The sequence below is a fragment of the Mercurialis annua genome, linkage group LG4, assembly GCF_937616625.2.
Source record: "Mercurialis annua linkage group LG4, ddMerAnnu1.2, whole genome shotgun sequence".
NCBI classification, from domain to species: Eukaryota; Viridiplantae; Streptophyta; class Magnoliopsida; order Malpighiales; family Euphorbiaceae; genus Mercurialis; species Mercurialis annua.
Window position 1 is genome coordinate 40,465,548 of NC_065573.1, and position 65,364 is coordinate 40,530,911.

The 65,364-nt window shown below is 30.8% G+C and overlaps 8 protein-coding genes across 8 annotated transcripts; 1 reads left to right on the forward strand and 7 right to left on the reverse strand.

Moving 5' to 3' along the window:
* Positions 1-33: 33 nt before the first annotated feature.
* Positions 34-1,643, reverse strand: LOC126678166 (uncharacterized). The gene is made up of 6 exons (XM_050373058.2): positions 1,417-1,643; positions 1,272-1,333; positions 1,027-1,162; positions 860-932; positions 692-757; positions 34-399 (listed from the first exon to the last, which is right to left on the reverse strand). Exons 1-6 carry the CDS (start codon positions 1,560-1,562, stop codon positions 184-186), a joined length of 699 nt encoding a protein of 232 aa, XP_050229015.1. The 5' UTR covers positions 1,563-1,643; the 3' UTR covers positions 34-183.
* A 6,023-nt stretch (positions 1,644-7,666) lies between these two features.
* Positions 7,667-8,370, reverse strand: LOC126678225 (subtilisin-like protease SBT2.5). The gene is made up of 3 exons (XM_050373131.1): positions 8,237-8,370; positions 7,977-8,124; positions 7,667-7,870 (listed from the first exon to the last, which is right to left on the reverse strand). Exons 1-3 carry the CDS (start codon positions 8,311-8,313, stop codon positions 7,808-7,810), a joined length of 288 nt encoding a protein of 95 aa, XP_050229088.1. The 5' UTR covers positions 8,314-8,370; the 3' UTR covers positions 7,667-7,807.
* A 4,851-nt stretch (positions 8,371-13,221) lies between these two features.
* On the reverse strand, positions 13,222-15,114 carry LOC126678983 (probable inactive receptor kinase At3g08680). Its single transcript, XM_050373918.2, has 2 exons — positions 14,573-15,114; positions 13,222-13,907 (listed from the first exon to the last, which is right to left on the reverse strand). The coding sequence occupies exons 1-2, from the start codon at positions 15,033-15,035 to the stop codon at positions 13,354-13,356; spliced, it is 1,017 nt and encodes a 338-aa protein (XP_050229875.1). The 5' UTR covers positions 15,036-15,114; the 3' UTR covers positions 13,222-13,353.
* Positions 15,115-21,477: 6,363 nt separating this feature from the next.
* On the reverse strand, positions 21,478-26,120 carry LOC126677096 (probable polygalacturonase). The gene is made up of 5 exons (XM_050371549.2): positions 25,417-26,120; positions 23,604-23,724; positions 22,700-22,874; positions 22,483-22,553; positions 21,478-22,260 (listed from the first exon to the last, which is right to left on the reverse strand). The coding sequence occupies exons 1-5, from the start codon at positions 25,750-25,752 to the stop codon at positions 21,620-21,622; spliced, it is 1,344 nt and encodes a 447-aa protein (XP_050227506.1). The 5' UTR covers positions 25,753-26,120; the 3' UTR covers positions 21,478-21,619.
* A 1,787-nt stretch (positions 26,121-27,907) lies between these two features.
* On the reverse strand, positions 27,908-29,820 carry LOC126679073 (abscisic acid receptor PYL8-like). The gene is made up of 3 exons (XM_050374010.2): positions 29,392-29,820; positions 29,091-29,306; positions 27,908-28,502 (listed from the first exon to the last, which is right to left on the reverse strand). Exons 1-3 carry the CDS (start codon positions 29,545-29,547, stop codon positions 28,284-28,286), a joined length of 591 nt encoding a protein of 196 aa, XP_050229967.1. The 5' UTR covers positions 29,548-29,820; the 3' UTR covers positions 27,908-28,283.
* A 2,060-nt stretch (positions 29,821-31,880) lies between these two features.
* Positions 31,881-33,429, reverse strand: LOC126676383 (ethylene-responsive transcription factor ERF061). The gene has a single exon (XM_050370574.1). It carries the CDS (start codon positions 33,141-33,143, stop codon positions 32,223-32,225), a length of 921 nt encoding a protein of 306 aa, XP_050226531.1. The 5' UTR covers positions 33,144-33,429; the 3' UTR covers positions 31,881-32,222.
* A 13,339-nt stretch (positions 33,430-46,768) lies between these two features.
* LOC126679005 (FBD-associated F-box protein At5g38590-like) lies at positions 46,769-47,641 on the reverse strand. Its single transcript, XM_050373944.2, has one exon. The coding sequence runs from the start codon at positions 47,639-47,641 to the stop codon at positions 46,769-46,771; it is 873 nt and encodes a 290-aa protein (XP_050229901.2).
* A 649-nt stretch (positions 47,642-48,290) lies between these two features.
* On the forward strand, positions 48,291-51,756 carry LOC126678219 (uncharacterized). The gene is made up of 5 exons (XM_050373124.2): positions 48,291-48,503; positions 48,598-48,715; positions 48,800-49,283; positions 49,638-49,756; positions 50,996-51,756. The coding sequence occupies exons 2-5, from the start codon at positions 48,638-48,640 to the stop codon at positions 51,458-51,460; spliced, it is 1,146 nt and encodes a 381-aa protein (XP_050229081.1). The 5' UTR covers positions 48,291-48,503; positions 48,598-48,637; the 3' UTR covers positions 51,461-51,756.
* Positions 51,757-65,364: the final 13,608 nt, after the last annotated feature.

The following is a 65,364-nucleotide window of genomic DNA, read 5'->3' on the forward strand; positions in this document are numbered from 1 at the left end:
AAAAATTATCTAACGGCCTTGGAAAACAAAAAGTAAAGGTCAAAAGCACTGAAATATATACAATCTCATTGAACAAAACTTCAATGCATGTATCACTATGCACAAATAGACCAAGTTACAATCCTAACATTAAAGTACAAAGAAGATCAGACAGTTAAGAAACCATAAGTTGGAAAAAAGTAGTCACTTTCCTCTAAGACACCTGGAAACAAATGGTGCAACAGCCTGAATCGCAAGATCTTCAGCTTCGTCTTGTGTTGAACCCTTTGATTGAAGATGCTTCTTCGCTATCTTGAACGAATGATCACCACCATCAATCACATGTAACTCATTTTGTGACTTCATCTTATTGCGAACATTTTCCAACTTTTCAAGGGGACACAGCCCATCTTTGTTACCCTTCACATGTTTAAAGAGACACAAATGCATGCATAAAGGAGGAAAATAGCATGGACACAAATCAGACAATAACAAGCTTTAATGCAACAAAAACAATGTAAAAGTTTCAAAACACATGTGATAGAGGATACTAAAACACAAAATTAACAAAATGCCACACATAACATGGTTAAACGTTTCAGATCATTATGTCAAACCTATAAGGTATGACACACCGAGAATGTAATCATTGAGACAAACGTTAGTTGTCATCTGATATATACATTATAAAGCTTACGTCAAATGTTATTACCTGTACAAAGATTACAGGGACTTGAAGTTGCAATAGTGTCTCATCCCTCACAGCTCCCTTCCTGGCCTGAAAGGATTGATCAACTAGAAATTAATCCATTTATTTGATCCAAGTTCCCATTTCAGAAATAAATAATGCATAATGTTTAGCATGATTAATAGCGAAAACCTTAAGTGGGTATCCCAAGCAAATTAGTGCTGATGCTTCAATATCATCCTCAGCTGCAACCATACAACTCACTCTACAACAAAGCCAAATAAAAAATCAACAACTGTATAATGCAAACATATAAATAAGAACAACTGTCATAAGAATTTGTTATTGTAATAGTATACCTAGAACCCATTGATTTGCCGGCCATAATTAAAGGGTGTCCGGGGTATTTAGCAGCAGTTTTTTTCACAATATCTTTATGAAACTCTACCAATTTCTCTGCTTTTGGTGGAACCCTCTTTTTCCCACCAGAAAAATCTATCAAAAATACCAAATGTCATTAGTGACAACCTAAATATCGTGTCACTAAAAACTAAAACCTACTATTTAATACTTTGATAAAGTAAAATTAAAGAGAAAGAATTACATGGATAATCAAATGTCACCACTTCTATTGCGTTTAAAGAACTTCTCAACATTTCCTTCCATCTACATAATTTGAAGTAAACAAATAAAAATAATAATTACATAGATATCTTAGCAAAATTATGAAAAGTGGGGGGAAAAGATACCTGGTCATCCAATCGGAAGAGGAAGGAGCACCGGCGCCATGAGCAAAGACGACCACGGGTGACGCTGGTAAGGACGACGAGTCATTTGTAAGTTTGGATTGATTTTTTCTTCTTCGCTTTGCCGGAGGTGCAGAAGAACTGGTCATATTGTTAGTTCTCAAACCCTAGAAATGAAGGATTAGTAGAATGTTCGTTAGTGTTGCTTAGTGGAAGTTGCTGAACATCCAATTTTCCCGCCATTTTAATCACAGACCGTATTTTGGGCTCAGATATACCGAAACGGCTCATGGGCCTATTGACCCATGAAGACTATGAAATTGCAAAGAAAGAAGAGAAATTTATGTTTGCTTTTAGACTTAATTATCTATAAATATCCCATCTTTATTTATTTTTTTATTATGTCCCAAATTTTTAGGATCGTCAATTTAAATTTATTTTTTAATTTTCAATTTTAATTATACTTTTTTTTTTAAAAAAAATAGAGTGAAAAAGAACTAAGTATGCTCTTCATATGTCCCGATATCTTCTTACCATTAAAAATTCCAAATATGAAGAGTATATTTGATTCTTTTTCTATTTCAATGTAAATCAATAGCTATAATCGAAATTGAAAATTAAAAACAGAAGTAAAATTGACAATTTTTAAATTTCATAAACAAAAAATAAAATATTTCTCAATGTTAAGCCTTGTTTTAACATCATAAGGCATAAGGTAGGGTTAAGAGTAAAATAAATAAAGAAGGGTCAGCCCGATATTTAGATTTGTGATTCAGAGTCAAATATCTCATTGTTAACCATTTTAATCGATTAAGAATTGTATTCTCCATTTATAGGTCAGTTAAGGATAAAATTTAATTGACCTAAAAATAAAAAAAATTGTCCTCAATTGACCTAAAAGTATAGAGTATTGCCCGTAATTGATTAAAATAGTTGAAAGTGAGTTTTTTGACCTCAAATCATAAATTCAAATACCGGATTGACCTTTTACTAAAAAAACGATATGACTTGATAAACTAGAGTAATGTTAGTTGGAGGTGAGCATTGGTCAATTCGATCACCGACATAATTATTTAGTTTTGTCGATTATTTTGATTAATCAAATAACCAAATTTATTTAATATTAATTATTAAAAAAATAGTGTTAATTGCTCACTTCATACAAATTTGGGAGACAATAAATCTTAAATTTCAAAAGTCAAATTAAAATAACAAAAATAACATTGTACATATATAAGGGTTTTTTTTTCTGATGTACATATATAAGGGTGATAATGAGCCTTTCTATCCAGTTGACAGATTTTAATATTGCAAGGATGAATTTTCATTTTTTACTACATTACAAAATAATGAGGCTTTCTATCCAATTGGCATTTGATTTTAGGGATTTTGGAGAATGTCAAAAGAAATTGATCTTCTTGTGTTCTTCACATAGTACAGAAGATATGGTTGAGATGCCATAATCACTTTTTTATATTCTTTTAATCTAATCACCACTATAATTGTCTTGTGGAGTTTCATAATAGCCATATTCTTAATTACTTGTAATGCAAAGGGTCACCCATATTCTACACAATTCAAGAAATTTCGAAAATCAATTGGTTGTTTTTTATTTATTTTTTAAAAGAAAAACATATTGCAAGACTTATCTATATATCTGAATATGAATGCTAATGTTCATGACTTTAATTTGACATAAACTGCAAGAAATTAATGTATATCAACATACTAGCTATATACTTAAATAATTTAAACATCATAGAACTCAAATTTGATATAGTTCTATCAAATTTGTGAACCATTCATATTATAATTAAAAGAAAATACACACCACCATCAAATGCTAATACAACCTAATTAAAACGACTTCTCCTACTGGCACCACTTGGCAATGAATATTGGCCTAAAGTTATTCATTGGTGATATATATTCTTAAATAGTGTAAAAATGTACCTAGCATAGCTTGATTAGGAAAATAGATTGGTTAATTTAATGCAATTATACAAATTCGAAAAATAAAATTGATATACAGGTTGACTTTTGAGAAATATATAGATTTTTTAGCACTTTTGTTTAGATTTGGGGATCTTGCATGTCTAGGCCATTGGATGACAAGTTTCTAAGGAGGACCCACAACTTGTTCAGTGGGTCCAAATCAATCCTTGATACTAATTGGTAGAGATAATTAGCCTATAAAAAGGGTTATTATCTTGGCCAATCTAATCTAACAAAACCAATCAGAAAATGTATAAATCATATCAAGTCATTGGTTGTTCACTCTCCCTCAAGGGCTTCTGTATGCAATTATGAATCTTGCATTGCAAGCAAGCTATATAGAGTGGGATAAGTGCAGGAGCTCTTGAAGGGGGGCTGAACAAGTTGTGGCTTGCTCGACGTAAATCATATTGATCGAACGATTGATTTGGAGAGATCGGCATTTTATTAGATTGCTCAGTCTCCCTCAAATGGCATATGAATTGCTCACTCTCCCTCAAAGGCTTCTGTGTGAGGTCGAAAGATTGATACAGAGGTCTGACAGGGAGAGTGGATAATACTTGCCATTCTTTCATGGAATTAACTACTTTAAGTTGGTTGCTTACGGTTTGCGATCTTTATATCAATAATTATTAATTGCCTCTTCATATATTATTTTGCAGGTCAGCTAGCCATGGATTTGTAAATGGGGAAACAGTGAATTCATATTGCTTGTAAATTGATCGTGATCTGGAGAGTATATATCAAGCCCTCAATGCTACAGTCTAGTGGTAGTGGGTCATATGCTCTATATATGTATATATTTTATGGATGCTCCAAAAAAAATATTATATATATTATATATAAATGAAATGTAATTCTATGCTCAAAGAAATTCTTGATTTGTAACGCATACCATTTGTTTCATATGTAGTATACTTTTTCAAACTCAAGACGTTTTCCGATAAGTTATAACTCAAATTGTATAAGCGAAGCAAACTGTTAATTATCAAAAAAAGAGCCGTCCGTCATAGTATAAAAAGAATAAAATAGAAAACAGAGGTAATTAAAACACAGCCAATAGTATTGATCAGTGAGTGATTTGATTCACTTTAAATTATTTTGCATTAATCCTTGTTTTAATGGTTGGATTATTAATGACTAACTTTATCATTGTTAATAGGCTTAATGGCAAAAAAAAAACCAAACCTTTACGACTTGTTGTAATTATATCCAAACCTTTTAATTTTTATAATAATATCCAAATTGCATTATTTTGTTGATTTGTAACGCATACCTTAATTTTTATAATAAACCCAAACCTTGATTTGTAACGCATACCATTTGTTTCATATGTAGTATACTTTTTCAAACTCAAGACGTTTTTCTTGAATAGGAAAATGAAAGTCACCGATAAGTTATAACTCAAATTGTATAAGCGAAGCAAACTGCTAATTATCAAAAAAAGAGCCGTCCGTCATAGTATAAAAAGAATAAAATAGAAAACAGAGGTAATTAAAACACAGCCAATAGTATTGATCAGTGAGTGATTTGGGTTTTTTTTACCATTAGGCCTTGTTTTTTTTTTTTGAATTCATCAAATCTCATTAAATCGAATATGAAACAGTTACAATTGTAAGAAATTCGGAATAATTCGAAAACGAAACCCGATGACCTGACATGGAACAGACAACATGCTGTCTGATTAGCAGATCTTACTTACGAAAATAAAAATAAATTATTAACTGTTTCGCTAATTTAGTGCAGTTTTCAATCATTCTTCGATCAAACTTCATCCATCACCCATCACCCACAAACTCACATCATCCGGTTCAACCACCACTTGATAACTCCTTCATAAAAAAGAGACAGCAAACCTTCCGCAGAGGAAGGACAACAAACCTTTCACAAAGAAAGGACAAAATAAAACATTTAAAAAAAAACAAAACAATGAAAAATAAATAAACCTAATATAGCTCATAAACGATTTCATTTTGTTGTTGATGATCTTCAATTTATCTCTGCTTCTTGGTAATTGAATTGCGCTTCGTTGATAAATATTAATCCATCAAGAAAAAATGGAAAAGAATTGGCTATTTATTATATCTATGAAATTAAATTAACATATATAAAGGGATGGCTACCGTCAATAGCAAAATCAAACCATTGACGGCTGCCGGAGAATAAACAATAAAAAAAGTCTAGACGGCTAGGGTTTGCTTTGAGAGAAAAGAGAGGTTTAGGGTTTTTACTTCTTCATAGATAGAAGTACCATTAGGCCTTGTTAATATATGACAGTGCAATATATCGAATGAAGATTCTCGGGCTAAAATCGAATCAAAAGAAATAAAAAAATAAATTGGCAAGACGATTCCATAAATAATTAAGGAAGGAGATAATAGAATGGCTTAAATATTGGAAAACAATCTAGTTTTTGACTTTTTTTATTTGTGGTCATTGTCAATTTTAACCCATTTTCAACTTTTAATTTTAATTATAGCTATTTGTTTAATTTAAAGTGTAAAGTGATACACATATGCTCTTCATGTTCAGAATTTTTAATGGTAAAACTACATTTCAAAACAATAACTATAAAACAATACAAAGGTATATATTTGAAGAAAAAAAATTCACTCTAACTTGAACAAATGACTACAATTAAAAATGAAAATTAGAAAATAAATAAAAACTGACGATTTTAAAAAATTTGACCATAAAAAAATTAAAAAGATGGTGTATTTATGAATGATCATAGCCTAATAAAATTGGTGCATCTTATTGTTATGGCTTAATTGGATCAAAAACTCAACAACTTTCGCGTATTTTTGGTATTAACATGATTTTTTTTCTTGACATATTTAACATTATCTTTCTTTTTTTGGTACATTTGTCAACGGTTGTGTTTCCTTTAAATAATTGTGCCGGTTTGGATGCAAAACGGTGCCGTTTTACATCCAAAATGGCGCCGTTTTTTAATCCAAAACGGTCTTTTGGACAAATATGCCAAAAAAATAAAAGTTAATATTAAATATGTTAAGAAAAAAAAATTATATTAAATGCTAAAAACACGTAAAAGTATAATTTTTTTATGCAATTAAGCCTATTGTTGTCGAAGCTTTGGATTGGTGGAATAAAGATTCTTATTCCATAGAACCAGCAAGCTGGCAAATCATAAAATTCTATTTCGCTCCTTAAATTTAGCTGCCTCGACCATTTAGCTACTAAATACAAAAAGAAGAAAAATGTAGGATAAAATGCTGCAGCCATGAAGACAGCATATAAAAACACCAACATGTGAAATAATGGTAGTTTTGTCCTTTCATGCCATATTTATTTTTATATATTTGTGTGCGCCAGATCTTCTCTGTAGCCTAGTGAAAAATCGGAACCACTGTTAGTATATTCTGAGTTCTTCTTTAAAACCTTCAGAAGATAGAATTTCCTCCATACCAAAACTATTGACAGTATCACTTGTCCTTTCCCACACAGTTTTTATGTCCAGTCAATAGAAAACATAGAAGATTTCAAACTTTTTTAGTTTTTGTAAATCTAATAAAAACTACTAATAATATAACTTTTGTTCAGTTTTGAAAAAATTAATAGTGCTTTTGAAATTTATAACAATTTAACTTAATGCATCGTGTAGCGTGCCAATTAAATAGTTTTTGGTATTAAAATATAATTGCTGTCAATTTCTAAAATTACACTGAAACTATCATTGCTGCCAACCTTTAAATTTGGACTTAAATAATTAAAATTAGAAAAAATTAATATTATTTGTAAATAATAAAAAAAAATTATCCGATAGGCCTTATTTTTATTATATAATGTTTTTATTCCAAGTGCAATTGCTAGTCAAAGGGGTGCTTTGAATACAGTTTGACCTAGATGGCCTGATGTACGTATTGTAGGTACGTATACATATAGTAACATATACTCCATCTAGGTCTAAGTAGATAATGTGGACAAGAAGGTGAACAACTAATCAAAAAGAATTAAAGATCAACAACACTTCCGTATAATTCTAAGAGTGTGATTCTAAGTATATATTTTTTGGTATATGTACCGTCGGATGTTCAGAGTTATTATTCCGACTAATTTGAATCAAGTCGCAGGATATAATCCGTTAAACTAACAAAACTTTATAAAAAAATGTTTAAAATTGTCGAAAGAGCCCTTGCAACTCTATCCCAGCCCCTGCCAGCAACTCTAAAAATATTTAAATTTTTCAGAATTTAAGAATCTTTAGATAAAGAGGAAGAAGTTACGTATAAGCAAATAATCAGAAATCGAGATATAATTAAGTCTATTTATAATTCCAAACTTTGCAAATGACAACAAACTTATTAATTATCACACATTTCTTACTTAATTAATCAATAATTAAAACTTTCACTTTCTTCTTAATTTGGCAAGCTAGTTAAGCAACTTCTTGATTTTTCTCCACAACTCTCACTCCATTAGCAGATCTAAGCACATTGGCCTGTTTTGCAACAAAAAACAAAACGACCCGGTTTTTATAAATTATACTATACAAAATGACTAATTAGTAAAATTAAATTGCATGCATTATGAAATAAAATAACGACCTGTTCTTCTGTGATCTCAACAGCAAAGCCATCAACAATGACTAAAGAAAGTGTTTTGTTGTAGCTTCCATGTTCAAGATTGTTTGACAATAGTTCATCATGTTTTCTACTTAGGTACACATCCAGTTCATATGCTCCTCTCTTTGTTCTAACCATTAATTAAGTTCATACAAAATTGTAAAGAAATTAACAAAAACAGCATTATATATCATAATTATCTATAAGTATACATATATGATTGTAATTAAGTACTTACGTACCGATCAGCTTTAAGGCGTTCATAATGAGGATCGTAGTTCATGAACACAAAGTATAACTCGTTTCTTGCACTTCCCATTTCACAAATTTGATTTCTTTACTTTTCTTTTGGTTATTGAATGATATGCAATATATGCTTTTCACCTCTACCTATTTATAGTGACCTACACTTTATAATTTCAAATATATTATTTTTTTCCTTTATGATTTTTAAATGGCAGTGTATTATCTACCCAGAATCAGCCCGTTTGTAAAATATACTATAGTTTCATAGTTTTAATATATATATATCATAATCTTTTTGATGTTGGCTAAATATACACATAATCACTTTTGAAACTGATGTGTTATGATTTACAATCTACACCATTGATTATAAAATGAACGTACGTAGATTAAAAAGGTACAATTATAATTAAATTAATCTACACCGTTTATATTACAATGAACGGTGTATATCGTAAATATGACCCCCTCAAAGAACTTGAGGAAATCTACATCCGTAATGATATTATATATATATATATATATCAGGTGGGTTAATTATATACGCATAGGTGTATAGCTTCTCGTCACATCAGCTTTAAGTTGATTGCGATAATATTTAACAAAAGTGGAAAAGATGATGAAATATACTACTCCCTCCGTCCTATTTTATTTGTCCACTATACTATATTTAGATGTCCCAAAATGATTGTCACAATTGTATTATAAACACATATGTTCCTCTTTTACCCTTAATGTTAATGGTATTATTCTTGCATTTGTGTTGGCATTTAATGTTGTTAGTATTGTATTGACTATTTTTCTTTTTTCAATATAGTAATTCTAAATTAACTCAAGAATTAAAAAAGGGTACAAAATGAAGAATTATTAGCATTTAATATTTTCTTAATATGTGTGATATTAAAAAGTGGACAAATAAAATGGGACGGAGGGAGTAATATATTTGACAACCATACGTTGAACGGGGTAGATACATTTTCCCATTTAATATTTTAGATTTATTCCTTTAAGACATTTAAATTTTATACATAGTTTATTAGGATTAACTACTACCACCTCTTTAAATTTGGTGGAAATTATTGTTTTTTTCTGAATCTTAAAAAGATATTAGTATCTCTCTCCATGATTTGAATGAATGTCTAAAGTCAAAATCAGCAGTAATAAATAGTATTCCTCTGAATGTCAATACTAAAAAGAATTGATATTCTAAAAATATATTACTATAACCCTAACATAGTAACATGCATCTAACTGGGTTTTTGATATTTGGGTGCCTCATAGGCACCCAAATTTCCATTGTTGTGCCTCTTTTGGAATTAATTCCAAAAGAGTGCCTGGACCCACATGTTCCGCATTCTAGAAATGCGGAACATGTGGTGTTCCGCATTCCTAGAATGCGGAACACCACTAATTTTGACCCAAATTAGTAGTGTTCCGCATTCTAGGAATGCGGAACCCCACATGTTCCGCATTTCTAGAATGCGGAACATGTGGGTCCAGGCACTCTTTCGGAATTATTTCCGAAAGAGGCACTTATCCGGAAATTTGGGTGCCTTTGAGGCACCCAAATATCAAAAACCCCATCTAGCTCGGTTGCAGTGGGTAATGCAAGGAAGAAGCAGCATGAACCATTGAAGTTCCCGCCTAGGGTCTGTGGCTGACCTTACAATAATGTAAACCCACTCCACACGCTTGCATATGTGACAACAAGTCAATCCATACGCTAATTCATTAATTTAAATATTTAATTATAAAAGTTAGGAGAGAGATGATATTGTATGGTTAGCAGGGAAAGTGAAGGCTTGTCGACCATTAGGTGTTCGCAAGCAATTTGTGCGATAGTCCGATGATTTAGCATTTAGTGTGAATCTCTTAATTACTTCCTTGACTTATATCTAATGTACCACTTGGGGCATAGCTAGATTAGATACCCTTTTATTTTGTCAAAAAAAAAATACCCTTATAAATCCTAATTAATAGTATTAAGGATCGAAACTTCTTTAATATAAGTACATGAAATGTTATAGACAAGTTTCAACTATTAGACGATATTTTTGAACTTTTTTCATATAGATTAATTTTTGTTCGAATCAGAGACTCTTATAGTACAATTAAACAGTCTTAAATATTTACAAAAGTATTTTTTTAAACAAGTTTTTTTTTCATTCTAATTTTAAACTGGATCATAGAAACCATTTTAAATGTAGAAATCCAATTAAATATGCGTAAAATAAGCTTATTTGTTTTAGGATGGATTACAGTGAGCAAATCCCGTCGAATTAATCCTTATGCAGTTATGCTCATCCAATATAGATACATGCACATTACTCCATAAACTATAATTAAGCTCATAATGAGTAGGTTAAGTAAAGTATGTTGTCGCTGCATGTGAAGCTGCTCTACCCAGAGCTGTGATTGGATGATGGGCCAGCAAAGCAACCATCACCGTATGTCTACGTGTCAAACAGAAGATGATGATGTGGGGGACCGTTTGAAAACGCTCAGTAAATCTGGAAGAAATCAGAGCGTGTGCTAAATTTTGTTTTATTTTTCTGCCATTTTTGGTTGGTGTTTGGAAGTTGAGAGAAGAAAGTAATGAGAGCAGATATTTGATTGGTGGCTATTTTTAGCTGTCGGTCACATGGCATCAGCCCAGAGACCAGGTCAACTGACATTTTATTGTTTCTGGACCAACCCACACGTGACAATCAGACACATAGATTTACAACACAAAACAAACGAACAAAAGGATCAATTCACCCCCTCAACTTGTCACAAAATATCAAATGAGTCAGTTTCGCCGCCTTTGGTACAAACTGACCCACAACTTGCGTATTCGTATCAGAAAAACTCGCAACTTGCGTTTTCGTATCAAAAAAATACGCAACTTACGTTTTCGTATCAAAAAGACTCCTCTAACATAAAAAGAGAGTGGATTAACTAATTATAATTTTTAAACCTAATTAGTCTTAATTTAATACTAATTAAATACAATTAATCCTAATTTAATAATAATTAAATACAATTAAACCCTATTTAACACTAATTAAATTTAATTAAAATAATTAAATCTAGTTCCAACCCAATCGGAAACCCCTGCCCCCTACCGACCGCCGCCTACCGAAATCTGTCGCCGCCGTTCGATTGTTCATCCCAAAAGAGATGAACAGACCTTGTTCGTACATCTTGGGATGAACAGACGTTGTTCGTCCACCTTGGGATGAACAGATCTTTCATCCCACGTTCTAGGTCGGTGGTGGAGGTGGAAATGGAAGCATACAGCAATGACCGGAGGACAGATATTGGCCGGAGAATGAAGAAGAAGAAGAAGAAGAAGAAGAAGAAGAAAAAGAAAAAGAAGAAGAAGAGGAAGAGAAGGAGGTGGAAGAAGAAAGAAAAAAAAATTCCTAAATTTTAATTAATATTTAAAATGATTATTAAATTATAAAAATTAATTTAAGAGATAAATAAAATATTATGGGTCTTTTAAACTTTTTCTATTTTTTACGGAGAATGTAGTTCACTTGCTTGGATGAGAGTTGGGAGGAGTTTTTTGATACGAAAACGCAAGTTTTGGGTCTGTTTATACCAAAAACAGCGAAAATGACTCATTTGATATTTTCTGCTAAGTTGAGGGGTGAATTGATCCTTTCTTCCAAAACAAACTCACATCTATATAAGAAAAGTACATGTTGCCCCTTAAACTTGATATAACTGATCAATTAGAATCAAATTTATAAGTTTTTAAAACGAACACCATCTTTGATATTTTTGTTTATTTTACCCCTTTAGATGAGGTGTCAGTGAATGATAGAAGAATTATATATAAATTGAAGTTAAAATATTAAAAATTTATTAGATAATTTTAAGTTGAAGGGGATAAAACAAGCGATAGTACCAAAGTTCAAGTAATTTTTTTAAAGCTATCAATTAGCCTTAATTGATTGTCTGTATCAAATTTAGAGAGTAATATATACTTTTGTTGCATAGCTATATATTCCTTCTCTCTAATTCTCTTTTAGCCTTTTTCTTTGTGTCCATCTAAATCCCTACGTCTTCAATAATTATCAATTTTAACCCGAGTTCATTATATTCTATTTTATGAACGAATCTAGATAGTAAATATAAAGTTCGAATAAGATGTATTGAAATTAAATTTGTAATAAAAATAGTTAAATATAATTGAATGTGGCCCGAATTGCTCTAAATTCAGCTCATAATTAAATAGGTCTAGATAACTGTGGTGTGTACCTAACATTCATTTATTTGAAAATAATTTTGTGAGTTTTAAATTTTTACATATCTAATTATAAGGTTTGCTAAATAACCAAATTATTTAATTTAATAATACACTTTTTTGAAAAAAATTATTTGGCAGTGTCGTAATAGAAGGATTTTTCAGCATAAGAAATCCTCTTTGATGGAAGTTATTTTTCGAGGTTTCATTAACGCGTCTTTCTTTAACAAGTGTAAACATTCTTCTTTTATTCATTCGGGTTTAAATTTGTATAGAATCCGTTTTTTCTTTTTTTCCGAAGTCATAACCTTGATGGCATAAGTGTGGAGTCTTTGCCACTTCTTGTTATTCATCAAAAAAAGAGCTAAAACAGAATCAGACGAAAATGCTACAAGTCAGCTGCAAACCGTGTGCTATAGTATAGCTTTATCACATGTTGCATATTCTTTTAACATGATGGAAAATTACATTCTTAGAAGTAAGCTGATAAGATGCCAAAGATTATATTTGTCCGGCCTCTTCAAATTATACATTCCATTGCTTCTCAAAATGAACAGGGTTTACAATAATGTTTATTTTAATAATTTAATTTTTGATTAAATCAACTAAATAAATTAAAAAATAGAAGGGAACTATATATAAACAGTGAGAAAATAAATAATTGACTTTTAATGTATGAATGAAGTATTTTTTTTTGTGCGGAACAAAAAAAGAGTAATATACATCATATAATAATGCTTTACAGACACCACTTATTATTAGTAATCCAGAATTAAACTGGAATTAACCAAAATCTGCCATCCAAATCAACACTGTATAGATGTGCTCAATATGCTACTTACGTACTAAAAACATAAAATTAACTCACTTGATAATTTATTTATTAATTATAACATCTCCAAAATACTTCAATATATGCTGTATTGAAGGCCTAGCATCAGGTGACTTGCGTTTGCATGCCAAGCCAATTTCCAAAATCTGCAAAGCCTGTAGCCTTTCTTTTCCCTGCACTGCAAATTCGAAAAACTCAATTGCACCACTTTTAATTTCTTCTTTCCTTTCAATTATGCAATTCACTGAATTTGGTGCTCTTGCTCCTCCTAACATATCCAATAATATTATCCCAAAATTGTAAATATCACTCTTCTGAGAAAATTCCTCACTATAACCGCATTTCGGTTGCTTATTTTCCGGTGTATCGGAAACTTCCTCGAACTCGGCCAGCTGAGCGAAACCGTAATCGGACAAGCAAGCGGAGAAATTGGTGTTTATCAAGACATTGGAGGCTTTTATGTTACCGTGAACATTGATTTGCATATTCTTTTCATGAGGAGATTGTGTGTGGATGAAAGAAATTGCATTTGCTATGTCTAGGCCAATCTTTAACCTTTGCTTCCAATCCAAGGCAGTGTGTCCGAATTCTCTTCCACCTTTATAAGACAATAAAAAGGGCATATTATCATTAGTTCATTAACTAGAGAGTTACCCTTTTTTTTGTATAGACATTTGGCCAAAATTAAGTAAAATTAAAATTGCTAATAGAACTGAAACTGAAGTTGTCACCGACTCACCGGACTACAAGGTATCGAGTTTGAGTTCGAAATGATCAAGAAAAGAGTATTTTATGTCGTTTGGCTCAAAGAAAATTTTGAAATAACAGAATAAGAAGATTAATAATTGCATGTTCGAACGAAACAAAGCAGGGAAGGACCTCCCTATGAGGCGGTCCAAGCAACTGGACTATCTTTAAAAAAAAAAAAAAAACTGGCTTCCGAAAGGGATTGATGCCCCCTTCCTTTCACCGTTGTGCATGATATATTTTATCTAATGAGAGAATTCATAGTTTTATATGGTGAACCAATTTATAATCGTCAAAAGTTATTGATAAATAACACCGCAACATAAAATAAAAACTCAAAGCTCGCGAGCTATAGTTAAATTTATACTGAAATCATCAATAAAGCTAAAAGTTAGGTAGTTTAAACACAATTAAATTCAATTTATATAAATAAATATCGTATACGAATATATAAATATGTTGGAATAGCTATATTAATTAATTAGTTTGATGAAGATTAAAAAGTAATAAGCTCACCAGAAAGCAAATCAGCAAGGCTTCCCATAGGATAATAATCACAAAGAACAAACTTGATCCTCTTAGAATAAAGATAAGCACTCACAGGAACAACAAAGTTACAATTTCTGCTAATATTTGCCAACTTTTCAACTCGTTTTCCAAACTCACGTCTGCCAACACTAATTTTTCTAAACCTCTTAACGGCGTAAATTTTTCCTTCAAGCAAAACAGCCTTTTCCGTCATACCTAAACGGCTCTCTCCCATAACGGCAACGGAAGCCCTTAAAACCTCCCGTAAGGTTAAGTTTGACGACTCAGTATTAAAGTTGCCACAAAAAACCAAAGGCAAATCATCAATAAAACCGACTATACAATCTTGATTAGAGTATTCAAGAATGGAACCAAATTTGCAGCTGTTGTTGTCTCCATATCTCAGATTAGGGCTCCATCTTGGTTTTGCTTCAAGTGCTCTAGAGAGCATTTTCTTGATTGTTTGCTTTTTTTTTTAAGTTTTGAATGTGTAAGAATGAAGAGGGATTCTATAAGTTTGCATTTTTGTAAGAATTATTATGTTCTTTTGATTGGGTAATTGATTGTTGGAATTATTGTCATAATAACTAATACAAAAAAAATTATTTACTTTAGCAATTGTTTTATTAAAAAACAATTTAAGAATGTCTTTTACAATTTAGCACAAAAACGTCTAATTTATTATTTTTAAATATTTTTCAGCCCTACCGCCAAAAATAACATCATTTATAAAAAAAATTAACTCTAGAATAAAAATGTCAAAAAAAATAAAAGATTTATTCTTATGTTAAGTTAAAACATGCTTTAATCACTAAAAACACGAAAAGTTAGGCATTTTTTATGCAAATACCATATTTCATTTTGGTGACCAAATTTAAATTAATTCGTTCTGGTAATTAAATTTTAACTTCATTTTTAAAAGATGATTTTCATGCAAAAATATATGGCAATTAATTTTTGCTTATTTTTATCATTTGGCAATTGTTTTATTAAAAAAAACCTCCCAAACCTTTCAAAAACGGTATGCCTATCCTAATTTGACTAATTCGTCGAAAATCTATTCCATTTTTTTAAAAATCAAAAATGTTTTTTAAAATTAATTTATTTAAACTATTTGGCATTCTAATCAGCAACTCCTTTTGTTTTGCTCAATTTTAAAAGAAATTTACACATTTAACTTTATTGTAGGTATTTTTTAACCAATTTTGAAAAAAAAATCGATAGATTTCCGGTGAAATTTGATAAGTTTGAATAGATTTACAATTTTTTATAAGGTTTGGACAAAATTTTCAAAAAATAAAAAAAATATGGCTTTTGTGCACCATTAGACATAGATTTTCATATATCTTTTCCTTAATATTTACTATATACATAATTTGACCTAGAAATTTTCCAATAGAATTAAACTCGCTATATTTTTCTTCTTTTTGCATGACACTATAAGAAATTTTGTATTATCAACAAAATCTTTTGCAGCTAATTTTTTTTTGCTGCTAAAAAATATTTTGCAGCATTAATTTTGAAAGTTGCTGTCATTAATTATAGCATCATTCTACAGCAAATTTTGTTACCAATTAATTAAGGTAACGTTTTATTAGCAGCAACATGCCACAATTTTTTTTTTGTTATATGTTAATAGCAACAATTTTAGCACTATTAGCAGCAAACATTCTAGTATTTCTTGTAGTGTGAACACTTATTACACATGCATAATTTAATTTAAAATATGGTGAAACATAATTTAAAATGTTATAATCAAAATTAAAACAAATTAAAATATGAATAAAATAAAACAAAGCCATAGTTTAGTAACTATAGTAATTGTGATTAGTTGAACAGGTTCTAGAAGTTGTTTTATAGGATACATCGAACCATAAGACATTAACGGCCAAAAATGGAATCTCATTGGCATTCTCTTGGTGATTGTGATTGGTTTACTAAAATTATTAAATTAATCTCTAATTGGGTGACATAGCTTTGGAGAGACCTTTGTGTTTTCTACCTGTATCTTGTAAATTCAAATTTGTTTTCATATTTAAATTTTAGATTTTTTTTTGTTTCTCCATCTAGTTTTTAAGCTTCTGACTAATCCGGACTCGATCCACATCGCGCACCTGGTATGGTGAGTGAATCTGTTAACGGAGATTTTTTGCATTCACAAAATTCAAATCTAAGACCTTACTTAAACAATATCATGCCGTTTACCTTTTGAACAAAGAGATCAACTGGGTTATATTTAAATTTATATCATATTTGTAAAGATTGAAGTCTATTTATGAAAATTTAATCCAATATAAACTTAAATTTTTTTCTGTTTATAATGCATGCTTTGTTATGCATGGGAACAATGGAAGGTTTTATAATGTAATTATTTAGGTTAGATAGGAGTTTGATATTTGTGAGAGTAATTGAACCCACGATTTCGACAGAAAATTTCCTACGCTTACTTCATTTGAGTTATTTATAACAATCTCTAAACTTAGAATATTTTCAGGACAAAGCTCAGGCTGAATAGATTGGCCCAAAAGCTTATGGCTCTAAGCTTTTTAAACACAAGGCCCAGTTGTATAGTTTTAGCTGAAGTAGACATGTTATTTGGGCTTCTTATAAAACAAGTACCTTATCTCATTAGAAATTTTACAAAAAAAAAAACAAAGTTTCTTAGTCTCTCACAAAATATGCTCTTTTAATATATCTTTCCTATAAAAATAGGCTTTTTAATAATTTTGCAATAGTTGCTACAAAATTCTGATAGCATTTTGAAAGATTTTCAAAAAAACTTATTTTTATAAGTAATTATTTTAAATATATTCTTACAATAAAATAATTAAAAAATACATATTTTTACAAAATTATATAAAAAACGTAAGAAACGTAATTTCTTCATTTATTTTTATCAACGAAGCACTCTTAAATTCAACAAGTACTGCATTACTTGCACGCTGCGTCCCACTTTATAATAGTTTTCTAATTGTCATTCAAAGACTTCATCATCTCTTCCTGTTTTTTTTTTCTTATTATTATTATTACAACAAAGAAAAATATCCCAACTTGAAACTTTCAATCTTAATAATATGTCAGTGTCATTAGGTTAAGACTTCATTATCTCCTTTACCATTAATTAAGTACCAGATGTCATTCATGAATAATAATTTGAAGTGATTTGGTTAATGTTACATTGAATCCCTATAACATTAGGATATGCTGTATTTTACAGTATTGAAGATGTTCGCACTAAAATTAATGGAATATTTAATTTTTTGGGCAGAAAACAAGAGCAATTATTTTACATTAGAGCTACCTAGTTGGCTAGATTTATAGTAGTATATTTTTCATAGAGAGTTTGAGCTAAAAATAGATTATTGATTCTATAGATCAATAATCTAACCTTCAATGACAAAAGAATTAGTGCAATTTTACTGATTTAATTTTCAAACTTAATATTTTATCAGAAAACTTAATTTTAAATTAAAAATAACAATATTCGAACTGAAAACACAGCATGAATGTCACAACACCCGCACTTTGCATTAAAAATGAGATCTCAGTCAGCACCAATGTTACAGCATGCTCTCCATGCTAGAGTACAGCCTAATAGGAGTTAATTTGTAGACTTTGTAATCTAATTGATGAATATAATATCAATATAGAGCTTACTATAAATTAGAATATTGGGTTCCACGTATTATAACTAGGGGCATGCAGTACTCATATATAACATAATTAACCGACCACCAAAATAAATTAAAAATTAATTTGGTTTATTTATGGTTAATAACTTTTAAAAAAAGTAGAGTTTGTTTTGAGCTTTGGTATGAATTTCTGAATTAAATGAATGATTTATAATTTTCATAATTTTTTAGAAATTTAAGATATGTTTATAATTTTTGAAGAACTTGTATATCAATTTGACCTCTAAATTTGTATATAAATAAAAATTAACACCAAAATTAAAAAAATTGCATTTAATTTAAAATTATTGTAATTAATGTTTATAATATTCAATTATTCAGTTGACTAAAAATTAAAATCAACAACTGAAACATATAATTATTTATGTTCAGTTACAATTCGATTTATATATATTTCAATAATGATTTGATGAAAAAGAATAGTAAAATTTTATTAAGATTAATTTGGTTCTTCATCGAACCACCAGATGCACACTTCTTTATAACGTTTAGAGAAGTTCATTCGGTCGGGGTTTCGATACACACAAATTCGTCCCACTTAGATCATACTTTATACATTTAATTTTGTCTTTGACCCCCTGTTCGACAGAGTCCGTGTAGATATATTTTTCACGTGCGGACTTTAGTTTTTATTTTCAATTAGAATTCGATTCAGTTCTCAGATAATCAAATCCGTGTAATTTAATTCGTGAGTACTAAATATTCGACCTCGTACTGGACTTGAACCGGACTTGAACTTACATGCAAAGAAATCTAGTCAGAATAGATCCAGCCCAAATTCATCTAAACCAGGCCCATGAGATATTAATACCAAATCTACAATTTTTATCGTCAATGAGGCAAAATACATGCATGGTTCTTTACCACAATCCTCGTATAGGTCAAAAGACACAAATTTGTAGTCTTGTTCGGTGTTTTAAAAACCGGACCGGACTGGCCGGTCGGACCGGTTGAACCGCAAACCGGTCAGTGATTCGGTCTGAAAAGGTAAAAAACCGGATATTTTAATTGGACCGGATTGGATCGTGTTGAACCGGATTGAACCGGTAAAAACCGGGTGTTGAACCAAATTGGACCGGACTGAACCGGTAAAAAACCGGTGAACCAGAATTTTTTTCCAATTTTTTTAATTTATTAAACCGGTTAAACCGGTTGAACCGGAAACCGGTGGCATTACCGGTTCGGCCACCGGTTCGGTTTTTAAAACACTGGTCTTGTTGCTAAAATCTAGATATGGCAATTCGTGTCTGCGGGTCATAAACGAGTCAAATCCGTTTAAACACGAACACGGCACGATTATTAATCGGTTTTGATATACAAAACCAAAACACGACACGACACGTATAAACACGTCTATTTAAACGTGTTAATGGATCAACCCATTTAAAGTGACACGTTTAAACCCGTTTAAATATTTAACTATTTTTTAATTTATTAATATATAATACTAAAAAAATTATCACTATATTTTGAAATAAATACTATTTTAATTATATATAATACAAAAAATTTAATTAAAATTAAGAATTTAATAACATTTAGATTACAAAAATAAATAATATTTAATTAAAAATAGTTAACCGTATTTACACGGGTTTTAACGGGTTAGGCGTGTATAACCCATTTAGACCCGAAATTTATCGTGTCATAAACGGATTGACCCGTTTATAACCCAAACCCATTTACATCAAACTCAAACCCGTTTAACTTCGTGTAGTGTCGTATCATTTAATCGTATCGTGTCTAAAATTGCCAGGTCTACTAAAACCTACGGCTCTCATGTCAAAACCCATACAGAAAAATCTAACCCGCACACAAAATTACAAGTTTACAACCCCAAAAGACTAGACTATAACAGCCAACCAGACCCACTACTACAAATCCACGTGGTGGGTATTCCTCCTGCCCGATGCCCGTCATTCCCTCCCTTCTCAGTCAAACCTCCCAAATTCCAGCAGCCCGATCTGCCCTATTCTATATAAATTCAGTCTTCATCTCCGTTTTTCACCTAACACAAACCTTCTCATTTCACCATGGCAAAACTTAGTTATACCTTCACCGTTATCTCAGCCGCCGTTCTCATCTTCTTGTTCACATCAGCTTATGCACGACCACCGTTAGATCAACCGGAACATACCGTCACCGCCACTGCCAGCGTTGATCAGTTACCAGATTCTAAATCCAAGACCACGACTACCACCTTAATCCTCCCTAGTGAAAAACCAGAAACCGAACCGGCTACTTTTGTAGAACTCGAACCGGAAGAAACTGAGACTGTTGATTCCTCTAGTAAATTGTCTTCTAAAGATTCATTAAAGGAGAAAACTGAGGCTGACTCTGTTCCGTTAACAGTTATCACTTTCCGTCCAATTAACCGTCAGTTTGCCAGACGTCCGTTATTTCCGTTTAGACGTGGACATAAATGTCATGGACGCCGGCACCGTCAGTTTAACCAGTTAAGTCAAGGTCAACGCTCATACGGTAATGACATGATTGTATCTGGAGAGGAAAATCTCGGCTTAAACCGTCAGAATCCGACAAGATTGACTAGGTTTAAAAACGGTGGACATAGGTTTGCGTTTGTGAATGAAGCAAAGAGAGACGAGATAAATAACGGACCACGTTATTTACATCACCATCATCATGGTCATAAGGAGCATGATCATTACTACAATGGTGGGTTCATGAAAGGGATCCGTAAGTTCTTGCATAATTTTTGAGCTTTATTATGTGTTTGATTCATGTAATCTATTAGGGTTTGTGTTTGTTATATTTGTAAATAAGTTTGCATCCTTGTTTGAGATGTTACAAACATTTATCTTCTAGGATCGGATTAATTATAAATAAAATCACGAATTTAACATGTTTTATAATTATAGTACAAATTTTCAACTTTTGGCAATTCAAACCACATACTATTAAATTTTATACTCGAATGACAAATTTTTAATATAATTGTGGCTTTTCACTCACATTAGTAAAATAATTTCAAAAATTCAATCTGTATTTCTGATTGCCAAAAGTTGAAAGTTGATATTATAATTGCAAAATATGTTTGTGATTTTATCTGCGATTAATCCGTTAGGATATTAGGTAATTCTATACGAATGTGATGATATGTAATGCAATTTACATTGTACGTTGGCATTTGGTGCCTTATGATGCATATTGGATAAATGTATTTTTGAGTTTGTTTCAACATTTCTACAATTCAGGTTCTTATTATTTATTACTTCATAAGTTATACATACACTGCAAGTAGAGTTGCATATGGGAAATCGGATGTTCTTTTTGATTTTCAACAATAAATATTTAAAATAGAGATGAAATAAATTGCATAATCTTAAATATGATCAGAGCAAGAATTTATCCGATTTGTGGAAGCTAGCTCAGAGCATGGCCATGGGCTTACCTGAAGAGCAGCCCCACTTATATCGGAGCATTTCCATGGAGTAGATCTAGGCCCTGGCACACCGTGAAGGTTGATGTTGCACAGATTAATACCGGTGAACGGAGAGTTCTTCAGGCCTTGTATGGAACCTGGTTGAAGAACCTTCTCACCCCAAATACTTTTAAATATGATGTTTTTAACAACTGGGAGAGCATTTGGGTTGTAATTTTCATCTGGGTGATCTCCAACATCTCCTGCAATTTTTATCCCCTTTCGTGCATTTTCCATGTAAACATCGGAAAATGTGATGTTTCGTATGAACCCTCCCCTTCCGATGTTTGTTTTCACATGTAGACCGACTCCCATATCATAGAGGTTTATGTTTTCCGCCAAGACATGCTCTACTCCACCAGAGGTCTCACTTCCAACTGCAATTCCGGCAAATGGAGACGATCCTGTTATCCTACGGATTGTGATGCGAGAACTTGGCCGACCATAAGCAATCCCATATTCGTCCCACCCGCTTTTAATAGCTACGAGATCATCTCCTGTGGAGATGAATGAATCTTCTATGCAGACATCAGAGCTCGAGTCTGTAATGAAAATCATTAAATGAAATTAAAAACGATATAACAAAGAATTGGAATAACCAATCCAAATTGTAGTACAGTTATGTACTTAATAATATCAGTTAAAAATTAAAATCAAACATATCTTCCCAGAAAAATTATAGTTAAATACTCAAATTGGCTTGTACATTATAAACCAACAGGGAGACAAATCAAACATCAAAAACTGTACTTTACAGAACATACCTGGATCAATTCCATCAGTATTGGGAGAATCACGTGGAGCCAATATCGTAACAAACCGAACAACAACATGGCTGTAACCAAGAAAGTGGATATCAATAATTAGAGCATTGCATGTCAATCTACAATATATTATTCCAAGTTCCAAACGTCGTCAATTTTATTAATGAAAAACACTATGAACAAAGCTTTAGGTCCAAAGCCTATTTTCAATTATTACCTGCAATAAACAGGATGAATGTTCCAAAAGGGAGAGTTCTTGAGAATCACATTAGATATGATTATGCTTCTTGAATTTACGAACTCAATAATATTAGGTCTTGTAAATTGGAGAGTTCTCTGCCTCCACATGTTCCACCAGATATCTCCTTGCCCATCAATTGTCCCATTCTCACCTACGAATAAAATTTTCATTAAACGAGAAGTAGTACACAAAAGGCGAAATTAATAAATATTAGAAATGGGCACACATAAGCACACTTGAGAAGCATACATGCACCCAAGAACGGAGATAGGCAGGGGCTAGCAATGGCACCTGCCCCTCCAAAAAAATCCAAACACTTTTGTACGTAGTGTCCAATAATAAAATATCTCTAAGTATTCTTTAGCTTTTACACAAACTTAATAATATAAAACTCATATATTATTAAACTAGTTAATATTATTATTTTATTTTAATTGATCATTTATTTAATAAAAAAGTTAATTGTATCACTAATATATTTTCATATCTAACTAGGTCTAATTCTTATTATTATATAAAAAAACGACGTGGAAAACTCCGCGACTAATATTCAATACTTTTATATTGAATTAGACTCAATTATTTTTATCAGTGAAGATAAATTTAAATTTTATTATTTTCTATGATAGTTTTTAAATGAAAATTATAATTTTTCGCCCTACCAAGAAAAAATTCTGGCTTCGTCCCTGCATGCACCTAATCAAAAGATTCAAAACCACCTAATTACATATAACATTTTACATTATATCCAACATGTCAGCTGTACAACATACTATATAAATCTTATCAAAAAAATTCATTAATGCTAATGCACCTTAAAGGATATTTAAAGTTTAAGCTAAATATGAAGTGTCTCTGAGATGTAAAAGCTGAAGCTCACCTGTTATCACCACATCATGCAGTCCATTTCCATGAATAAAGCTCATATACCTGTCACCAGGACGCTCTCTTCCTCTTCCATAAGAAGGTAAAGGAGCAATCAAAGGCCAGTTCCCAGTATCCTGAAGCATAATAAAAGATGAAAAATTTAAGAAACTGATTAAAACAAGGCTTAAAAAATAAACTGATATGCTACTTAGGCTTCCTTTCAGAGGCTAGTAATATCTTATCTAAATGTAAAATGGTAAAATTATCACCTCCAAGCCCTTTCCTGTAAAAAGGTGACAATTACTGCTTTGAAATATCAATACATAAGAAGCAATAAGATGTTCTGTGAATTCAGTTAGACTCGAGAAAACCTTAATCCTTATTAGCTACACTACACAAATACCATAAACTAAGATGCTATGATATCCGTATTTTTCCAATATCATCATTGTCTTTAGGCATAAAACATAGAAGAGGAGACAAAACATCCGGTCATTTTGAATCCTTCATGTAAGGAAATTATGCTCTAAGACAGACATTTTCATCTGGGATCCAACTTAATGAGGTTGATTGCTAGCTGATGTACAATCGACATTTCTAGGGTGCCAAGTTAATGAGGGTTGATCGCAGTATGGAGCCATATTTTGCAGAAAGGGGGTGATAATGACATTAATAAAAGAAGAACATTACAGAACACATGCAAAGCTAATTGCAATAATACAGTTAGAGCCAGAAATTATCTTGCTTTTTCATGATTGGATCCTAAAATGCCATAATGTTAGCATGGGCTCAATGGAGATCTTAGCAGCATACCACTAATTAAGATTCTGCTAACACTTTTTTCACTTTCATGTTTATAAGCACTAAAAATTCCATCACCACTCAATTTTGTTGTTATGGAGATTTAAATATTCTATTAAAACATCAAATAAAATAATCACTGACATGACCTGCCAGCTATTTTAGTTGTCGAAACATCAACAGCCATCCTAGATGTTAAAAATCATATATAAATGTCATGCACATGCAACAACCATTCTAAACCAGCCCCACCATTTTCGTGTTCTTTTCACTCGCAAGGACCACTATCATGGAAATGTCTCATTCTTTAGATCACTAAGGCTCATCCGAATTTTAAAAAAGAACACCCATGAAAATAAATCCTGTAAAAACTCCTTTAAGAAAAAAAGCAATCACCAAAAATCACGCAAAATTACAAAATTGAAATATGAATTATATTGGCTAAACCCGCTCAAGAGTACTTGTACTAATAACGTTTATTTCACTTGATCCGTAACAAATATTTTGCTTCTTAACTATTTATTTTGTACACAAATGATACTTTTAGGCATAAAGTGTCGATATTTCATGTTAATTAAAACGACGACGTTTTATGTAATTCCGTCCATAAAAAGACCGTGAGTGTACAAAATAAATGGTCAGGGGAATGCTTGTAAAAAAATTATTAAAAGTTTAAGTGAAATAAAATTTTATGATGGATTTAGCCAATTTCATTTTAATAGTATAATGCATGGTCTAATCAAATTGAAATAACTAAAACCACTAAATGGTTCGACGTGGCCTATATTAATCAAATCATTGTTTATACCATTTATATTTCACATGAAGCTTAAGAATTTCTCCAAAATAAGTTATCTAATCACACTCAACGTATCTAATCTTTAGATTTTAGACCACTGATAGAAAGAATCAACCAATAGGAACATAAATATGTAAACTAAGCTGACATATACACAACCTAAAGCACTAAATTAAATCAATAAACATAATTAATTAAGCAAATTAAGTAGAATTAAGCAATGTACCTGAACAGCCTTAATAACAGCATCTCTAGCCAAGTAAAGAGTCATACGACTAGTTAAATTAAAACTTCCGGTCAAATAAACACCGGGAGGTATATAAAGAAGCGTGCCGCCACTTCTTCTTAAATGTTGAATCCGATAAATCGCTTCTCTAAACGCTTTTGTATTCACCGTTTTACCGTCACCGACACCTCCGAAGTCCGTTATGGATATCTTATCGTACCTGTACTTCATCGGTACTATCCCAGAGCATGTTACTACTCCGGCAGCTGCATAATGACTGAAAAACATTACGAAAACGGAAAAGCCGAGACAAATGAGTAGCAAGAACGAGGACATTTTGGTAATTTTGTAATTTGAAATAAATAAAGATGAGTGTAGTGTACAAGAGGAAAAATACAGAAGTAAAGAATAAAAAAATGGTAGATCTGGAAGTGGAACAAAGAGAAGAGAAGGAAGAAGATGAAGAGTGTAAATTAAAGAAAAATGAGCGTAAAAAGAGGAGATTTGTCTGCAAGTGTTTGTGTTCAATGGAGGAGTGTAAGAATGAGGTAGCAGTGAGCTGATTTAATTAAAAGATGCGTGGCCGTGAAGTGCGTGCTGGCTTGCTCTGCTGCTGTGGTTATTGATGAGTGCTTTTATTATTGGTTGCTTTACTTAATTATTATTTTTCCGTTATGACCCTATCTTTTACTTTCCTAGATTTGGACATCATGTTATGGAATCTTTATTTACTTTTTTCATTTTTGTATGGGATAGTTTATAATTCTCGCCTTTTCTAATCGTTGTTTTCGGGCTTGGAAGAAAAAGAAGCTGCTCGAAGAGATCAAGCCCAAATTAGTACTTCTGATTCAGCGAAATTGATGCACATTGGTCAACTTATATGGCTGTCAAAATTAAGGGTGAACAGGTCGACTCAGTTAAAATCAAATTAATCCATAGATTAAATGATTAAAATCAAATCAACCAAATAAGAAGTTCTAACTGAAACCAAAGTCACTAAAAAAATATTCAAAAAAAACAAGGACAAATTTTAAAAACAATTAATTTATTCAATTGGTTCAGTTAATTTAGATAATTAAAATTTTGAATCAAACCAATAACCAACAGATTTTTTTTATCAAAATCAAATAGACCGAGCCTAAACTTATAGTAATATATAGTATAATTTAAACCGAAGTCATGGAATTTTCAATATCTTATAAAAATTGTTCCTTTACTTGCACAGCTTTTACTCACAAAAGCATACACCAAAAAAGCTTATGGGCTCCCAATATAGAGATTCTCCTGCAATTTATTTTGTGAGTGGAGGATATTCCACTTCAAATTCAACCCGACTTTCATGTCATCAAGCTTCTTCTGCTTACGGAGGAACGGTAAGACTCTTGTACACGTTGGTATGACTATTAGCAGATCAATTGAGCCTACTCCTCCGATGACAAGCTTATACGATACAGCTAGTTTGCGGATCTCTATAGCAACTCCTCAACTCAAACCTGGTCTCTTAGTATCAAATACGTAGGATTGATGATTTATTCAATACCAATCTATTAACCAAGACACTTTAATCACGTCACAAGTTTGGTATGCACGCACTATGAAAGATAAAAGGAAGAAAGCCACCTTCTACTTTCTAATGCTCAATTTTCAACTTATGACTGCTACTTTAAAAGACCGAACATGTGTAGCCACCGATTTACAGTTCAGATGGGAACTTCATATAATTCCACAAGCAGCAGCTTGTGGAAGAGAATGTCCCAAGGCACAGTAACAGCGCAGTGTGTTAAGAGCAATATGTAGTACATAGCAGTTTATGGATATTGACTGGCTCCTGCTTGAAAAATAAATGCAAATCCCTACTTTAAATTTGGATCACAATCTACTCATGAGTGTATCACCCCTAGTGGATGACCCTAAAATATCGAAATTCCTAATCCAAAACATCATTTTATCTATTGGCTCTTCAGATTTGATGAGAAGAAAAGCAAGACTTGGTCAATTATAATGAACATAATGATTATCCACCCGGAGTATATGCTGGAAAGACGAAGCAAAATTCTAGCAATATCCAAGTCAAACATTAATTCGCTAATATGCAATAATACCATAAACTACAGCTTTGACCTACACAAGGACGTGCTTTTGTTGCTGCTCGCACCAATTCTCCTGGAGAAGTAATATAGCATCCAAAAGGTATCATGAAGAAATTTTTGTTAAGCTGGACTAAGAAAAGTAGCTATGTTCATAAGGACCTACTATCAAACATTTTATGCCCTCAAAATACAATGATCAGTAAAAAGTGCGAAGATTAACTTAAAACTACTTCTGGTTTCAGCAGAAGGAGACCCTTCATAAAGATATCAAAGGAATCTGCAATGATATAATACACGATATGGCACATAAGCCTCCTAAGCACACAAGACTATATATTCTTGTGCCTTCATCCTACAACTCGTATAAATAAGCAAGCAGTTAGATTTCATAGAAATGTCAATAGACAATGCCAAGAAGCAAGCATTTAATATAGCTGGAATTGGATATGCAAATAAACAATTGAAAGATTCCCCCATGCATAGATATTTACAATCAGCGGTCAATACATATCCCATTATTATAGCACAGAAAATTCAAAAGAAATGAAATCCTAATTAATTGTTTCGTTTCGGAGACATGACCGTGGATGAACTTGATTGTCACCTACTATAGACAAGATATCCAAATGGTGAAAAGAGAATGAGCATAGAGTATAAAGAAAAGAGAAGCTGACTTTGCCTCTAGGATGCCAAACGCTTGATCATCTTCTGAAAACAAGAACCTAACATTTCCACATGCAAAACATAACCAGTGCACAGAAACCTTCCACATACCCTTTAGATTCGGTCAATAGGCTCAGTCCGGTCTTGCACAGCCAAACGCTCAGACACATTAGCTAGTGACGTCAAGTTGCATTTAATCAAAGCCTCAACAAAATAGCATGTTTCATCCTTAGTGTTCCCATCTGGCACATCAACAACAAATGACTCAATTACCATTGTCCCCGGTCTCCCATCAATGACTTCTGGATGGACAGTAATAACAGACGAGTAGTTCTGCAAATTTCAGGAAATTAAAGCATAAGAACAATAGTCTCAATCAACCAGAGTGTTATACGACACCCCACCTGTTTAAAAAAGGGTCAAAAGGACAGATTACAATGCACAGCACAGCTTTACCATCAAATACAGTACTTAGTAGCAACATTAACACACGAACAAAATTCGCCAAGTTATGGTCAGGGCCGACTATAGTCCATAGATATAACAGTGAACCTGATGCAATTATTCCGCAACTCATGAAGCTTCTGATAAAGATCTCAAAATGTGGTTTAGAGAGGGATTTACAGAACACTCGAGCTAAGTTTTCCGGTAACATCACCATATTCAACGAGAAAACATGTAATCTCTTGAGAAGCAGCTGAATGTAATGATAAATACACCAACATACGTTATGAACAACCTAAATGTTGAACAACTTCAATGTCCAACAAATAAAAACTATTCTCACTGTGTCAACTCGCAAATATCATCTTGAACAACAAGATAAATGTTCGAATAGACCTAATTGCAAAGCATTATACACAAATTGACTACAAACACAAAGCAATAAACAAATTAACAGCAATGAATACGACATAATACCTTAAGACGATGATCACCACCAACAATAGTGATCCTAAAAATATGCTCCTCATCATCAAGAAGCTCCAATCGTTCAGTACTAGTTGTAGCCGGAAGTCCAGATTTAACATTCACTTCTCTAACACTTCCAATCTGAAGGTCACCGTTCATAATGCACCTACTCACAAACGGTTTGTACCTTTGCGGTTGATCAAATCTCCTCACCAAAGACCACACCTACACAACAAAATCACATAATTCTAATTCAGATCTAATCAAATACTTAATTAAAGCAAATTAAAAAAAATTAATAGAAACATACTAGAGGAACGGGAGCTTTGATGTGTTTAACAAGAGAAGAGCTGCACTGATTATCTTTAACATCGTGTTCGTGGTGTAGCCTTATGTAATCGTCTTCCATTTTGTGAAACGCATTACTATTGTTGTCGTTGACGGTGGTGAAATCGGTGGTTACCATTTCAGGTAACGCAGTGATCGGAAAATTAAAGAAAAGTAAAGAGCGAAGAGATCGGAGGTTTTAACGGTGGAGAAGGGAAAATTAACCGCCACGACGGTAAAACGGCGACGGATTGGGGAAGGGGAGGAAATAGCAGCAGCTCCTCCAATAGCGAAAGGTCGAGAGTTTTTTTTTTCTTTTTCCCCATTCGATCGTTTTCTTTATTTAAAAAAGGATTTAAAATCTTTAATAAATGGCCACTTGCACTTAATTTTTGTATTTTTTTTAAATATTTATCTAAGCTTTCTTTATCCGTACTTTCTAGGGGTTGGGTTGGTCGTCTCTGCTTTCTGATGGTGATTTTTAACAGAGGAGATGGAAGGAGTGGACATATAAAAAAAGTTTAATTTGTTAACGCCAGAATAAAGCGACGCCGTTTAAACATTTTCTATAATGGCCTGTTTTGGATTTATTTGGGCTAAAAGCCTTCATGAGCCTGGATTACAGAGTAACAGAGCTTAGCCCATCTGTTTCAAGCTTTTAGCCCAAATGTTGAATAAGCTAATTATATTTTCTTACAGGATTTTTCCTGAATAAGACTCATTTTTTTTAAAATAATTACAAAAATACCATTTGACTAATGAGTTTATATAAAATACAACTTTGACTAACAATAGTTATAAAAAAAAGTTTATCTTTGTTAAAATTATTTACAGAATACATTTTGCACCAAAACCATAATACAAAAAAATGGTGAATGAGAAAGATTTTTTGTATTGGACACCCAAAAATAGCATATGCCGTGTAGACCACCACCATTCGCACCACATTCAAGGTGCAGAATGTGGCAAAAATTAAAATTTATAGGCGTTCGATATGTTATAAAAAAATTTAAGATTAAATATATAGTCAACCAGTTAACGTGTCACAAGTTTTTTTTCACAAGTTTTTTACCTTTTTTATCTTATTATTTTCTGATTTCGTAAATACAGTACTCAACAAACACTGAGGGGAAAACATTCGGTTTGACCGAACCGACAATTTGCAAATCAAATTAACCGATCGGCCAAATAGTCAAAATCTCTGATGGTATATTCTCCTACTTTTTTCTGCCAAATCTATTAAGCATCAAACTGAACAATGGAAACAAACGCTGGCAGAAGAGCACACAAATATTGATTGCATTGCCATACTTGTACAAGGACTGGACTAACCTAACCTGATGAACCATTTTGAGTCTCCACTATATTGAAACGATGATGAGGACCACGTATTTCACTTCATCTTAAAGTCTCATTAAGAAGCATGGGCATTCGAAGATAAGTTGAGAAACCGTAGCTTTGTCTTTACTTTCATGATTTGCAAATAATGCCCAACTCATGACTTGTGTTGTTCTTGTCATTGGTAGTGAACAATGAAGTTCTCTAGCTAGTTAGTTTGATCTTTACACATGTTTGATGCCAATTTGATGCCACCATTTTGGAGATCACATATATGATATATGGATTCAGTAATCAATTGCACACGTTCTTATAAAAGTATGGAGCCTTTATGAATGGCAAATTATATGGAACAAATTTTGTACATACAACAAATCTGCTATTCTTGGAATATAACTGTAAATTTATGGGTTATTTGCAAATAAAAATCGATTTTCCATATTATTTAATAATTTAAGTACGACGTTTTAAAAGTTAGCACTCTATATTTACTTTTTTTTTATTTTTTATTGTTTGCTGATTTTTCGTACAATGAATGATTCCGAATTAAAGTGGCGTACCGCAAATGCCAAAAAATAAAAAGTGAAATTGCTGGTTGTTAATTTTTTAAAAAAATATACTTAAATTGCTAAAGGTGAAAGGTCGGACTTATATTTTTCAGTTTAATATTTATTTATGAAAATTTAATTTTTACACCTAATAGGAGTGTAATCGAGTCGAGTCGAAACACTGCCAAGTTTGAGCTCGCCTCTGAAATTTGATTCAATCAAGTTTTATTTTAGAAGCTGGAATTTGAACTCGGAAGATTAATTGAGACTCGAGCTCGATTATCTTATAAGTATTTAACAATTAAATTTCAATATAAAAATTAAAGATAGTATTGTGAATGTATATAAATATAAAGGGTAAAAAGGTAAATTAACTAAAACTCGATTAGGCTCGCGAGCTCGTCGAGTCTAATAATTTAGATTTGAACTCAGAACTCGAATTATATCGAGTTGGTTTCTGAGTATTCTAATTGAGACATGAAACATAAAACTCAACAAGTTAGCAAAGGAGCTTTTTTGCATTTCAAATATTTTTTTTGACAAAAAAAAAAAACAAATTACCAAAGATATCCAATAATACCCAGTATTAAAAAGATACAAATGAAAATTCTCTCCATTAATTGAAAATAACAAGTGTTATTTCAATACTCTAGATTCTCATACAACATCAAGCTACAAGTGGTATGATTAATCTCGAGTGCCTCCATACTAATATCAAAGGCAAATCAAATTAAAATCACAAGAACCCTATTTTGCCTAAAACCCAGAAACATTAACAAACTCTGCAATAAACCCATACTTAGATTAAATTCGATTAGATAGTCCTAAATGAAACTACCATTTACACTTAATACTACCAGAAAAAAAACAGAGACAAGACTGACATGCTTATCAAGAACAGTCCCCCACAAAAATCAAATTGGCCCCCCTAATTAGCAAGAACAGCCCAGATCAAATCAGGATCAAACGAAGGCATTCTTGCTAGCGAACATTCTTCAAATTCCATCTCTTCTGAATTTAAAATTGGATAATCTGTTGAAACAGACGGAGAATTTTCACATTTCCAAAACCCATCGTCTGAAACCGTCGGTGAAACCAGTTCACCACCCCAATTCTCACCAAAAACAGTAGCTGATAAAGACGACGAAGTTGACGGAGACGGCGACGGTGAATTTGAATCAACTTTTACTGCTTTATTTTCACCAACGGTTGAATTACTCTTCTTGGCAGCAACTTTTCTTGCTCGTTCTCGTTTCACCTTTTGACAAATGGCTTGAATTTTAGCATCAACTGCAGTTTTTAACGCATTCAATCTGTTACAGTCAGTGAACCCTAACTTCATAGGATCTTTAAGATTAGGAAAATTCAACCGTGCATATTCGCCTCGAAGCTTATAAGCTGCACGATCGTAAGCATAAGCTGCAGCTTCTGCAGTATCATAAGTACCTAACCAAACTCTCATTCTGTTCTGAGGTAATCTAATTTCCGCTACCCATTTTCCCCAATGTCTCTGTCTCACTCCTCTGTATAGCTTCTTCTTGCTCGGAGCTAAATAATTGGTGGTTCTTGCAAAATTTTGAAGTGGGTTTGATAGAATATTTTGAGAATATGAATTTGTTGTAGTTGTTCTGGTTTCTTGAGAAAATTTCTGTAGAAGATCTCTTTGTCTGAGATAAACTGAAGAGCCTAGAGGCTCGAAAGAAGGACCGGAAATTGTGGATTCCGGTGAGCAATGAGAGAAGATTGAATCCAAAGTGTTGCTACTGCCTCCGGCTAGAATTAGTTGTGATAGAGATGATCCGATTCCGGTGAATCCTAACGGAATGTTGTTTTCTTGTAGTTTTTCCATGGTTCCTGATCAATTTTGTCGGGAACAGAGTGTACAGGAAACTTAAAAAAACTTGTCCCTTTTAGAATCAAGAATCAAGAACAAGTTTCAAGAAATGAAAACTTGAAGGTGGAGATTTGATGGGTACAGTTCAAGAAAAGAATTTGTCAAGTCGTTGGAAATTGAGTTTAGAATCTTGAAAAGAGTTGGCTATGGAAGAACTTGGAAGAAGAAAAAGATTGAGATTTTTGTGTTTTGAGGATGAAAGGAAGTACTTGTGGGTACTATGCTGAGCTTGTGGTTGGGTTCTAATTGCTATATTTATAGAAGCAGAGTAAACCAAATTCTTTCTTTTTAACTCTGTTCACGGCTTTATCAACACCTAATTGACTAAACTGCCCTATTAAAGTTTGTTTAAACATTTGGGAAAGAAAAGATGTCGGTTTTATTTTAATTTTTTCTGATATTTTTGGTTAAATTTATCTTTTATTCTTCATTGTCTTTCTTAATACAATTAATTTTATTTAAACGCGATTAATTATATAAAAATATTTTAGTTATTTTTAAAATATATCACTCCATTTTTTTGATTTATTCTTTTAACCAAACTTTACATATTAAAAAAGTTCCTTTTTGTCTTAGATCATAAATATAAATACTAATATAGCTATATTTACAATAAATATTTTATAAATAGAATCATAAAATTATTTATTATAAATACATTAATTTGAAAGATAATAATTAAACTATTTTAAAATACTAAATGAACAAGTAATCTATAATTATATATGAATATATTTGTTTAAATAGACAAATAAAAAGCGGATAGAGTAAGCTATTATAAATTTTTTTAAATGGAACAAAAAGTACTTAAATTGTTGTTTACTTAATCTATAGAAGGAAAAATGTTATGAATTAAATTTTAGATGCTTATCATTCCTCTATTATTGAGCCATAGTTTCTCATTTTGGTAAAAGAATGGAAGATGAAATACTTTTTTTTAGGAAGAAGATGAAATACTTGGACAAAGGAAGAGATATACAAAAACAAACAAGTGGTCACAATTCTTGACTAGCATAGCATGGGTAACCAAATATAGCAAACACGTTGTGTAGTTTTATACCGATTTTTTGATTTGAATTGAAGTTTGGAATAGTGATTTTTTCTTCTAAATATCAAATACTGAAAATTGTTATTTAGAAGAAAAAGAATATCATTATTTTAGAAGAGGTTAAAAAATAACTATAAGAATTTAAAATAAATAAACTATTACTACTAATTTAAAAAATATTTAAAAAACAGTTGACTTAAAAGCACAATCGTTAACATACGTATAGCGTATTGATTGGGATTGGTCCTAATAATGAATTTAATTTTAATTTAATTATGTATTTTAAAACCGAAAATAATGTCTAATACCAATTATATGAATGTGTTTTATAGCATAATTTTGTTTATATAACTTTACTTATTGAAATTAAAAGAATCACTAATTAAAAATATAGTAAACTTTTCGTAATTTTGTTTACATATTCAATATATAGAGTATATGAATATGTCTAATACCAATATATAGAGTACATATGAATATGTTTTATTGTAAATTTTTCTTAATTTTTTAATATAAATATTTTATCCTAAAACAGAAACTAATAGAAATGGAGAGATAGAAAGAGTGATTGTAAAACCTAATTAGATGGAAATCTAAAAGGTTAAAAAGTTTTAATCTATCACAATCATATATGAGTATATGGATCTATCAGTAATTATCAAAAAATGCTCAAACTTGCAAGCTGGAAATTAATCAAAAAATAAACTTTTAGAGTCCGTGTGGTCCCTATCAACCTGCAGCATATACTTACTGCTAACTTCTAAAAAGCTACTTTTTCGATTTATTATGCAAGGGTCAGACCTTCATTAATTTCTCATTACTTCCTCTGCCACGCGTCCTTCTAGGACACCTATTTATTTTTTAGTTTCCTCCCAATCCAGACTCGGCTCGGCTTCACCTCTCATTTTCTTCACATGAAGACGATACAATTTGCATTTAATTGTAAATAAAATTTCTAATTTTAAGATATTTTTTTAATATGATATATTTTTAATTATAGTAGTAATTCTAAATACTTCTAAATAATAATTTAATTACTTTAAAGTATATTTTTAATAATATAAATATTAATAATATATCAAAAAATTACATCTTCTAACGATTATACAATAAGAATATATTGAAATTTAATACTCTTCGTTCTTCGATAATAGCTTTTTTTTGTTATTTTTGATTTACACATTAATTAAGGAGTACTACATACTACCTTTTATGTTTACAATTACGAAATTTATTGAAACTGTCAACATTAATCCATATTTATTAATACTTATAAAAATATTTTTATCAAAAACCTTAACAAGTGCATTTAAAACATAATTAAAAATCAAAATTTTATGTAATATGGAAAAATTCAAAATAAAAATACTTTCTATAATTATGAGACGGATGAAGTATTTTGAATTTATAAAAGTTAAAAATGTGTGCTTGAAACTATTAAAATTAGAAATTGATGTTATAATAATTGTCAAACATGCTAAAATTTATATAATTAATCATGTAATTTATCATATTTATATTTTTGAAACAACAAATACTACTTTACAAATGAAAAAAAAAAGTAAAATCATGCGGCCCTTTTTGCAATTTTGTTTTCCAAAAACCATGACTTTCAGACATGGAGAGAAAAACCTTAAAATAAACAATTCGTATGCTTTGTTTAATTAGACAGCCGTTGTTAGTGTTACAATAGATGATACAGATTAAAGAATATTGATTACGTCATTTAGAGATTGAGTGAATGTAAAAAACTACGCATAGATGTGTGAGTTGGAAAAAAAAAAATTGGTAGCATCAATTTTAATAAATTAGTTGATGGATAAAAATGTCAAACAGTCCATTTTGTCTCTTAAAAGACCTATTCTATGTATTTAAATTGGTCATTTAATTAAGGATATAGCCATTAGTGATGTTTTCACAATTTGTATCAAACAAGTTCTTATAATAGGTTGCTTCTTTACGTAATATCATAAAGTAGAAGTTAATTTGCATGTGCCTTCCCTTCATGTGCAATAAAGCAAAAAATTAACATAAAAAATGGGACATAGTTCAGGAAGAACACAAATAAGGTGTTATGATTATATGATATACAGTAAATTTTGTGCATATATTTATTTGTAGAAAGAGTGGGCAGCAGTGTATATTAGATTTAATTAGGAGTGAAATTAAAAGGGCTAGCATGTGCATAGATCATTACATAAATAGTAATATTGTTTGAAGAATGATAGTTTCATAAATTAAAATAAAGAGACAAAAAATTCTATTTAGGCCTAACTCTCCTAACTATACTTTTTGGATTTGTACATTTAGGCATACGAGTAAATTTAAAATATAGAACTATATGAGTACCAAATTTTCCAACAGAAACCATTGGTAACCGTCGGCAGTTTTAGCACTAAATTAGCGTCTTATCTGCCAACGGGTTTATATGCGGCTAATTAACCAGCTCATATTCATGTTATATATTTATGTATATTATACTTAAATGTAACTAAAAACAACAAATATTTGTTTTCATAATTTAAACCCGCATTTTAAGATAATTTTTTTATAATTAATAATTTTATTAAAATATTTATATACTTTAAATAAATAAATAATATATAATTATTATTTCATAAATAATATTTAATTATTATTTTATAAATAAAAACGTTATATTAAAATAATATAAATTTAATTTAAAAAATTAATAATTATTTTTTATTAAATACTATCTTAAATAATATTAGATACCTTTTAATTTTTTTTGACATTGAAAATTAGCGACGGATTTAAAATCCGTCACTGAATTCCGTCGCAAAAGGCATAATTTAGCGACGGATTTTAAAATTCGTCGCTAATTGCGGAAAATATAAGACGGGAGTATTTCCGCCAGTAATTAGCGACGGATTTTAAAATCCGTCGCTAAATTTTATCAAAACAATTGGCGGGACTACTCCCGCCAACATTTGCGACGGAAAATCCGTCGCTAAAGTTGGCGGGATCATTCCCGCCAATTTAATGTGGTGTTTAGCGACGGATGTTAGATCCGTCGCTAATCAAAAAAATAGCGACGGATTTTAGATCCGTCACTAAAATCCGTCGCTAAAACGCTGTTTTCTAGTAGTGGCTAAACAATGATTAAATCCATTGCCAAATTCACAATTGACAATGAATTTGTTTATCACTGGAAAATTCCATCAAGAATGTGATACATTCTAGTAGCATAGAAACGCTTTATTAGTAGCCAACGGTGTTTAAGAAGACCTGATTTAATTTGAATCTCAATTCTTATAAAAAAAAGTTTTTGTCTTTGGTTTAATTTTTTAAAAATACCTCTTTTTTTGAATTTTTTTGTTTATAGCCCAAATTTTCAGAATTATCAATTTTCAATTTTCAATTATAGTTATTTATTTAAATTGGAGTAGAAATAAATTTAAATATGTACTTCATATTGCTACAATTTGCCTTATTATTATCAAGACTTCAAAAAATAAAGTAATTATGAATTAGTTTTATAGATGCTTTAATTTTATTTTGCTACAATAATTTTATATATCCATAAGTGCCACCAAATTAACAGAATTATCATTAAAAATTATTAATTTGATTCTTTGTTTTTTTTATTTACTTATTTGGATATAATTGATGTTTTAGCAAAAATAAGCTATGCACATATTATCATTTGAGTTATATTTGAATTTATGTTTGGTATTTGAAGTTAGATATGTGAACAATTATTGAGGACATGACAATTAATAAAGAAAAGAAAGGCAAAAGTATTCCCAAGCGAAGCCGAAGGAAGCAAAAGGAGATAGAGATGAAACGAAAAAGGTTGAAGGTATAAGAGAAGAAAGGAGCAGATTTGTTTAAAAAGATAAGAAAGCTACTGATCTGTTTTGACAAAAATAAATAAATGAGGGACCCAATACAGTATGGGGCATTTAATTTTAAAAGGCAAGTTTGAAAAGGTGCTTAGTGTTGTAAAAAAAAGACACAGCTCGTGAATCGCCCCACTTACATTTCTGTAATTGCATGTGAACAAACCTAACTCTTTCCCACGCCTCAACACGCCTCTTACCCTCCAAATTTGCAATTTCCAGAATCCAATATTGATACAAGAGTTCAAAGACTCGGTAAAACTGAACTAATCGATTTTAATTTAATTACATTTTATTATAAATTTTTATTAATTTATCTGGTTAAATTAATTCGATTTAGCCAATTAAATATATAATTGGATTGAACTTAATAGTTGAAAAAATTGATTAATTAAATTAATCGTATATTTAATTTATTATATTTTATATTTTCTTATCAATTTAATCAATTGTACAACCTATGTAAATCAATTTGGTTTCATACTTTTAAGTTTTAGATAATTCGGTTTAATCAATTTCATATAAAACTATAATAATTTTATCATCAGTTCGATTAAAAAAATAAAATAATATAATTAGTTTGATTTGCTTATTATTTTCCAATTTTAATCTTTTTGGAATATAGAAATGTCAAATCTCATCTTAAAAAAGCAATATATTGTTGTGTCCTAATTTAATTGACAAAAACATCTATATACATTATTTTTAAAAAAATTAACATATATTGTATATTTTCAAATTATATTAATCAAAAAAGGTAAAAGAAACATATTTTTACAATGGAAGTATGAAACGTAGGAGTAATATATAGTTTACACTTGTACTTTGATAACATGGACCAATAATCTAGTTACTTTTCAATTAAATCCGGTTTCCTTTTGTTAATGGTTTGTGAAAAATACAAAATTAACTAAAATTGTGCTATAATACCTTCAAATAAAAGAATATTACCCACGTTACGCATTGCAAAGTTCTCTAATTAAATTTTTTCTCTCTCATCTCTCTAAACTCTCTTTTTCTTTTCAGAAACCCTAGCCGCAACAAGAGGGAGGTGATTTTGGCCATTTTTTGGTTCAAAATCACCTCCCTACCTTCTCGTTTTCTGTTCAAATCTCGTATTTAGTTTATTTTGCGTTAATAATCACAGATCTGAGATCTGTTGGTATTTTTATTTCTTCCTTTATGGATGTTTTCTCTTCCTTTGTGGAGTTCTGCCTCTTACCCTTTATGGGTTCTGCTATTTCCTTGATGGAATTATCTACGGAGCGTAGATCTGAAGTGCTATCAGTAGAAATCTTATTTCTAATATTCTCTCAATCGGACTCATTCAAAGACCAAAGAGTCGATTTCTGGTTTAAAATAACCTTCGAGTGGAGCGGGCGGATCGCCGAGTTGCATATTCAAAGAGTTCCGTCAATGCGATTGAAGAAATTAGATATGATTTTATGTTATTTTACTGATATTCTATTATTGTACTTCTTGAATGTATTGATTTGTTCAATATTTAATCAAGTTGTATTTTTATTTCCCTATTAATGAAATTTTCATTATTCTCAAAAAAAAAAAAAAAAGTTCTCTAATTAATTTCATTCCAAAAACTAAGAAATATGTGGACTCAGTCTAATGTCTAAATAGAGGCGCAAAACTTTATTATATTTGACTTTGCAAAAAAGTTATATTTTGTCGTTTACATGACTCAGTCTCAGCAACACAGCCAGGCAACGCCGACTGCCAGGTGGTCCTGTCTCCTGAGCAAGACACGTCGCTACCTCCATGGTCCTACGTGTCAATCTCTCATTCTGATAAATGGAATTTTTCCAAAATCTCGCGGTCTTTTGCATTTTTGGCCTTCTGATTGATCATTTTATCGTTCACGTAACAGTATCAAAAAGGATTATCTGACTACGTGGCTTTTGTAAGGGGTCCCCGCTATTTATCACCAAGTGAATTTGGTGATGTCATGATAACATCGATGATGTCGTTATAATTGAATTTGATGGGCTTGATCAACCCATTGGGTAATTCACATGGGCCTCGGCCCATATTGGCCCATGAATTTAGTCATGGTCCCCATATAGATATGTGATTTGAGCCAATTGGAGCGGGTGAGGGTTTCATAGAATGAGAACTCGATAGTATCTAAAAGGACCACACATTTTAAAATTTTAAATTTTAATTCCAAACTCATACTCATTATAATTGTAGGTTAATTATACTTAGTAGGTTTTTAGTTGCTTGATAGTTAAACATGGACTCCACGACTCCAAAAGCTTGATAAAGTGTTATAATCAGTACTTGTTTGTACTTTTAGCATCAAATTAACACCTTTCATAAGATAAATTTTATTTTAATTTTTTAAAACATGATTTAGTTTAATTCGGATACAATTTGAATCTAATATTTATTATCAAATATGTCCCATATAATATATTTACATGGATTTGGGTCAAATGTTGTGAGACTATATATATAAAAAATAACAACAAATAAAAGTTTAAAATTTAAGTCGGATTTGATAAAAATGTGCATTTGAATTTAACTGAAGTGAGACGAGGTGGATGAGTTTGGACCTAATGATAAGCTCTATACATACAGTTGACTAGTAATAATTAAAAAGTTAATTCTTGTCCTGCCACTTAAAAGACCTTTTTAGTTGCAATGTAAATGAACTATTAGTCGCAATCAAATTATAAATTAGTGAATATTACCAATTAATGCAAGCTTTATTAAAATAACAAAAGAAGAAAGTTGACACGAGTACTCATCAAATTAATAATTTCCAATAAATCAGACAAACCAATCAGTAATGTTCATTACTCCAACTTCTAGCTAACAAGATGATGATTAGATTAGGACACTAAAAGAAGAAGAAAGAAAATCAAAATCTCACTGTATGAATCCACCGCCTCTTTGACAAACGCTGACGTGCTGGATAATGATTGGTTTGGGGTTTGTCATATTATTATTTTATATATATTGATAAGACATGCATGTTTCTGGTTTAACATTATATATTGAGAGAAATAAGAAAAGTTGTTATAATTTTCTACGTAATGGTCCCTCTTTATTTTGGAGTTTTGGTGTTATTTTCTCTGCTGGTATGGCATTTCGCCTACCATTATCTTTTTGTCTCTTCTATTCTGTTTTCATGTGAAAAGGATTGCGGTTATAGAGGACTTTTTAGGTTTGTTGCAGAAAACGAATCATTTCTATAGCATCTATTCTCAAATTATTGATAATATATCATCGATCTTCGAAATAAAATAAAATATATAGTTATTCATTTTATTTAAACTAACTGGTATGATTATTTTTATAAAAAAAATGAATATATAAATTTATTTTTAATTAATAATTGAATATAAAAACATAATAAAATTAATGAATTTTCTTAGGATTGACTTTTAAATTTCTCTTGTAGTAAAAATATTTTAAGATGTTGGATTAATTTGTTATCTTTATGTTCCTCATTCTAAGTTTAAAATATTCAGCATATTTGTGTTCAACAATATCTCCTCTAAATATAAAATTTCTTTTTACATCGGACTGTTTAACTTCACTTGAAACTTGACTCTAAATCATTTATTTAGACTATACAATGTGCGATTACCTATTTCAAGAGTCTAAAAATGCATATGATTTGCCACATATCCCGCATGATTAATTTTTAGCGCCTTTTAGTGCCACGTCTTACCACTCTCTTGGACTTTTTATAGAAAATTCTTTTTATACGCACAGTCGAATCACATTCAATATCAATTGTGGAAACCATAAGGAGCACAATATTTAGAGAATGTATCTATGAATTCAGTAAAAGAACCCCAACTGTGTGTCAGACGTGCTCCACATTCAACTTAAAACTATAAAATAATGAATCAATTTCTTTATATCTTAATTTCTCATTCTCTTCATATTAATTAATTTTTTTATATCTTAATTTCTCAGTCTCTTCGTATTATTCCAATATCAAATTTCCACTATACTTGGTATTCACCAATTCTGCTCGGACTGATCGCCATAAAAGTTACATATGTAATCTGTATTATTTAACTCAAAATTTTATGGTGAAATCATTCTGAAAAGTATATATGCATGCACAATTTCGAACATGTTACAGTCATTTGATTACATATTGACATATACATGCAATCTAAATAAGTCAAATTAATTCTATTTAATTAGAACATATAGCTTTGAAATGGAATAATTCTACTATATATAATGGAATTCTTCCACTGTATGGATAACGATTTTATGTATTATATATTATAGGCTAATTATCAAAGATAACGGTGGACGGAGATAAACCCTTTATCCCATCAGTTCAGTCCCCACATTTCTCCATTTCAGTGAGCTGGCCAGATCATCTGGGAAAATTTTGAAAAGTTCAACTCTTAATCATACAAAATAGTATTGTATTAATTAATTATAACTATATATCTGTAGAATTTAGTCAATTTGCTGATCTCATTAGCAACAGATTTTGACAAGCTGTAGACTTTTTAAACCTAACTAGATATCATTTAGATTTCTTAAGTATATATTTATTTGGCAATAAATTGTAATATGAACCTTTCCTTTAAATTCTATTCGCTATTCATGTGTATTAAGATTAAGACTTTATATGGCTACTTGTAGAAATCTAATGAAAACCCTGACACTAGGGTTAGTTGACTCTCTGCAGTTCCACCGACCTGTAACTTGTGATTGACCGGGAGGTGTGTTAGGGTTTCAAACCCCAAATATGATCGAATTTAATTTAAGAGTTCGATCTCAAAAGCGTAGAATAATTGAATTAATTTTAAATTAAAATTAAACAACTCGCAAGTTAATTTGTAAGAATTTTTAATTAATCAGTTCATATATTTAGCTTGGGACGTTGCAATATCTTCCAGAAAGAATATTAATGCTTATTGGTAATATAGTCAACCCTCATGTGGCATGTTTGTAGTGACAAATCATAAGAAAAGATTAGTGATGGGAGTTGGGTTAATTCAGAAGAAATTTTGTGTATGAACCAGGCTGGCCTAACTAGACCTATAAACCTTACACTTGAACCTATAATGGAGCCTTGGCGGTGCCCTTGGTTGGACCCATTAGACATTAGCCCAAGTAGAACAGACAAATATAATTATATAAATAAAGATAGACTTATTTTAATTATTTAATTTATAATTTTTTAACAACGAGTCACGACTCAAATTAAATGGTATTAGATGTCACAACTATAATCTGTATATAGATCATGAATTTAATTTTTCTCACAAGCACCAATGAGCTATACTTTAAATGATATAAGCGTCGTCGCCAGCAAAAACAGTCGATTATTGTAGGCCACATTCAACCATTACTCCCCAACTGCTACTACCGCCCATACTGGCGATCACCAACACATATTATCGGCCACCTCTAATGACCACCTCTGGTCGTCGGTCACAACCCCCACCGACAGTCACTAGTGAAAACTGCGGGTCGCCATCAGCCAACGCTCTTTATCTCCAGCCATCGTCAGCCACTATTTTCGGTGTCCAGCCAACGTCCCCTTAAAATTTAAACTTTAAGCCATGAATGTTAAACCCTAACTCAAAAATCTAAAACCCTGGCCTAAAAAGAACTCCAAACCTAAAAGTCCAAACTCTTAACTCATATCCAAAAAGAGAGAAAATGTATTAAATGAAAATATTTGACAAAGTTGGCATCTAAAAAGATTACGAGTGCTTAGTATTTTTGTGTAATATTTTCAAAAAGGAAATAGCTTTTAGATAAAGTAGATTATAATTGGGCTGGGCTGGATTTTGTCAAAAGAGAAAATTACTCACATTACTAGCATAAGGCATTTTATTTTGAATTTTACTGGAGCAAAAGTCCATTTTAAATTATACTATTAACAAATTTTTAATTTGAATTTCATGATTTTACTTTGCATAAAGATACTTTTTAAATTAATAAAATACAACTACCAAAATGGTAACCTCCCATGATTTTCTCATTATTGATAACCTATTATAATTGATTTGCATCTTTCCATTTCTCTCAGATTTTTCATAGATTTTTGCCATATTTCTCTCAATTACCCCATTAACCAAATCTTTCCATTTTATTTTAATTATTTCTCTCTTTTTCCTTTTCCTCCAACCATTTTTTCTTTTCCTACGGCGGTCCGCATCTCCTTTCCACTTGCGAAACATACAACGGCGGTCATGGAAGAGTTGGAAAATTCGATGGCGGACGTGGAGGTCGGCGGGAGGTCTTGGCGGTGGTGGGTTATTTTTCTTCTACAATTTATTTTTAAAGTTTTTGAATCGTCTTTGTTTTTTTATATTGAAGTTCATGTAGAAGAAGAAGGGAGTGACAATGATTTCGAGGATTTCATTGTCAATGTCGTGAATAAAGAACAAACTGATTGCTCCTCCACCCGTTGATGTCAAGGTAATTGTTCTAAAAATTCCTTATAAGTTATTGCTTTTAGAGTTCAGAATTCCGCATCGTCTTTAATTAAAATTTCTTTGATCTTATAATAAACAACAACCTTTAACGTTGTCATTCCTGCATTTTTAAAAAATAATTAATGTCAGTATCCATGTTAGTTAACCATTAGGTAACTATTGGTACACTATTAACTGATAGTTGTTGTGGTAACTTTTCTGTGTGGATCAATCATGTATCGATTACGGATATTATATGTTGGCTGATAGTTAACTAATAGTTAACTTGGAATAATTAAAGATTATATGTTGTCTGATGGTTAACTAATGTTAACTTTGAATAATTAAGGGATACTAGATATTGTTTGATGGTTAACTAATCATTAACTTGTTTCATTGCAATATTAAATCATTTTTTGAATTACTGGTGTATTGTTAAATGTTTGTATATATTGTTGTTAGATTTATCTAAAATTACTTTATAATGTTAATAACATTTTTTATTAGATGTAGTTTACCAATGGTTAACTATGTGTAAACTGACAGTACACCAATTTTTTTCTTTGACAGCGATAAAAAGGTGAAACCGAAACCAAAGCTGAAGGGGATGCAATAGGATTAGATTTGTTGACAGATTGGAAGATTTAAGTTTTGATTTTATTTTTAAACGAAAACAGTTGTAATTGCCTTGTTTATGAAAACATTTATTATTGTCGAACATATAATACATTTTGGTTACCAGTTAGGCAATTTTCTCATGTTATATTTTCATTTGATTTAAATAAATGTAAACAGTATGTAAATTGTATTTACTATAGGTGTGCTAACAATAAACGGTTAATTAATTAAAAATATCCTACTAGTTAACTGCATGTTATGTTAACTGCATAATGTTATTTTACATAGTTTGGTTGTTTTTATTTTTTCAATAAAATATTAAGTTATAAAAAGACAAATTGATGTTTATAAGTAGTAGTATTAAACTATTAGTTAATTGAAAGTTAACTGTCAGTCCATATAAAAAAACCCGTTAAATTAGTAAATTTATATATAACATGGAAAGGGGTTACGTACGTTAATAAAAAATAATAACAAAATTTAGCATTAAACAATTAATTAAAACCATTTAAAAAAATTATTGGTCATAAATTAATAAGATAACAAAATTCTATATGAGAATTTAATTTAAACAAATAGTTGCTATAGTTGATGATTGTTAAAAAAATTTGAAAATATTTTCTATATATGTTAGTTTGAGATTTTGTAGGAGATTTTTGTTTCTATAACTACCGTTATACATGGAAATCAAATATTAAATACACTATTATTATAATCAATGATTCTTAAAGATTCTTTTAAATATTTTCGATTATGGTAGTTTGAGATTTTGTAGGAGACTTTGATTTTAGTAACAACTTCTTTCCTTATTTTATTTTTACCGTATTTTTTAACATTGAAATGTTATTTCCGCAAAATCAGAATTAGAAATAGTATTTGTCAATTTTTTGTTTGCTCTAGTAAAATTTACAATATTTTAACTCATATTGGGTATTTGTCAATTTTTCTCTTGTCAAAATTGACTCAGCCCGACAAAGGAACAGCCCTATAGCCAGCAGACGCAGTAGCAGACTGATTTAGTACTTTTGAAGTAAATAAAGTCCATATGATAGGTCTATGAATCATCCACTTCACATGTAGTTTTCATTAATCGGTAGTAGTATATTACGAGAAATTCTTAAATAGACTCAGTTCACTACGTCATGTCATATATGGATTAAGCCTATTATATATTACGCCACGTATATTTTTGGAGGATAGTCCATAAATCTACTTTAGTGCACTTCATTAACCTAATAATTTATCATTGGTTTCTGTTAGAATTTCAACACAAGCGTTATAGTGAAAACTATAGAAACAAAAACAGAATTTGAAATGAAATAAACAAATCACAAAAATATAAATACGGTCATATGAAAACTCACCCTCGGTTGTTAAAAACCCTAATTCTTGTTGTGTACTCCATCATGCTACAGAGAAGGACAATTTTTGCAAATTATTTTAGCTCCAACTGAGGCAGGATCTGCATTAGGATATAAATTATAACATCAGGCAATCGACTAACGTAAACTGAACTATAGTAAGTAGGACAAAATTGCAAAAAAAAACATTATGGACAAAATTGCAAAAAATTTAAAAAATTGTGGACAATTAATTAATTGGTCTGACAAGCAAATTACAGTAGAATCATTCAAAAGACACTCTGCTTGGACGAGGAACATTCTTGAAGCATACATTGAATGGCTTCCCATAATTCTCAACAAATTTAAACGATTCAAGATTCGGCGCTGACGATATTTCAAGAATTTGGATTCCATTATTGATTAAATCAAGCCTCTTCAAACACGTATCAGAAATTTTCAGCTCACCTAGACAGCCTTTTTCCTTACCAAAACATGATTCCTTGACACACAAGTCTTCAAGAAACGGAGAAACAGATAATAAATAATCTAACAATTTATAAGACAAATGTGCCTGTACACCAATCAATCGCAGAGAAACAAGTGACATGAATTTCGCATCCGAGAAAACTGTAATCGAAGTTGAATTCGAAGGAGAGCCAACGAGAGCAGCTGATAAATCTAACTCGAGTGCTTTAACATTATTTTGAATAGCCATGTTAATCCAACTCTGTAATTGACTAATAGAAACATCATAGTAATCGACAGGCTTATAGTCGCAGCTTGACGAGTTCCCAATAATGGGGAAACGAATCTTGAGTTGGTCTATCATTGTTAGATTAATATCACTAATCTGGGTTAAGAGATTGTGCATTCTGTCGACGATTCTGAGTTTATCATGACTAGATAATGGCGGCAGAGGTCCGTAATTTTTTATAAAATCTGTAAGATTAATGTCGATTTTTCGATCACATAATTTCCAAATATGTCTCCATCTTTTGGAGAGGATGCTGGTTCTTGCTATGATTTGCAGATCAAATTGGGAGAGTATGCTTATAAGAATATCATTAGGTAATTTGCTGATGTAGTCGTTACTTGAATAATTAGCGTCGACGGCATTATCCGTTTTCTTGTTCTTGCATAGTTTAAACTGTATCATTGTCTTGTCTTCTGAGCGAAATTAACATTGTAAAGCTTATTTTATATAAGACAAGAACATTCCAAGTTTAATTAGAACAGGAAATTATTAAATAGGAGTAATGGTATGATTAGGATTTCAATTGATACGAGGATCCCAATTCCTTAACGCTTGTAGTTAATTCAAACAGATGGAATTCCAATTACATTATATTATAAACTAGGGGTAGGGTGTAATTGAGTGGAGTCAACTCGCGAACTATTCGAAATTATTTAAAAAAATATTTGTAATTGACTCGAATAATATTGAGTCGAGTTTGAGTAGCAAAATACCTAACTCAATAAACTCACGGGTCCAATCGACTTTCAATAAATTTATTTGTTTATAAAACTCAATTAAAGTTGAGTTGAATTTTAAACTTTAGCTTTTAAACTTTAGAGTCTAGTCGAATTTAATAGTGCTTCAAACTCAATTACTATCCCATTACAAAACTAACAAAATGTAATTTAGCTATACGATAATACTTTATGTTTTAAACTTTTGCTGCCACAAGCAATTTGCCATTTTCCTTTTAACGTTTTGCAATCTAACTAATTTTATATTAATGATTTACACAATTTAGTATTATAAAAAACAAAAGGAAAAAAATCTTTAAAACGGTGCGCACAGGGGAATGTGTGCGAAACCAGAACAAGAAGACGAATTAAATTAATCGAGAACCTGGTCAACTTAGCTCTATTTCTGTCTCTCCAGTTTAATTAATTCGATTCAATTATTATTCAACCCTAAAAGCTTCAAATATTTGGTTGCTCACTCAATATTTCAGTTCGATGAGGATCAGACTTAATGCATCCGAGAATTCCAAACAAGGTTTCTTGTTCAGGTTTATTTTCTTTAGAACACTCCTTTTCAAATCACACTTTTTATTACTCTGTTTACTTAAATCTTATAATTTGGATTAATATTTTTGGTGGCAGATCACTTTAGTACAGTAACGAACTGGGTTTACTTCAAATTATGAAAACACATCGTGTTTTATATGTGGGTCTTGTTATTTTGGTACTTGCCGTTGACTGTTCCATTCTTGATTTTAAGGTAAAATTTGTTTTTGATTAGTTGCCTTGTAATGTTAAGTGTTAACTGTAGCTTTAATTACTTATTGATTGATTGATGAACTAGGTGAGTGTGAGTGCCAACACTGATTTGCAAGATTCACAAACAAATAACAAAAAAGATCCGAAAGAAGGTAATAATCTAAGTTCGGTTACTGATTCTAGTGGGGTTGATAAAGGGCAGAAAACCGAAGAAAATCAAGGAGATGATTTGAAGGAGAAAATTGTTGGTGACACGAAAAGTAAGGATGATAAATCGGGTGACAAATCGAAGTCCCGAAATGAGGTTATGAAAAATACGAATAGTAATGATTTGAACAGCCAGTCTGAGATCAAAACAACAGATAATTCTGCAGAGGGCATGGGTGATTTGAATGAGAAGGGGATTGTTGATGATGGTAAGAATGGCAAGATTGTCGACAAAGAGAAAAATGTTAATGGAGGGAATTCGGGGATTGCAACGAAGGATTCTCATGAAGAGTGCGATCCATCTAACAGGTGCATTGATGAGGTGAACCAGTTGGTTGCTTGTATAAGAGTACAAGGAAATGGTATGTCTTAAGTTCTTGTAGTAATTTATACATGTAAAAGACTGGTCTTGTAACATCAGTTCTATTGACGTTATGCTTGATTTACTAATTTCTGCATATTCATATATAAAACAATTTGAGAATGTTCTGTGTGATGCAACCAACGCAAATTATTCAACAATAGGCTATTAGTTTCTGGAATTTATGATAATTGTAACTCTATATATTAGGCTCATTGATGCAATAATGTAGCTTGTAGTATGGTAGTAAGCATGAAGGTGAATAAGCTATAAATAAACAAATTTTTGTGTTTGTCTTTTTAGTCAATTGGTTTTGCACCGAATTACATGGATTTACTTCTGTTTTAATCTCCAGATAAACAATCACTTTTTGTTCAGAATAGAGGGAAAATGCCTGTCACAGTTGCTATTTCTGCTCCGGAGCATGTTCAACTAGAGAAAGAAATTCAACTCCAAGCAAAAGAAGACAAAATGGTATTTGTCCCTAGTACTATGCTTGTATAAATGTTACAGATAAGCTTCTATTTTTTTGTAGTAAATCCATTGTTGACCCCAATGATGCACGGAAACCTTGAGGAAAGCGCGTTTCCTCGTTTTCGAAACGTTTATGTTTCCGAAATTCTTAGAAAACATTTTGTGACTGTTTCTGTAAATAATAGGTTGACACTTACGACATTAGTAACATAAGATGCAGCGTTTTTCAGAAAGCTCAGAAACTAGTGTATATGTAGCCTCTAACAATTAGGTAGCTGAAACAGGGAAATTCATGCCTCCTTAAGTTCTGTAGAATCTAATCTGTAATCATTGAATGAAAATGGTTCCTACTCGGATGGTTAAGTCATTACGCTTCAGCTTATGCAATTTCACTTTGGGGCTGAATCTAGAGAGGGAATTGTGTATTCATTCTTACATTGAGTCTTTGGGCAATATCTACGTAGGAGTAATACTGGCTGTGTTTTTTATATTTTTACACAAAGCGCATGACTTGCTATTGAAATTCCATCAGTCTAGGACCTTATACTAGAGTGTGACGGATTTGTATCTCATGGCCTGAATAACCAATATTATGGTGGTTCTAGTCCTTCCATTACACTTGAAGTTTCAGGTTCACAGCGTGGTAATTTTATAGGCATTCTTTACCATGTTATGTGATTTCTCATATAGGGATGTGTTGTGGATATGTTTTGAGGGCTTTCGTTCTATCAGAATGACCATTTCATGCAGTATTTGAAAAACCAAATTGGTCCTGGTTGAGTAAAATTATAAAAGAAACAGAATTGGGCCTAGCTTGTATGGTCTATGTCCCTCTTAGCAATTTTCATGACCTAGTATCGAGAAATTTAAGACAATATTGCCAAACCAAAAAAATTCAATGAAAACTTGTCCAATACCAAGAATTTCAAAAAAAATTGCCAATACCAGCCAGTTCACCGATTCTGTCCAGTTACGCTGGTCCAATCCGGTTGGACCAGATATTCGGTACTTAGGGGTTAGTTGGACAAAACAATTCAACCAGATGGTCTGATTCTTCACTCACTGATTTTATTTATCTGATGCATATCATGCTATTGTTATTTATGTGCTGTCTCCTGTAAATATGTTCAATAGTTCTAGCTTTGACATCCCAACATAAAATGTTTCTGTTCGTGTTCAAAGAAAATAGGTTGTCACTAACCTACATTTTGTTCATTGTGATTTTGCACAACCATTCAGGTTCAAGTCTCTATCACTCACGAAGGAAGTGACAACATGATTGTTTTAAAGGCCGGAAAAGGTCATTGCAACTTGGATATAAAGCATTTGATCGCAGAAAATTTCGGCCACAATTCCGATGGTTCCCGAAATTCTAGTTACATAAACTTCATGACACGAACTCCTACCATTGTTATCTTAGCATTTGCTGCTCTGCTGGTACTGACATTAGGGTGGACATGCATTAGCTTGCGGAGGAAGCAACTATCTAGCAGTGCCTCAAAATATCAAAAGCTAGATGCTGAACTACCAGTTTCAGTTGGGGTTAAAGCAGACTCGGAACAAAATGATGGATGGGATGACAAATGGGATGATGATTGGGATGACGAGGAAGCACCTAAGACGCCGTCAATGCCAGTTACTCCAAGCCTCTCATCCAAAGGTCTGGCCTCGAGGCGATCGAGCAAGGAAGGGTGGAAAGATTAGCATTGGATAGAACTCGGGGGGAAGAAATTAGTATCGATATAGTTACGTGGAGATTATCGATTTTTCGGCAAGTAGTCAGTTCAATTTTTTTCCCGGTGGAGATGGAATCTTAAAGAACGTTTGGCATTTATGCTTCATGGTTATAAAATATGGTTTTCACACTGCATATAGATTATAGGTCCTATGTATGTTTATTCAAATTTAAGTGTGTATCTATGATTATTACATCTAATCGATCAGGCATGTTACACTAATTCAATGAATCAATATAAGTATGGCGTGCATTTAGTTTTAAATATTAACTGAACTAAATTATGAGGATTTTTAATATTTGAAACTAAATTGAGTTGAATCTGTCGGTTTGGTTAGTTTTTCTAATAAAATTTAGTTCATATAAAATTTGAAGTGATTTTTTTCTTTGTATTCAAGCAATCAAAAAATGAATTGTCAATATACATTTTCATTAAAAACTTTTTTTCATCTAAAATTTGAATGTATAAAATTCAGTGTAAATAAGTTTTTTTTTTCATTACTTTGTAATTTTGTTTAGATCATGTTCTCAATGGATCACATTTGATCCATTCAACTAGAGATCCGTGATCAATCTGGACTCAGCAAATGTCTCATTGTTAAGGACATCCTGAAATATGCTCAATTGGGCTTTACGGTTTTAAACGTCAAAATGATCGTCATCGCCATAAATTACAGGGCCATCCATGTCAAGTCTGAAAAACTAAGCAATATTCAAATTAAATTTATTTTTCTATAAATTATGAAGAAAATTATCCCATTTTTTCAATAAAAACGATGATATTATTATTCATAAATAAAACGATAATATTATAAATTAATATGCTATTTTATATAAAATTATATTTATATTTTCAGTTTTTTTATTCTACAAATATCATTAATTTATATTATTATATATACTAGTGTAGGAGGACCACGAGAGGTGTACTTCACTTGACATAATACTTCCTTATATTTGAATAGAACAAACAACGTATTAGAACTATACGCATAAAAGTATATCTATATTTATATCAAAATTATATTAATAATCAACCATCAATATATTAAAATTAAACTAACGCTAAAACTATACATGTCAAAATATACGTACATATGTAATACCATAATATATTGAAATTATATCCACAGTAAATTCGGATCATATTTCTATAACTTATTTTTGATATATTTAAAAATGGTTATTGTATCTTTTTAAAAAAACAAAAGTCAAGTCCAATTTTTGAAAATATTTTATAAATTTTGATATATTTATAAAAAGTCCTCAATTATGTGGTTGTTGAATGAAATGCCTGCATGGTTTTTTATTGTATTTTTATTCATCTCTTTTCAAAACTTGAATAATTTTTTTTAAAAAAATTAAAACTTGAATAAAATTAAAACATAACATGTAATCTACACTCACCATTAGAATAACAAATTAATTACTATTATATCCATAAGTTTTGATCCTGATTATTATTTTCCTTGTTAATTTTAAATAATCACAATTATTGCTTTGACTTTTATATTTAATATAAATGAATTTTTTTTAAAAAGGGGAAATTTTAGTTGGAAAAAATGAAATATGAAGAAAGTAGTAATTTTTTTAAAATAATTCAAGGTGAACATGTGAGAATAATAATAATTTGACTCTAAAATAAAAGAAATTCTTTCATCCTCTATGTTATTGAATAACACAGAATAATTACGAAAACAGTTGAAACAAAATTGATTGTTTAACAATTTAATAAATGTTTAAGCATAGAATCTATTAATTCTTGAATCATCAACAGTATCAAATTATTAAACAAGAAATTATATTCTGTCATGCATATAATAATACATCAGACAAAATTTTAATCATTCAAATTATATATCTCTCTTCTTCTCCAAAATCATTAGCCAGTTTCACATAAACAACCAATGCTTCGGTGGTCTAATACATGTGATTCATTCAGCTACGTGGCGTATTTTAACTGGACCACATAGACTCAGCACGTGCAGCCGCACTCTCCCTTTTATTACGTTCAAACATGCATAGGAGATCACATGGTGGGTCCCATTTTCATGAAGATTGTCAGAACGGGCACGTGCAGCCACATGACTAAGGTTTTTTTTCTTACTTCGCTCGCCTGGTTCTGCTACACGTATCCCCGGTATCTAAGGATATGTGGGCCCAGGTGATCACCGTTGATTGCGATTAGTAACCATGGCAATGTGCCAATCTTTGGTATTCTATTGGGCCCCTACTTAAATCGACGGCAGTTACGGAGGGTAAATTGACGGCTGAGATCTGCTAGAACATGACATTGTTATGGTATTCTCTAGTAGGAATTTGCTCGTTAACGGTGATCATTAGTTGGCCTGGGCTTTTTTACACATTTTACTACTTTAGCAGTCGTTTAAAATTAATTAGCAGAAATAACACAAGTCAATACTAAATAATGGAAGTTATTACTTTCTCCGTTCTTTTTTAGTTGTCCATTTAACAAAACATATTTGTCTTTAATTAGTCGTCCATTTAAAATTTTAATGTGCTTTTAGCTATTATCTTTCAAATTTATCCATCTCTAATAAATGACTATATGATTTAATTTAAAAAGTATTTATTAACTAATAGAGTTATATTAGTATTTCCTTTTATAAGTTAAGATAAAAAGTGCACTATCTTGATATGTGCAATATTGATTAAATAGACAATTAAAAAAGAACGGAGGTAGTAATATTTATTTGGAATTTTGGAGTGACAAGAGTGTTCTCATGATATATTTGTCTCGAGTGAATGTATTGGATTCTATCTTTAGCAGAAAAACATAAGACTAAGGGCGCTAAACCCCTGATGTTTAAAAACGGGTGCTAAACCCTCTGATCTTTGTGGCGGCGCTCACAAAAGCCCTTTTGCTTCAAATATGACGAAAATACTCCTGGCGCCGTTTTTTCAGTAATTGTCATTCTTAAAAAAAATCTGACACTGTCATATCATCTGACACGTCAGAAATATACCTTAAAAATTTCAAACACCCAAAATACTCCTAATTTAATTTAGAAAAAGACAAAATAAATAAATCAACCCAATCTAAATTAAAAGATTAACCCAACACCCGACCGGACCATCCCCACCCGACCGGACCACACCCACCCGACCACCACCGGAAAATTTTCCGGTAATCTTCTCTATTGAAGATGACCGGAAAATTTTTCCGGTCATCTTCCGAATCTGTTCCTCAAGAACAGACCTGGCGCGGGTCTGTTCTTGAGGAACAGACCCGCCGATATGTTCCTCAAGAACAGATCTGCTGATCCGTAATTTGGTGACCGGAAAATTTTCCGGTCATCATTCACTCGGAGAAGATGACCGGAAAATTTTCCGTTCATCATTCACCCGGAGAAGATGACCGGAAAATATTCCGGTGGTGGTCGGCTGGCGGCGGTGGTTAGATCAGTGATGGGTTGGTTTTGAATGGGTGGTTGGGTTTTTTTTATTTTATCAGATATTATATTTAGGGGTGTTTTGGGTATTTTTATTTTTTTTTGTCTTTTGATGACATGTCAACTAACACTTGGTGCTGTCAATTTTTTTTTTCTGTTTTAAAAGACAGCCGCCAAACAAAAGACGGCGCCAGGGGTATTTTCGTCCAAAAGGGCTTTTGCGAGCGCCGCCACAAAGATCAGGGAGTTTAGCGCCCGTTTTTAAATATCAGGGGGTTTAGCGCCCGTACCCCCAAAATTAAGGGGCCATGGGTGATTATTAGCCAAAACATAAAGATGTTTGTTGTTTGTTTGATGTGATCCAATTAAATTTGGACAACGCATTTTAATTACACACTCTTCTATAATTGTTCATTAAAAATGTTTTTTTATAGCTAATGAATTATAATTCGAATAGTATAAATGTTTGACAACAATTTTTTATTCGTTCATTACGGGAAACCTAATTGTGTCGAATATGGGAACTAGTCCGGTTTAAATATGATCGAACTCGATTTTTTTACTAAATTCTCAATCTAGTCCTAATTTATTCATATGTTATCTATAAATGGGGACATAGTTGGACAGTGGCGGAACCATGACTCCAATTTAGGAGGGTCGAAATTTTGACATTCGGCTATTGAAAAAAAATCAAACGGCTGTAATATACTCAAAATATGTAAATTTTCAGTTGTAGAGGCGGTTTTAACCGCCCCTACAGAGAAACACCGCCCCTAACAACGTAGGGGCGGTTTCTAGGGGCAGTTATACAACAAAAACTCAAAAAATCTGTTTTTTTTTTTAATTTTTCCAGCGAGGAGGGTCGACCGACCCTCCTCGACCCTCCCCGACCCTCCCTAGTTCCGCCACTGTAGTTGGATAAGGATGAATGTGGGAGTCCGTATAAAAATTTAAATCCATCATGAAAAATCTAATATAAACTTGAATATACTTATAACAACTTAATATTAAGATTAAATATCTAAACTCGCTCATTATTAGACAGGTTTACCGAGATTTATATTTGGTCTAAAATGGACCACTATCACATGAGTGACCTTTGTATTTAAACTTCGTAAAAAAAAAATTTGTATTTGAACGCTGCCAGTCACTAGCTTTGTCTTCGGCATTTTTCTTTTTGCGGTTAAGATATTGACTTTGGGAATAGCTAACTTTTATAATGTACAGACTGTGTGTATAAAGTCCGATAACAGATTCACCACCGTATGGCTAACCGGTGATTGTTAATGATTCCGCATGTTCATGCATGCGAATATCATTGGCAAAAAAAAATAATGGGATGAAAACTCTCTTAAACGTCAAAAATTTATATTCTAAATCCTAAAGAAAAAGGTACATTCCTGTGAGAAGAGTTAATGAATAACCTAAAATAATAAGCAAGAAATATTATAATCTAAAATACTGATTATCCTATAATCAAGGAACCCCTAAAACCATGCAAATCAGAATCATAAAAATTCCAAAGATAACATCAAAATAGATTAACTATCTTTCAAGAATAAAAGATTACTAACTACAAAGATTGATCGGCAGTTAGAAAAATCCAAAAAAGTGGACGCAATGGGAGGAAATTGAAGATGAATTGGCGTTAGTGGGGACAAAATAGAGACGAAGCTCCATCGGATTTGGGTATCGGCTTTAACACAATCTCAATCTCAATCTCCAAATTTTTTTGTATGGATGAGAACATCACCCCAACCCAACCACTGCACTTCAATCCACAAAGGAACTGTCCAACCCAATTTGGGACATTGTGCTCATTGTGGGGCTCAATGTGCGCCTCGATGCTTTCTTTTCTCCACTTGCTTTCCCAAACTATTTTTTATAGCTTTAATTTAACTAATTTTTCAAAATTAAATAAAACTATACTGGAAACTTATTCATAATAATATGAAACTTAATTACAAGGTTTTCTATAAATACAATTTTTATTTGAAAATTAAGAGTTATTTTTAATTAAATAAAAATTAAAATGTAGCTCTTTATAAATTTTATAATTTTATCAAAATTATCAGGTTTTATTTATATAGTATTAATTTTTCAAAATCTTGAGAGTAATAATTTTTACTTCTAAATGTACAACGTAAGAATATATTATTAGTTACTTCCTCTGTTCCCTTTCAATTGTTCATTTTTGATAAAAAATTTGTTCATTACAAATTTCATTTTTTTCTATTATCATCCTTTAATTTAGTTAGTGGAGTAGATATAACATTTAGAGAAAATTAGGAAATATACTCTATTTTCTAAAATAATAGTAAATTATAACTCAACAATGAAAAGATAGAGAAAATACTTCACTTTTTTAATACTTTTATTTTTTTACTCTAAAATCTTTTTTTATTATAAGAATACTTATTTTTATTATTTTTTACTCTAAGCATTTTAATATTACTCTCTTTTTTATTTTTCAGATTTTCTTCTCTCACTTTCTCTCTCTCTCTCTCTCTCTTCTTCATCTTCCTCTCCATTTTTCTTCTTTTTCTTCTTCTCCATTTTTTTTCTTCTTCTTCATTTATTTTTTTTCTTCTTTATCACATCGTCGCTGTTTCTTCAACGATCCATTATTACTCCGTCGTTATTCCGCTTTCGCTTCGTTTTCACTCCGCCGTCGATTCGCCATTCTTTCATATTTTAGCAATTTTTTTCTTAAGTCGTGATTATTACGATTATTTTAACTCTCAGATCTTAAAAAATTATTGTTGAATTTGTTCAGTTTAAGATCTGAAAATCTGCATTAAAAATGATTTTATGATGGAAAAAATGATTTTCTGCAGAAAACAGCGTCTGATTATCATATCGTTATCATAACACTGCAGCAAAAAATGATTTTTTTATCAAGAAAAGTGCTTGATTATCATTTCGGTATCATTAACGTTAGCATATCTATATCATTAACGTTATCATATCAATATCATAATAGTATACGGTTATGATAATAATATGATAAGATTATGATAAAGTTATGATATAGTTATGATAAAGTACATCATGATAATGTTATGATAATATTTTTTGATACTGTTATGATAAAGTATATTGTGATAATGTTATGATAAGTTTATGATAAAAGGTTACGATATAGTTATGATAAAAGTACGTCATGATAATATTATGATAATAATATGATATAGTTATGATAAATTTGACGATAATAATATGATACCGTTTGATAATAATATGATAAGGTATAATAAAATATTATGATAAAATTATGATAAAGTACGTTATGATAATGTTATAATAATATACTATTATGATAAAGTAGGTCATGATAATGTTATGATAATATACTGTTATGATAAAGTACGCCATGATAATGTTATGATAATATAGTGTTATGACAAAGTACGTCATGATAATGTTATGATAGCAGTATGATAATCAAATATTATTTTTTATAGAATTTTTTTTATTTTTTGCAGTATTATGATAACGACATGATAATGTCGTGATAATGATATGATAATCAGACGCTGTTTTTCCGCAGAAAATCGTTTTTTTTTTTGCAGAAAATTATTTTTTTCAGATGAAAATCGTTTTTTCTACAGATTTTTAGATCTGGAACTGAAAAATTGTAAGATTGATATTTTTTTAGGTTTGTAAGTTAAAATAAACCATAAAAATTACAGAATCGATAATTAAATTTCAAATAATATTGGAACGACGGTAATACAACGGTAATACGACGGCGGAGTGATGGCGGAGAGACGGCGGAGGTGATGGCGGAGCGACGGCGGAGGTGATGGCGGAGAAATAATGAAGAAGGAGGGAATAAAAATGGAGAAAAAAGAACCACATAAAAAATGAGAGAGAGAGAGAGAGAGAGCTGTCATATGTGAGAGTAAAATTCTGAATATTTTAACATGAAGAGTACAAAAGTAATTAGACAAAAAATTTGAGGTATTTTTAATATCTTTTCAACAATGAGGTAGTATTTTCTATTATTCTTTTATTTTAGGTAAGCACCTAATAAGCCCTAACATTTATTAACATGTGAACTTTTTGTATATAAATTTATATTTATTTCGTCATACATGAAATTTCAATGACTATTTTAATATGTGTGTTTTGTTAAAAACGGACAAATAAAAGAAAATAAAGAGAGTATATCTAAATTTTTGTCTAAAAATGCATGCAATCCACTTATCATAAACTTACATTAGTGTCAATTACTCAAAATTACATTTATTTATAAATGACTTAATTTTGTTAAGATAAATTAGTTATTTTTGTATTTATATATTTCTGAACTGTCTATTGATTTAAAATTGTAAAAGCATACAAAAATGTGCATGAGATTTATAAACTAGTCCCTGCTCGATACTGATTAACATGTTTCGTTTAGACCACATATAATCTCCAGTACAAAACCAATAATTAATTTAAGAGATACATTTATAATTAATAATACAGTAGTAATTAGCAATTAGCAATTGGACCATTGGAAGAAGCTTGTCTCTTATGCGGGTTCACATGTCCCATATCTCTACATCTTTTCAAACATATACTATAATTAATTTCATGGACCAACCTAATTACTGGAGAACTGCATTTGATTACGGGAAAAGATAAAAATGATGAAGAAAAGGACTGCATGCTTCTAAAAGATGAATTAGTGGTCTAAACTTTAAACTTTAAAGTAATGATTTCATAATGTCATATATTTTAATTTAAGATTTTCATTTTTCTTATGAATATTCAATCTTTATGCATCGTTTTGTAAAAAAAAAATACAGAACAAATTATTTAAAGACTCCTGGAATATAATATAACTAACAGTTTGGTATCACTTATTTCAAAAGTTTACTTAATGGTCTTTCAGTTTTAATTTCGTTAACTGAGAGATCCTTCTGTTAATTCGAAGGACCAAATCGTTTAACAGATTGAAACTCAGATACTAAATCGTTTAAAAGTGAGAGACAAAATCGTTTATTTAAATTAAAAGTGAGGGACCAAATCGTTCACAAAATTAAAGATGGAGTACCAAATCGTTTGAAAATAATTGTCGAAATTAACTGAAAAACCTAATAGTTAACGGAATTAAAACTGAGAGACCATTAAGTAGATTTTTAAAACAGCAGTACTAAAGTGTTAATTATAATATATTTCAGGGACCTTAGCATAATTTGCTCAAAAATGTAATATATTATCACTCTCTTTTGAAAATATTTTTAATCTTTTTTCATCAAAATTCTTTTGTTTTTTCCGTTTATATGAAATAACATAAAGATATTTCCTTCGTTTTTCATTAGTTTTGATATTTAAACTTAATGGTGTAAAAAAATCAAACTTTTTTAACTGTTTAAAATATATCCAAATTTTATAAATTTATTCATATTTGACAAATTTCTTATAATCCATTCAATTTATCAAAATTGATTTAACTATATTTATAATAACAATTAAATTTATGACTTTTTTTTTTAAATTAAAAAAATTATCAATTGAAATGACACATGATTCCAGTAAATCAATTTTAAAAACTATCAAATCGATTTTAAAAAATTGGATAAATTTTTAACAAATTAGCCCAATTTGGATAGATTTTTAACGAATTAGTCAAAATTGGATTGATTTACAATTTTAAAAAAATTAAATATATTTCCAAAAATAAAAAAAAGATTTGGTGTTTTAATACCATTAAGCATATAACTTATGATGACTAATATATTATTTTACATATTTAGAAAATAAATAGTTAAATATAATTTACCACAAATATTTTAAGTGTGAAAAATATATTTGACGTGGATTTATTTTTATGTTAGGATAACTTAATAGGGATGAAACAACCTCCTAAAATACAAATATGACAATCTCTAAAAAAAAAACTCAGTTTGGCACATCGGCCTAAAAGAACACCGAGTAACCAAGACTAATGAAAAAACAGGGTTACAATAAACTGTATTTTCAGACCAAAACTAGTAATCTTACAACTGAAATTTAAATATAATTCATTTTATTCGCATAAGATGTTATACGTGCCACATTAGCAAGTGGAACCATTAAAGATTTCCTAACACAAAAGAAGCATATTCGTGCGTCCCTCACGTCAGGCACAAATTTCTCTCACGAAATAACAAAAAAATCGGACCCGCTTATACTAGACAAACCTCATCTGTATGAAAACATAAATAGGAAGAAGGTATAAGGACATGAGTTATCTATACAAACCACGTTATATTCAAATTTTAAAGTATCTTTTTGTTTGATTTTATTCTACAATCAACTTTTTTTTTCCAATAAATACTTACTTTGATCGCTGGAATAACCAAAAAAATTTCTTTCCATGTTCTTTCTAACCATCACTCTCTGTTACGATGTTCTCAAATTTGACCAGATCAATTTTAAAACTTGGTGATTTGTCATGTTAGATTTAGTGGCGGAATCAAGACTAAATGTCTTAAAATTTTGATTTTATGTTGTTGATTAAGATTTAGTTTTATATTTTTTGAAAAAAAATGGTAAAAATGTGTTTATGGTTTGAAATAGAGGCATACCACTCATTAGCCACAAGCGAAACCAATGATTATGTTCAAGAGGGCCGACTTTTTTTTTGATAAGATGATAACTTATTTACCTTTTACAATAATTTATTCCAATTAAACGACATGTTATAAGCTATTTTAAAATATTTTTAAGTTAAAGAATATATCGTATACTTTAAAAAAAAATCACTCACAAATTCATCAAGTGTCAAAATAATTTAATTCATTGAATATTAATTAAAAATTAATATAGATAAAAAAAATATTTTCATTTTTATATAAATTTCCAATTGAATATATTCATAAAAAATAGTTTTATTTTAAAAAAAATTATAGCACTGTAAGAAAAATATAAAAACAAAAACAAAAAGTCTGAAAATTAAATATATAAGTTGTAACATATATTAGGAGAGAAAAGTTTAAATCTTAATATGACAACAATCTTTTAATACGAAAAATAAAGATGGGCCATAAAATTTAAAATAGAAGCACATATTACATTAAAAAAAATCTCATCATATGTCGTTCCACACCCTAGTTTTATAAACAAACTAAAAACAGCAGTCGACAACGTCAGGTGACGGCAGGGGACTTGTCCACCGGCCCTCTACGACAAGGTCGGGCGGCCGCACGGGCTCGCCTGTTCCTAGTTCCGTCCTTGTCCTAGCTATGGGATAAAATGGCTTGCGTATCATGCAATAGCCACTGTAACAAATGAACAAAAAAACGACCAACATCTTTCTCAACTTAATAAAATTTTGGTTTTTAATATGTTATAAATTTTAATTTAATTCAACTTGTATTATATTGTGTAGTTAGTTGTTTTTGTTGGTCGATTGCTTGCGTATCTAAAATTTTGTTGGTCGATTGCCTGCGTATCTGAAATTTTGCTACCGGTTTTTTTCTTTTTTGTTCATGTTTTGTGCTTTCAATTAGAATCGGTTGGCCGGTAGGATTTTGTTCAGTTTGGTCGTTAGAATTTTGTTCTGTTTGTCCATGTTTAGATTACAAATTATCATATAATATTAAATGATAACAGAGTTTTGTCTTCTGTTCTATTGAATTCATGAATTTGAATTTACGACTTTGAATTTTGTAATGTAATAGCACAGTGAAATAGCGTTAGTTATTCTAATTTTCTTTTTTTACAATTATATGATCAAATTCTTGAAATCACTATGTGCTTAGGTTTTTTTATAACATAAAATGTTATCACTGAAGTGTTGTTTGTTCTTTTTATTTTTTTTAAAACTAAAACAAATGTTGACATAAAAAGGCATTCAATGGAGGAAACTCAAGAGATGACAAAATCATCAATCAAAGACCTGGAAAAAGTTCGACGGATTACGGACAAGACTATTAAAAAATTGAAAAAAAAAACAGGTGCCTGAAAAGCTCTACAAACTGAAAAGAATTGTATTCCAAGGCGTCGAAGTGCCGATTGTTCTGCAAAGTGTTGTCGGCTGCTGTCCTCTTATTGCCCTATGTAAGTATTTACTGCTAGTTTTTTAAAATGGAAGCACATATTACATTAAAAAAAATCTCATCATATGTCGTTCCACACCCTAGTTTAAACAAACTAAAAACAGCAGTCGACAACGTCAGGTGACGGCAAGGGACTTGTCCACCGTCCCTCTACGAAAAGGTCGGGCGGCCGCACGGGCTCTCCTGTTCCTAGTTCCGTCCTTGTCCTAGGTATGGGATAAAATGGCTTGCGTATCATGCAATAGCCACTGTAACAAATAAACAAAAAAACGACCAACATCTTTCTCAACTTAATAGAGTTTTGGCCTGTCTAAATAGGATCAACCACAATCTAACCAAAGATAGGACAAAATAAACTTACCTCATCAGCTAAATCATCAAGCTCTTCCGTATAACAAACTATTCTGAGACTAGGTTGTCGAAAAACCTCTCTCACTAGCCTTTTCTCATCAACCTTCACATTGAGAACATCTTCCTAACTTTTTCAGAAATACTTTAGGCTGAACTTTTTTCTTTTGCTGTTACAGAGTAGTGAAAAAAATAAGTAAACTTAACACAAAATATATATGAAAAGAAGGATATATTAATAGATATCTTATTGGCATTAGGGTTAAATAATTCTCTAGTAAAGCCATCCTGCTCCAATTCATACAGCCTGTAATCATTGATGTATCGGAAAACCTTTCCCATATTCGGTATCCCTTTATCCTTCTTTAAAGCCTGCTCATTTAAGCCCTCAAGAAGTGACTGCATAGACAAGCTCAGCTTGCTACTTCCGTCGGCTAACATGAAATTTGAAGGTGACCTCCATGACAACGGTTCTGCTTACTGAAGCGCAATTAATCTCTAGTTTCTAGTTCAAAATTTCAATAATGATTATTCCCTCCTTCCTCCAATCGAAAGCTTCGGGATGGGGAACCACAGTCGTCATTCTGTTGGAAAAACAAATATTAGTAAGAGGCGATGGATGCTTTGGCTTTTTCCAGTAATGGCTCAGTAGTACTACAAGCAGTGGCGGAACAAGGACCAAATGTCGAGGGGGCGAGATTCCAAGTAAAATTTTGATTTTATGTTGTTAATTAAGATCTATTTTTAGATTTTTGAGAAAGAACGGCATGTGTTTATGATTTTAAACTGGGGCTAAACCACTCATTTAGCCATAGGCGAAACTATAGACAATGTTCAGAAGCGTCCATTTTTTTTAAAGACGATATATTATTTACCTTTTTCAATAATTTATTTAACTTAAACGGCATATTATACACTATTTTAAAATATTTTTAAGCCAAAGAATATATCATATGCTTTTTCAAAAAATATCACTCACAAATTCATCAAGTATCAAAGTAATTTAATTCATTGAATATTAATTAAAAAATGAAAGATAGATAACTATATTACTAAAAAAAAGTTATTTTTATTTCCATATAATTTTTCAATCAAATGTATTCATGAAAATTAATTTTATTTTAAAAAATTAATTTTATTTTAAAAAATTAATTTTTTTTTAAAAATTAATTTTATTTTAAAAATTAATTATAGCATTGTAAGCAAAACATAAGACTTGGTAGTTGTTATAACCCGGCTAACTTAAGGATACTGTATTTTCGAAATATTTTGAGTTAATAACCATTTGATTATAAAAGGAGGAGATTTATCGGATATTGCTTTTAAAACCTTGAATTTTGTAAAACCGTTTAAAGTGTGCATAACTAAACTTTTGTATATACAAACACATAAAAAAAACATAAAAATACAATATGTAACGTTTTATATCGACTATAACAAGAAATATCAACATATATGTCGTATTATAATAAATATCAAACTTTGTTTAATCGTGCCAAAACAGTTTCAACAATAAAGAGGTTATTCTTATCAATTTTTTATATTTTTTCTGAGAATTTCAACCTCAGTAAAAATTATTTGTAGCTTTAATAATAAATAACATATAATATATTCATTCGGTAATTACAAAATTTTATAAAATTTTATGAACTTATATGAAAAATTATTGATGTATTTCATTAAACTAAGATGAAAAAACTAACGAGCATTTGTCAATTTATTAGTATTCAGCAACAAATAAAAAACTTAGCTACGTCAACACATTAATTAGTTAAGACAATATTGACCTGTACGATACCCTATGACATTATATGAAAAATCAATTTTACATACAAAAGTCAGCTACAATATTTGCACATTTAGAAAAAAATAAAACATTATAAAACCTTATTAAAAAAATATTAAAACTAACACATTTCATCGTACATATAATGTGCAGTATTTGAATGATACAAAAACAAAATCAAAAACTAATAAACAACAAAAACTCATCATGAAATCATTTATTTATAAAAATATCCACAACAAAATTCAAAATTTAATTTGATAAATATAACTAAAAGTAAACTAATAATT

Coding starts and splice junctions, on each gene's coding strand:
- LOC126678166 (XM_050373058.2), bottom strand. CDS start 1,562: ATGACCAGTTCTTCTGCACCTCCGGCAAAGCGAAGAAGAAAAAATCAA. Junction 1,334..1,416: donor TCTTCCGATTGGATGACCAG/GTATCTTTTCCC, acceptor CAAATTATGTAG/ATGGAAGGAAATGTTGAGAA. Junction 758..859: donor GCTTGGGATACCCACTTAAG/GTTTTCGCTATT, acceptor CAATCCTTTCAG/GCCAGGAAGGGAGCTGTGAG.
- LOC126678225 (XM_050373131.1), bottom strand. CDS start 8,313: ATGGGAAGTGCAAGAAACGAGTTATACTTTGTGTTCATGAACTACGAT. Junction 8,125..8,236: donor GAACGCCTTAAAGCTGATCG/GTACGTAAGTAC, acceptor ATTAATGGTTAG/AACAAAGAGAGGAGCATATG. Junction 7,871..7,976: donor TTGAGATCACAGAAGAACAG/GTCGTTATTTTA, acceptor GTTGCAAAACAG/GCCAATGTGCTTAGATCTGC.
- LOC126678983 (XM_050373918.2), bottom strand. CDS start 15,035: ATGCTCTCTAGAGCACTTGAAGCAAAACCAAGATGGAGCCCTAATCTG. Junction 13,908..14,572: donor CCTTGCTGATTTGCTTTCTG/GTGAGCTTATTA, acceptor TGTCTTATAAAG/GTGGAAGAGAATTCGGACAC.
- LOC126677096 (XM_050371549.2), bottom strand. CDS start 25,752: ATGTCCTCGTTCTTGCTACTCATTTGTCTCGGCTTTTCCGTTTTCGTA. Junction 23,725..25,416: donor CTGTTATTAAGGCTGTTCAG/GTACATTGCTTA, acceptor ATTATGCTTCAG/GATACTGGGAACTGGCCTTT. Junction 22,261..22,482: donor TACTGATGGAATTGATCCAG/GTATGTTCTGTA, acceptor TTTTCATTACAG/ACTCGAGCTCTGATGTCTGC.
- LOC126679073 (XM_050374010.2), bottom strand. CDS start 29,547: ATGGTAACCACCGATTTCACCACCGTCAACGACAACAATAGTAATGCG. Junction 29,307..29,391: donor TCAAAGCTCCCGTTCCTCTA/GTATGTTTCTAT, acceptor TTTGTTGTGTAG/GTGTGGTCTTTGGTGAGGAG. Junction 28,503..29,090: donor GTGGTGATCATCGTCTTAAG/GTATTATGTCGT, acceptor TGAAATTTGCAG/AACTACTCGTCTGTTATTAC.
- LOC126676383 (XM_050370574.1), bottom strand. CDS start 33,143: ATGGAAAAACTACAAGAAAACAACATTCCGTTAGGATTCACCGGAATC.
- LOC126679005 (XM_050373944.2), bottom strand. CDS start 47,641: ATGATACAGTTTAAACTATGCAAGAACAAGAAAACGGATAATGCCGTC.
- LOC126678219 (XM_050373124.2), top strand. CDS start 48,638: ATGAAAACACATCGTGTTTTATATGTGGGTCTTGTTATTTTGGTACTT. Junction 49,284..49,637: donor TATAAGAGTACAAGGAAATG/GTATGTCTTAAG, acceptor TTTAATCTCCAG/ATAAACAATCACTTTTTGTT. Junction 49,757..50,995: donor AAGCAAAAGAAGACAAAATG/GTATTTGTCCCT, acceptor ACAACCATTCAG/GTTCAAGTCTCTATCACTCA.